The sequence below is a fragment of the Bubalus kerabau genome, chromosome 1, assembly GCF_029407905.1.
Source record: "Bubalus kerabau isolate K-KA32 ecotype Philippines breed swamp buffalo chromosome 1, PCC_UOA_SB_1v2, whole genome shotgun sequence".
Taxonomy (NCBI): Eukaryota; Metazoa; Chordata; class Mammalia; order Artiodactyla; family Bovidae; genus Bubalus; species Bubalus kerabau.
In genome coordinates this window covers 93,711,730-93,783,818 of record NC_073624.1, presented here as the reverse complement: position 1 = coordinate 93,783,818, position 72,089 = coordinate 93,711,730, and the positions used below count along the sequence as shown (strand labels likewise).

General features: G+C 41.3%; 1 protein-coding gene across 7 annotated transcripts; it reads left to right on the top strand.

Moving 5' to 3' along the window:
* Nucleotides 1-13,495: 13,495 nt before the first annotated feature.
* On the top strand, nt 13,496-45,219 carry SLC11A2 (solute carrier family 11 member 2). Of its 7 annotated transcripts, none has more exons than XM_055583521.1 (17): nt 13,496-13,636; nt 23,644-23,715; nt 25,375-25,526; nt 26,223-26,348; nt 27,134-27,253; nt 28,805-28,911; nt 29,449-29,519; nt 29,629-29,696; nt 31,140-31,295; nt 31,948-32,106; nt 32,945-33,031; nt 33,916-34,035; nt 34,190-34,339; nt 34,869-34,942; nt 35,762-35,915; nt 37,521-37,574; nt 44,013-45,219. In XM_055583521.1, the coding sequence occupies exons 2-17, from the start codon at nt 23,682-23,684 to the stop codon at nt 44,088-44,090; spliced, it is 1,710 nt and encodes a 569-aa protein (XP_055439496.1). In that variant the 5' UTR covers nt 13,496-13,636; nt 23,644-23,681; the 3' UTR covers nt 44,091-45,219. The 7 variants fall into 7 exon arrangements, with proteins under 7 accessions (XP_055439496.1, XP_055439498.1, XP_055439484.1 ...); XM_055583523.1 differs by lacking the exon at nt 44,013-45,219 and adding an exon at nt 42,892-43,096; XM_055583509.1 differs by lacking the exon at nt 44,013-45,219 and adding an exon at nt 38,688-40,499 and having other exon boundaries at nt 25,378-25,526.
* The last annotated feature ends 26,870 nt before the right edge of the window (nt 45,220-72,089 follow it).

Sequence of the window (72,089 nt, the reverse complement as noted above, 5' to 3'; positions counted from 1 at the left end):
TTGCAAAAGATGATAGACTGACTTACGCTGGGTGGCCCCTTCTTCATCCTTCACACCAGGACTAGGAACCCAAGATTCCTGCAAGAAGAATTATGCTTGTGGGGAGAAAGAAGTGTTTCAGAGGACAGGCCCTGAAAGAAATGATGTGTAGACTTGAGACAGGATCCTATGTCCTATGACTTTTTAAAAAGACTTTTTGTTTTGTATTGGGATATAGCCAATTAAGGCTTTCCATGTGGCTCAGCTGGTAAAGAATCTGCCTGCAATGCGGGAGACCTGAGTTCTCTCTCTGGTTTGGGGAGATCCCCTGGAGAAGGGAAAGGCTACCTACTCCAGTATTCTGGCCTGGAGAATTCATAGACTGTATAGTCCATGGGGTCACAGAGTCAGACAGGATTGAGCGACTTTCACATAGCCGATTAACAGTGTTGTGATAGTTTTAGGTGAACAACAAAGGGACTCAGCTATACATACACACAAATATATATCTCCATTCTCCTCCAGTTATGTCCTAAAGCCCTTCTACATCTACTTTCTTATTTTATCTCTCTCCCCTACCTTCAAACCCTGTGAGATTTTTTTTGTCTTAGACTAGAAGACTGTGAAAGTGAAGCATATAGAGTCACATAGAAGTTTTTGGTGAAGTTAAGGAAGAGCCAGGTCTCCTATCATCAAACTAGAAGGTTTCAGGCAAGCCCAGCTTGAAACCAAGGTGTGAGAGAAGACTTGTAAGAGAGGAGCCGTATCCCAAAATTACAAGAAGTAACCTTTGATTTCTAGTGTAATCTCGGCAGTCAAAATCATCAAAAAGCCTTTATTGGAGCCTCCTTGCAATGAGCAATTAAGGTAGACACTGAAATAAATTTAGAACGTATTGCTCACGAACACAGTCTAAGAATTCACACTCTATGAAAATTAATATAAGCAGATAAGCAAAGGACATATCTATATGACAATAAAGAAGATGTGGACCAATGGACAGTAAAGTATTAACATCAAACATGTCAGAAGTCACTGCAATTCAAGGAAAAGAGCCTTTCTGGGAGAAGAGCAGAGCCTGGTAGGTGATGAGGGTTCAAGTTCAGGGAAACTATTACCGAACAATTAGGGAGGGCAGGTCTCTTGCCTTCTGACTTCTTCCACTCCCTTCTACCCATCACACACATGCCCCACCCCAAACTTTTCCTCTTCTAGGCAACATAACCCTTGCCAAGGCTCAAGATCAGAGGAAGTTTTACTTTGTGTTAGTCTTTGATTCTGAATTAGGGACCTTTACCCAGCATCAGTGGGAACCACCCTCAGGAGCCACTTTGTGCTCCCTGGCACGTCCACAGCAATTAGGGCAAAAGGACAGAGGTAAGGACTCCTGGAGGGAAGGTCTCCCCACCCTGCTTTGGCAGGGTCACCTGGGATCTCTACCATCGGCCTTGATACTCACTGTGGCACATGGCTCATTACTCCACCTGCCCCATTCACTGAGCTTCTCCTGCCTTTGGTTTCTGTGGGAAAATGGAAGCCCTTGTTCCAAGGTATTCTCAGGGCAGGCACCTCTGCACATTCAGCGAGATTCGTCGGTGTCTCACATAGCTGAATGAATATTAGAAAGACTCCAAGGATTTCGCAGTTTAATATCACTCTCAGAATATCACTGTCAAATGTTCTAATGTAGGAAAATAAAGGACTAATATGTTCACATATACATGCAAATATATATGTTACTAACTGTACAGGCATTGCTCAGGCGGAAGTCATTGGCTCTGTCTCAGGGTCTTCACACGCTCTTTTCCCTCTTCCTGGAAGTTCTCCTCCAGATAGTTATTCCTGTGACTTGCTCTCTCACTTCAGTCAGGTTTATCCTTCAAAGTGAGGTCTTCCCTAACCAGTCCCTCTAAAATAGTCCTTATCTCCCACCTCTGGCTCTTACTGCTTCTTACTGTGCTCTTTAAATTTATTTCTGAAATAGAATTTATCATTGCCTGACATATACTTACTGACTTATTATCTTTACCCATGTCCCAGAATGTAAGTTCCCCAAGAGCAGGAATTTTGTATGTCTTTTTTGTTTGTTTAAAGATTTTTTTTTCTAATGTGGACCATTTTTAAAGTCTTTATTGAACTTGTTACAGTACGGCTTCTATTTCTGTTGTTGTTCAGTCACTAAGTCCTGTCCAACTCTTTGCGAGCCTTCTAGCACACCAGGCTCCTCTGTCCTCCAGTATCTCCCAGAGTTTGCTCAAATTCATGTCCGGTGATGCTATCTAACCATTTCATCCTCTGCTGCCCTCTTTTCCTTCTGCTTCTGTTTTATGTTTTTTTTTTTTTTTTTTTTTTTTGGCCATACGGTGTGTGGGATCTTAGCTCCCCGACCAGGGATTGAACCCACACAGCCTGCATTGGAAGACGAAGTCCTAACCACTGAACCACCAGGAAAGTCCCGTATGTCTTAACTGCTGCTATTTTCCAGTGTGCAGAACAGTATCTGGCACAGAGTAGATCCTCAGTGCTGTATTATATGAATGAAATGAAATGGAACAAATATGTGTTTGTGTGTCCTTATTCTAATGTTGTTTGGTGACATTAAACAGAAGAGACTGATATGTCTTTCTAAACTAATCCTATTCAGCTTTGGAAACTCGGTCATTCTGAACCGCTGACCCTACCTCTTGAGAAGACTCCTCCCCAACCTCTTTTTAGTACAGGTGACTCACCCTCTAACTCCAAGGGTCAGCTTATATCTTAGGTACCCCTGACCACTATTTTTGGTTTAAGATATGGCTCATAACCCAAGATAGGTGTCAGACAGAGCCCTCCCTGAGATTTTTGTTGGAACGATAAGGGAAAAGATATCTATCTGCTAGTGGTGAGGATTCCATCAGCCCAGAGCAGATGGTGCTTCCACCATGCAGGCAGAACCTGTCTGAGAATAAACCATGCTGGGACTGAAGTAGAGCCCAGAGTGAGAGGGAGTTAGTAAAAAGAGACTAGTGGATGGTGGCTTGGTTGATATTATCTGAGTCCCCAGGTGAAGCCCTGTCCAAATTCACTGTACCATTGGGTTATGTGTGTGATTTATGTCTCTTTGAGCATGGTTTGAATTGGGTTTCTATCATGAATAAGCAGAGACCAAAACAAGGGAATTTGCTGGTGGTGCAGTGGTTAGGACTTGGTGCTGTCACTACTGGGGCCTGGGTGCAATCCTTGGTCGGGACACTAAGATTTCTGCAAAACTCAAGGTGCAGCCAAAAAAAAAAATCTAATGCCCATTTAGCTGTATAATTTATATTACATCAATTTTCATTTGTTTACTAAATGGCACATGCAGATTTTTACCTAAAACTTTTGAACATTTCTATAGCTTACAAAATAATCTTGTATATATGACCACTTAATTTTAGCACAAGTATGTGAGGTTGGGTATAGATGATTCTTTTGGTTGGCTAGACTGAAGATCAGAGAAATCAAGCAATTTACCCAATAACAAACAGCTAATAAATGTCAGAGCAAGAACTCTAAGTAGGTCTTTGGCTCTATTCTATGGCTTCTCAACTACTTAAGTAACTGTAGACTTTCTTTCCGAATTTCTTTTGTTTCTCTATTTTTAAAAATTAAAAAAAAAATTTTTTGTTTTAACCACGTTGCGTGGCTTGTGAGATCTTAGCTTCCCAACCAAGGATTGAACCCACACCTTTGGCAGTGAAAGCACAAAGTCCTAACCACTGGACCACCAGGGAACATCCCCCACTCCCCCCTGCCTTTTTTTTTTTTTGTCTCTCTTAATAGAAGAGAAGCTGTCTTAGAGATAGGACCTTGCTCTTCACCTTGAGTCTTTTAATCCCTAGGTCAGCTCCCTGGAATAAGTGGGGCTCAGAGTGGAGGGTTCACTCTCTCTGAATGCAAGGGTAGAGTTTGCTAGGTCTAAGGAGTTTGTAATCGGCTGCTGAAATAATGCATATGGATCACGGTGGTGGTTTTCCATTTTTTTTGACTGCCACAGTAAGAAAAATATTTTACATCAACCCAGTATACACACACATATTATTAAAATAAAGTTTCACAAAATAATACCTACTTTAGTGCTTGTGACATTCTCTGATATCTCCTATTCCATTTTTTTTTACAAATTCTAATTGTGACACACTAAATTGATTTCATAATCAAATAATGTATTGAGACTGAGCTTGAAAAGCATTGTTATAGGTTGCATATGTGTAAAGTCAAATCCAAGCTAAAGTTCACATCCCATGAGAGTCAGGAAAGGGTTTAAAAGGTGGGTGGCATTTGAGTTATATCTTGAAAAATGGACAAGATTTCAGTACTAGAAGCGCAGATGGAAGTAACAATAGGAGTCAAGGTGCAGGGTTAGGCAGGCTCAGGGTGTGTTTGGGATGGAGAGAATATGATATTCAGCTGGAATGAAAGGTTTGCACAGTGGAGAGGTGAAAGATGGGGTGGAAAGAAGGCTGGAACCATGGCATGGGAAACCTTGAATGTCAGATGAAAAATCTATTCTTTATTTAAATTTGATAATGTGGGCAAAACATCTTCCACAAGGCACTCAGTCAATCGTGCTCCCTTCCGCTTTCTTCTCCTTTACTCTGTAGGCAGTAGGGAGCCTTTGGTAGTTTCTAAGGGGGGAAGAGAAATGATCAGATTGACCAGGAGGATATGAGGTTATTGAGGTCAGAGCAGTGGAGGCCTAAGCAGGAAGGTGACAGTGGAAATAGAAAGACAGGAACACCTGACTTGGGCAGATAGGCTATAGTCATGAGCATCGTGTGATGAGAGAGATGATGAGGAATCAAGAGAGCTTTTCATTGCCAAAATTCCAGAAGCTGCAAATACAGGGAAATTGTTGGAACAAGATGATGTGAGGAGAGAGGAGGATAGCTTGGGATGCAGCAACGTTGACTTTCCAGCTGGATGTCCAGGGAAAGAGACAGAGGTGGCTGTAGCTTGGGGGAGGAGGCTACAGAGACTAACCCTCAGGAGTCATCCTCAGGAAGGTGAAATGCTTCTGGGGCTTTGAAGCAATGCTGCCAGCCTTGGAGTCTTCCCTAAGGCAGTGAGAGTGCCCAGGACAAAGTTCTGGCCCTGACAGAGGATTCTAGATAAAGAAATAGCCAAAGCAACTCCATGGGCTAATGCTACGGGAAAGGGAAGAATACAGTTTAGGGTGACATAGAAAACACACTCACTCAGAGACTGGAATTACAGAGGGCATTCTGGAGGAAGGAACATCTATTTATTTATTTGGCTGTGCCAAGTCTTATTGCAGCATGTGGGATCTTTAGCTGTGGCATGTGGAAACTAGTTCCCTGACCAGAGATGGAACTTGGATTCCCTGCTTTGGGAGCATAGAGGCCCAGCCACTGGACCACCAAGGAAATCCCTGCTAGAGGAAGGAATATCTAAAGTGAGACATCAGCAACTTCCCTAGTGGTACAGTGAATAATACTCCACTTGCCAATGCAGGGGACACAGGTTCGAGCACTGGTCCAGGAAGATTCTACAGGCTGCTGAGCAACTAAGCCCATGCAGCACAACTTCTGAGACCGAGCTCAGAAGAGTCGCAACTACTGAGCCCATGTGACGCAACTACTGAAGACTGTAGGCCCAGAGTCTGTGCTCCGAACAGGAGAAGCTACCACAATGAGAAACCCATGCACTGCAACGAAGAGTAGCCTCTGCTCAATGCAGCTAGAGAAAGCCCATGCACAGTAATGAAGACCCATGCAAACAAACACACAAAAAGAGTAAATGGGCCTTCCTGGTGGCTCAGTGGTAAAGAATCTGCCTGCCAATGCAGGAGGCATGGGTTTGATCCCTGGTCCGGGAAGATCCCACACGCCACGAAGCAACTAAGGCCATGTATCACAACTGTTGAGCACTGGAACCCAGGAACTGCAAACCCTAGAGGCTGTGCTCTGCAACAAGAGAAGCCAGAGCAAGGAGAAGCCTGTGCACCGCAGCTGGAAGGTAGCCTCCACTCTCCACAACCAGAGAAAGGGCTGTGCAGCAACGAAGACCCAGCACAGCTAAAAATAAATCAAATAGAAAAATAAGAATATTTTTTAAAAAAGTGAAGTGAGACATGAATGGTGAGTAGGAGTTAGAGGATGGGCAGAGCCAGAATGCTGTAGCATAGGCACAATAAGTGAAAAGACAGGGAGGTAAAAGAGAGCGTCGGTGCATTTGGGGAGCAAAAAATGTAGGGAATATCCTTGTGAGGCTGGTATCATACTCAGTTCAGACAAAGAAATGAAACAAAGTTTTAATAATTTACCCACGATTTCTCAGTTGGCTTGACCTGGTATCCAGGTCTATTTTACCCTTAAGAGGCTGTTCTTACTCTCACTGTCCCACGAGTGTCTCTAATGCTGAGGGGGTCCCCAGTATTATTACACTGAAAGTCCAGACAGATTGCTTGGAATTAGAAGAGGACGAAAGGAGTGAACCTAAGGAGTGCCTACATGTAAGAAGTAGGAGGAAGAAAAGTCCCAGTGAAGGTAGGCGAGAGAGACAATTCAAACAGAACAACTCAAACAGTACAGTGTGATGGAAGCCAAAGACAGAGTTGTAAGAGGAATGGTATCACATTTCAAATATGGAGAGAGTTGTAGAGTTAGTGGTTTCTGACCCTACTTGGCAATGATCCCATTTAGCTAATAAGAACGTAATTTCTAGGGGAGAATTACAAAAGGATGGAAAAAAAAATGAGTGTTAAGGAAGTAGAGGAGTGCAAACCACTTTTGCAGATATGTTAATTTCTGGATACAGGAAGTCCTAAGAAGCACAGCCAAGCTTTTCACAGTGGCAGTATTGTAACCAATGAGGTTTATCCGAGGCACGATTATCACTAATTGAAGAAAATAAATAAATAAAAAGAAGGGAAGCCAACTTCGAGTTAGAGGCAGTCTGTTATTAGGAAGTGATCTTGGGATAGACACTAAGGGAAGGGAAGGAAGCAGTCTGCAGAGGAGAAGTTGAGCTGTAATGTAGGATAAAGGCTGAGCAGATCATCAGAGCTGTCCCTGGTTGGGGTGAGAGGGGTGAATCTTCACCTTCCCACATAGATCAGTCATTTGATGTGGACTGCCTGAGAAAGGGGTAAGACGTGACTCTCGAGGCCAGTAGCATTCTCATTCCAAACAGAAGTGTTAAGTCCTTCATTCTCAAAGGGAATACTTCCTGTGCATTCCAGTGTCATCAGAAGGAGAAATATTTTTAAGATAAAGACTTCATTTTATCTCTCTTCCCAGGTGGCTCAGTGGTAAAGAATCTGCCAGCCAATGCAGGAGACAAGGGTTCGATCCCTGGGTTGGGAAGATCCCCTGGAGGAGGAAATGGCAACCCACTCTAGTATTCTTGCTTGGAAAATCCCATGCGCAGAGGGACCTGGCAGGCTACAGTCTACAGGATCTCAAAGAGTTGGACATGATTTAAGAATTGAGCACACACAAAAAAACTCCATTTTGGAAATAGATACATAAATATAAACAGATATTTTTATTATAAATAAATATAAACAATGAAGATGAATCATTATGCTATAAACAGATATAGTATAATGATACATCTTCATTGCTGGACAGTCATAACATATTAAAACAATGGGATGATACATTTATGGAATACCTGCTATATATCTGGCCTTTGTTAGCACCAGGTGTACAAGATAAAATAATTGCCCCTATTGAGAAGCTTACATTTTAGTGGGAGAAGAAAGCACAAAAACATTAATCCATAGGAGCTGTGCTTACCTTATTTGTACTGTATCTGTACCACCCATATTCTGCCTGATATATAATCAATTTTCAATAAATGTATTCAGAATGAGTTAGTGCTAGAGTAGAGTAAGAAGTGTTTGGGTAGCAGACAGAATATAGGGCTAATGCTGCCTGGAAGAGGGCATCAGGGAATGCTTCAACAGAGGGGGATATCTTAATGGTTAATGGTAATGGGCTTCCCAGGTGGCACTAGTGGTAAAGAACCCGCCTACCAATGCGGGAGGCAGAAGAGACGTCAGTTCCATCCCTGGATTAGGAAGATCCCCTGGAAGAGAGCATGACAATCCATTCCAGTATTCTTGCCTGGAAAATCCCATGGACAGAGGAGACTGGCAAGCTACACTCTATAGGGTCACAAAGAGTTGGACACGACTGAAGCGACCTAACACATACACAATAATAGTGACAATAAAAAAACAACAGCAATAATGAGTTTTCCAGGTAAGGAGGGTATATGACTATTAACGTAACTGACGCCATCATGCCCAAGATGGCATCAGTTCCTTTTGTCTTTCACTGACTCGACCCAGGACTATACTGTGCTGAGAATCACTTCTCTGTTGTCAGGTGCTTTGTAGTTAATAGGTACTGTTTAATAATCATTTAGGATCAGGTGGCACCTACGCTCTGTTGATTCTCAAACAATGCAGCCTTTGCTGAGGTATTCCCATGAGACTAGTTACCCATTCATACATCTTGCCTTGGGAATGCAGGTCCTGTTTTGAGCACCTACCCCCATACTCTAGTTTAACAGTAAGATTGTCCCAATGGACATTGTGGTGTGGAATGTAGTTTTAAAGCCTTCTGGATATTGTTTACCTAATTCCACCCTGTGAGTAAGTTACCATATAATAAACGGAAACATGATTACATGGAACTGCCTGTCTTGCTTTCCTGTCTCAAGATGCCATCTCAGTTTGATGGGTGCTTTTTGTTCCCTCTGTCCTCCAACGAAAAGGGAGTTGTGGGAGGACTTAGGAGGGGGCTTCCTGGGTGGCTCAATGGTAAAGAACCTGCCTGTCAACGCAGGAGACACAGGAGATGCGGTTTCCATCCCTGGGTTGGAAAGACCCCCTGGAAGAGGAAATGGCAACCCACTCCAGTATTCTTGCCTGGAAAATTCCATGGACAGAAAAGCTTGGCAGGCTATAGTCCATAGCATCCCAAACAGTCGGACACAACTAAGTGACTGAGCAAATATGCACGGGAGGAGTTACTATCAGGCAGTTAGTTGTTCAGGGACTACAAAAGTATGAAAAAGAATAGTGGGAGAGTGGGTGGGAGGTGAGCATGGAAGGAAAAAAGTCTCCTATTCAAATAAAAAGCACACATGATACAGATACAGATTAACATCTACACAGCAATCAGTTGGCTATTGTGGTAATGTGAAATGTTCAGTGAATTTACATAAGCTTGAGATTTGAATGGAAGGAAATTGTTTTAGGTGTATAAGATGGAGGTATGATGGCACGGTAGTTCGGATGCTGGCTCTTGGATCTAACAAATTTTTATTCAAAGCCTGGCTCTACCACTAACTTGCTGTTAAAGTTAAATTGAGTGAGTTACAGTCACTCAGTTGTGTCCGACTCTTTGCAACCCCATGGACTGTATGTAGCCTGCCACACTCCTCTATCCATGGAATTCTCCAGGCAAGAATACTGGAGTAGGTTGCCATTTCCTTCTCCAGGGAATTTTCCTGACACCCAGGGATTGAAGATGGGTCTCCTATATTGCGGGCAGATTCTTTACCATCTGAGCCACTAGGGAAGCCTATAGAAGAGACATTTCTAAGTATAAAGACAGGTTAACTTAAAAAGTATCAGCAAATACATGCTTGACTTTATCTTATAATCTATAGACAATACATTAGAATATGTAGTGAATTCACACACCTTTTCCAAAGGAATACTGGAGACAGAAGTAGCAATAAAGTTATAAATGACAATCAGCAATGAGATGAAATAATTTAGATGAAGCTTATCTCTCTTGAAGAGATGGGGACTGGCAAGTACTCAGGAAGGAAATATAATGTACTTTTAATTTTGTATGAAAAATAATGTTCAGTTCCATGTTGCTGAACATAGTTCTGTTTTTGCCAAATAAATCCTCTACTTCAAATTACTATCCAAATCCTTTATTAAAACTCTGCTTCTGGCGTTTGTTTTGGAATGTGTTACTTCTTTTTTTTTTTAGATTTTTAAGACTAATTTATTAATCTTCATAATTATAATATATGACACAACTAAAGACATATTAATAAATTATAACTTTCAGGGAAGCAATTTGGAAAATTGAGGTAGTAAGACATAAAACAGAACAGACTTCTTTCTTATCTTAATTATCCATACTTTGCATTCCAGTGTGTAGTATTAGTGCCTCACACTCTATTTTGTGTTAACCCAAATATTTGTACAAATGGGTCATTAAAAACAAAAGGTCCCAACAGAAGTTAAATTCACAGTGAGCTTTTCTGAGTCTCAAAGGAAAAGCACCTCTACAACAGTCAGTTTTTCCTGTTGACTTACTAGTGACCAAATTTATAAAAGCTGCTGCTGCTGCTGCTAAGTCACTTCAGTCGTGTCTGACTCTGTGCGACCCCATAGATGGCAGCCCACTAGGCTCCGCTGTCCCTGGGATTCTCCAGGCAAGAACACTGGTGTGGGTTGCCATTTCCTTCTCCAATGCATGAAAGTGAAAAGTGAGTGAAAGTGAAGTTGCTCAGTCGTGTCTGACTCTAGCGACCCCATGGACTGCAGCCTACCAGGCTCCTCCGTCCATGGGGATTTTCCAGGCAAGAGTACTGGAGTGGGGTGCCATTGCCTTCTCTGGGAATGTGTTACTTCTATTGCCACCTCCTGATTGCTGAATTAACTTGAATTAGTTAACCTCCTTAACTAACAAATTACTCTCCCTCCCTCAGACTTAGGTTCCTAATACGCAAAATAAAAGATATAGTTCTTGCCTCACAAATTTATTGTGAAGATTAATTCTTGTTTATAGCATATCAAATATATTGTTTGAGACATAATAAGAATTCCATAATGTTGTCAGTTACTATAAGTGCATTGGGGACCTAGCAGGCAAGACTGGAGCATGTATGTTGGGAGCAGTTCTGGAGTAAAAGCCACAGGAGGACTATGGTAGAGTCTCCTTGTAAAATGCATTCCTATTTTGGAAGTCCTAAACCAAAACAGGGTCTTTTCCTACAACAGGTTAGTTCTTGGGTAATTTCATATTTCTTCTTTTTTTCTTCTATTTTCCCATGAAGGGGGATAAATTGAGCCCAACCCAATCTAAGGTAGTTTTGCCTTAGGAAACTTGTCTGCTGTAGAACAAGGACAAAGAGATAGGTCAAATCGTAGTGAGATGACTTCTAGTCCTGGAATGAAAGGATCTTCATCTTGTGATGCTACGGTATTCTGTGTAGGAACTAGAGCCTCTTCCTGGAAGATGGATATGAATTGATTGCTCTTTTCTTTGTTTTCTATTCTATGGTGTTTATATCTTTTACGCTTATTGCATGTTTTTATGGTACTAAGCAGATTTCCCATAAAACTGCCAGAAAACTTCCTGAAGGCAGCCAGTTCTTCCTTCCAGTAACCCCCTTATTCTCCTCACTCCCCTCCAATGCCTCTCCTTTCCAGCTTTGCCTCCGGCTGGCTGGATATAATAATCTAGGATATTTGCCTGAGGCAAATTCCTCCACCACTTTTCCCCCAGATTGAGCAATCCTGGCTTTCTCTGGATATATATATCACACACATATACAAAGCAGCCTCATGTGTTTTTTGTTTTTTCTTTAACATCAGACACTGAGTCTCGGGTTTGTGTGGCTTTGTTGTCCGCCTGTTTATCACTGATTGACCAGGCTGATGCCAGCGGGTTCTTCAGATCTCAAGGGGATGGACTGGGTGGCGTTTTCACCCATACTCTGAGACTCCCTATAATTACACTGGCACTGCACGTACCTATGTGGAAAATACTCACGGACTGTCAGGCTTGGGGTTAAGTGGTTTCAGTTTACGTTTCAGGGTGCAGAGTCCTAGTGCACATGCAATCCTGTTCAAGTGCCCAAACCGGCTTCACTCCAAGTGGGGGTGGCATCTGGGAAGGAAAGCAATTCCTCTTACTCCACCCCTTTCCACCACTGGCACACACAGGCTTGCCTCGAGCACCCGTGAAATAAGACAGAGATGAAATCTTAGAATTAAATTTTTCACATGCAGTTAATTGTTCCTTAATATCCAGGAGTGGCAGATATATGATGCTTTCCTTTTCATGGCAGGTCAAAGATGAAATTTGATTATGCTTTGAAGGGTGTGGTTTGCTTCTTGAAATTCTCTGCAGTGTCTTTAACAATGTGTTGCCCAGAGCAGGGTAAGGGGGCCTGTCTAACCAAGGGGAGGCGCACTTGTCTCTATATATAGAGGCAAGAAACAGGAGCGCCACTGGGAAAGTCAGACCGAGCCTGCACAATGAAGAAACAGCTTAAGAAGGATGCCCCACAGTGTGAGCTAAGTAAGTAGCCAGCAATAAGCATATAATAGCCCAGGGAATCTACCCACCAGAGCAGACCTGGAACGGGATAAGGAGGCTCCAGCCATTTTATTTTCTAGTTGCAGTAGAAGTTCCCAAAGGAAAGGTTCTGTTCTGGAGGGACTTCATCAAGCCTTTCTGAAACACTCCGTATGTGTTGCAGAGAGATTCTCAGAACTAATTTGTACATTTTCTTTTCTCCCTAGGAGAAATTCGGTGTGGAAACCAGCCTGTATCGGATCACTGATGATGCTCAGATCAGTGTTTTTGGTTCCTGAATTTGTTTGTACTTTACTTGGATTTTCCTGTTTTGCAGTTTATCCGCCTTTTCTCTTCTCTTGGACTCTTTTATCAACTAATAAAAATTTCCCCTAGCAGTTTTTACACGAAGAAAGATGTTGGAGGGTTTTATGCTTTTCTTCTGTAGATCTATGACTTGGTTAGATATGCTTGGTTACCTTTAAGGAAAGCGGTTATGGGGACGATGTGGCGGCTGGGAGAGAGAGGGGTCTAAGAATGTTTCTGGCAGCTGTAAAGGACATTGTAGAAGATTAGGGTGGTTAGTCAGACTATTTTCTCCTTTCTGAAGCACCACTAGCCCTGTCGTCATCTTCAGAGAAAGACTCTGGCATGTGCGATTGAAACTGGGAATGGAGCGGGACTGCTTTTGGGTAGGTGGAAAATAAAGTTTTGGAGAAGAAGCGAGGCAGCTGAGTAGGAGAAAGGAAAATTCATTGCCGAGACTTCGGAATAGGGCACCTGATGCAGTCGAACTGGCTGCACTAGCTGATGCTTCGCGGTTCCTCCCAGGTGTGGGGCGCTCTTGGTGGGGCAGCAGATACTATGATGTGGCTCTGGGGGCGGGAGGTGGTTATACTTTGCAGGGTGGAGCTGGAACTCTCATAGAGCCGTGTCTCAGAAGAAATGATCTTGTCTTCCAGGGCCTAACGAGGCCACGGCGAACTACAGCAGGAAACGTACTCGTCCGCAGGTTGCTAGCGTGGTGGGAGACTCCACAGCACAGTGTGGGTTAGACCAGCTCCAGCACTAGCTCAGCCGCAGACAGCTCCCGCCCAGGCCTCCGTGGCCCCGCCGCCAGTCATCCTGGAGTGGGCGGAGACTCGGGGTCCGTAGTCAGCCTGCCACGCGCGTTGGCCGCTGCGGCGAATATGGAGAGTCCAGCCAATAGGAACGTGCGGCTGCGATCCTGTCGGCCAATCGCGGGGCGTGTAGGGGGTAGGCTGGCGTGGCGCTGGCTCCAGGGATATGGAGCCGCTGGAGCGGGGACCGATTGTCAGGTGGTTGCGGAGCCGGTAAGGTGGGGAGCGGGCCAGGTCAGGGGTCACGCGGGCGCCCCGCTTTCCCGGGCTCCGGGCGGCTCGAGGGCAAGCCTGGGAGCAGGCGCCGCTGCCAGTATTTGGCCTGCGGGGCGCCAGGCGGGTCTGCGAGGGCGGCGCGGGCTGGAGGGCCTGGACGCGGGTTCCAGATGGAGCCGCATTCTTCAAAGGAAGAGCGAGAGGAGGGCGCCGGGAGCGGGGGTCGGGAAGCTAACGCCGGAGGTCGCAGGGGCCTCGCCCCTTCCCCGCCGCGGCCTAAGGAGACCTAAAGAGAAAATGGCTGAAACCCTGGGCGGTCCGGACCTGCCGCGGTCCCGGGACCCGTGGTCGAAGGTCTGCTGACCCCGCTTCACGCCGCGGGAGAGGCCGACGGACGCGGGGCAAGGTCCCCTCGGCCTCCTTGTTATCTTCTGAGCCCTGATGCCCCGTCCGCTCCCTGGGCCTCCCGCCGCCGCAATTCAGCGAAAGAATTCATTTTACCACAGGCGACATCCAAGAAGCGCCTCTTCGTGTGAAGGGCCTGGACAGACCGCTGAGTCCTGCTGTGTATCGGTTTTAGGGCTGTTTGTGCAGCCTCCAGGCTCAGGAACTTTTGTAGGGGCGTTGTCGCACTCCCTGTGTGAGAAGGGTGGCTGGCTGCTCGACATCTGTTCGGTTTCATAGGTTCCTGCTGTTGCAGCTATGTTTACTTTTGGACGTTCTGTTTTTGTTTGTTTGTTTGTTTGTTTTGTTTTCAGTTGGTTTCCCCCAATTCTCTTCATTTATCAGACTGTTTCAAAGAACATCATTCAAGAGGTTGAATAACCTGGACTTGAGTTTTCCTGTGTGTAAAGTGAAGATACTCTCATACCGTTCACTGCTTTCAAAAGAAGTGTGATGGAGTTAAGGGAATGTGACACCTCTTGAAAGCAAAAAGCAAAAGCAAAAATTCTATGGAATGCGAGGCAAGAGGAGACAAGTTTCCAGAAACTTTTGCTGGCCATAGTTCTAGTGAATATTGCTGCAACTAGGGGAGCTTGTGTTTCTCCCTTAACTCTTGTGGAATCTGAACCCCAACTAGTTTGCAGCACTTCTTGGCTCTGTAAACCTTTGAGCAGGATTCTTAGGCTCTTTGTTCTGTTGTTTCCCCATACTTAAAATGGGGATTGATAGTATCTTAAAGAGTTGGTGGTGAGTATTAAATGAATTAATACACATAAAGTGCTTAGAACAGTTCCTAGCATGTAAGAGCTTTTGTTATAATATTATTAATATTATCTGTAAGTGCCTTCTTTCCCCTAAACGATTCCACACTAAAAGAATTCTGACCTTATTACTTATTCTTTGTTCAGAATCCCCTGAGCCTATTGGCAGTGAACCCTTAGGCCTGTTTTCCATTCACTTGTGACTATAGACTCTCTGCTGGGTGTTTATCATTAAGTCAGGTTGGAAACTCCAGCTCTGCAGTACTGTCCATGATAGCTGTGTTGGGTAAATGAAAACCTCTTTGGCTGTTTGGTTTTTCATTGAGTAATATTTCATTCACAGTCTTGGCCTACAGACTTTTTTTTTTTTGGACCCACTACCAAAAAGGCCATGATTGCAGCACACTTGGTTCCTCAAATTTCCGGGATGGCCATGGGACTTGGGCGGGGAATTTCTGGGCAGCCTGGCTGCAGTTCTTATTAGTGAATGGGGAAGCTTGACGCAAGTCTTATTCTACTGTTAGGAAATCAGCGGTGATCCCTTGGAATACGCCTCAGAGCTAAGCAGCTTTGGTTCATTTTTTTAAAAAATATTTATTTCTTTTGTTTATTATTTATTTGGCTACATCGGGTCTCAGCTGAGATGCGCTGAGTTCTCTCTGCGGCAGGGGCTCAGTAGTTGCCCCGCTGCATGTGAGATCTTAGTTGCCCAACCAGGGATCAAACCCACATTCCCTGCATTGGAGAGTGAACTCTTAACCACTGGACCACCCAGGAAGTCCTTGGTTCAGTTTTGACTCAATGAAGTGAGGTTACATACTGGTGTTTACAAAGCAGCATCTTTTCTGCTGCTTTTAGTTCTGACTTTCAGTTCTAAGAGTTTGGGTGAGTGCTGTGAAATCAAAGATGTCTTTAGCCCCTATCTCCTTATTGTGTATGTAGATAGAAATGTGTGCTGACAGACTTAGTCTCTTTCTGTGAGTTTAAAGGTTTCTCTGAGGTTCTCTTGATACTATCTGGAAGGCTTTAATAGAAGACGTTTCTGTCTTGCAGTTCTCCCCTTCCAAGAAAACTGCTGTTTACATAGGTAGCAGAATTGGGAACTAATCGCTAAATGAGAAGCTTTGGATTTACAAAAAAAGAACATGGCTTACTGCATAAAGTATGCTGGCCTGTTTGCTACCTTTTTATTAAGACAATTTAGTATTTGTATAGTGTTGGAAGTTTGATGTTGGCTTTGTGCAAGTGGAGACCATTGTGAAACCTTTGTGCTTTAATAAGGAGGACAGGGAGTGATATCTTTAAAGAGTTGAGTGCTTGAGGCAGAGAGGAAAGCCTTTTTCTGTAATATTGTTGTCATCTTTATCATGTGAGTCTGGTTTGAATAAATATTTTGGAAAAGAGGACAGGGAGCATTTGAATGTGCAGAGTATGAGGAGTTAGGAGACTGAGATCCTTGTTGTCTCAGCCATCCAATGCCATTTAGTCTTGATAATTTAACAAACGTATGTTGAACAAATAACGTTTTTGGCTCCTGGAGACATGAAGAGCCCTCCAGGTATCATCAGGAATATCATGGATATAGTAAAACAATAAATATGAATTATAAACTGTAATATCAGAATGGAATGTCAGAGAGTTGGCCAGGAATGATAAAAATATATTTATTGTCTAATTCCTTTTCCACTTTTAATTTAAGATCAGAGTAACTTACATTTTTTAATGTAAGGATCGGTTCCCAGTAAAAACTTAGATTGGGAAATTAGGGTTCTCAGTCTTGTCTTTGTTCTTATTACTAGTAGGTCATCCTGTGTGGGTATTTTTGTTTGCTTTGGTTCCATCCATTTATAGAGTATCTATAAAATTCCTACGTAATGAAAGGAGGCTGCAAGTTAACTATTGAAATTTCAGCAGGATCCAAAGAGTAGAAGGAGGCCTGGAGAATCTTATATATATTGTCTGTTTTTACAGATAATTTTTCTTTGCTTTAAGCAAAGAAACTTTGGGGAAAATATGTACTTAATATTATTAAGGTCAGTCTGCATCGAGGGAGCCAGTATCTTTCATTGGAATAAATAAGTTGAATGTAATCTAATGGTAATCATTCCTCACTTCTGCCAGAGAAAAGCTACCTTAAGTATAAGGGCAAAACATTTTTTTTATCCTGAGGCAAGAAGTGGGTATAGATTAGTTTAATAGACTTTCTTACTTGAGGGTACAACTGTCTCTGAAATTTTTGCAATGCTTGGAGTTGTGTTCTGAGATAGTTGTGTCAGGCCCAGAAGGCCAGGTTGGGCTGTCAAAGGGAAATACTGCTGTAAACATCTGTCTGCCGATCGGGAGGAAATCAGGGGAAACTTACAGTGAGAGTTGGGAGGAACAAAGACCAAGCTGTAGTTTCTGGAAGTAAAATATTAGTGGCCCTGTCATGTAAGCAGGCAAGGAGGTTTGGAACCTGACTAAGCCTCAGAGGGCTGAGCAGAGAAAGTGAAGAGCCCAGTTTAACAGATACAAATTGGGCCCTTCTAATTCTGAAGTCTCTGGCTGATGAGTGATATTTTTGTCTAAAAGCACAGTACTTCTTGACAGCCTGGCCACATTTCTCCCCACTCTTATCGTCTTTGACACCCAGGCAGCTGATGTTGTTATCAACTGTACTCTTCCTCCGGGTATCTTACCCCCTCTCTCCTCTAATTGCTGCCTAACCTTTCTCTTCTTTCTTAATCATTAGATGGTCTCCATGTTAGGTTTTCCTTTCAACTATAAAACAGATTTTCAAAAGTCTAAGTCAGGTGGCAAACAGCAAACTTGGTGAGTTGAAATTGTGGTACTCTGAAAGACTAAATGAGATGTGTCCAATTTTCAGATCATTACTATGACATAAAAAGTCAGTAACATGGGAAAAAAAAAAGGAACACAGTCTGTGGACCTTGTGCCAGAGAGAGAGGCTCTGATGTAAGTGAAGCACCTTGTGCGGTGGCAGCACTGTTTGTACTCGATGAACTGGGTGTGCTTGTGCGGCTTTCAGCTACTGAAATACCCACTAGGGTGGAGACGATTAGTGTTTCAAGGCCTTTTTGTTAACCAGAGGGGCTTTTTGCTTTGTTATTTTGTCAGGAAGTAGATGAATCTCTTTCCAACCTATCTTTTTTTTCAATATGTCGATTTTATATCAAGTTCATTTTTATAAGAGAAAAATAGGATTATTTTTTTATCGAAATTTAAAAAGCAATTCCAAACTTCACGTCCTCAATTATAATTTAGAAATTCACATGACTTTTCTAAGCTGTTTTCTCTCCCATCACCCACTGTGGGGGGAGATTTTTGGAATCAGATGGATATCTTGATGGAAATACTGAGAAATGGGTGCTTTATTGACCTGGAGTGGAAAAACAGAGGAAGTTACCATTTCTCATTTTGAAAAATGGCCAGTAGTATTCCTTATTAAAATCCGTAGGTTCAGGGACTTCCTTGGTGGTCCAGTGGCAAAGGCTCTGTGCTCCCAATACAGGGGGCAGGGTTTGATCCCTGGTCAGGGAACTAGATGCCACATGCCACAACTAAAGATGCCTTGCGCCTCAACTAAGACCCAACGCAGCCAAATAAATAAATAGATATTTTTTAAAAACATAGGTTCAGACAGCAGTGAGCTCTGTTTGAACCACGGAATATTTCAGTTTTGTTGACTCTCAATCATACGGGGGCAGGAGCTCACCTTCATGAGGAACATCTTATATAATATAAAAGCTAGATTAATAATAATGGTTTAGAAAGATTATCAAGTACTTTAGCCTTAAAGTAGACCTTTAGAGAAAAGGGAATTTTAGAAGGATCTAGAAATGTTTATGTTTTCTTCAAGCAAATGGAATTCTTTTTTAAATTTTTTTTTAAATCACAACTCCTTTTTATTCTTTAATAATTAAACAACTTGAGTATGACTTTTAATGCCTGTTTCTGGCAGTTTCCACTTTGTCACCAGCATGTTGAACACTGAGTATTGGCTGAGGAAGAAGAGGTGTGTTTGCCAGTCAGCTTTAAACATTCCTGTTCATATGTATTTAATCAACTGATTCCATGCACACTTTTATGGTTGCCTCTATGAATCTTCTTTTCTTACTTAATGCTGTCTCTGATTTTATTTATATAATGGGGGAAAGATGGGGAGAAGAATTAGAGGACAGTTCAAAAAACAGTCCTCTCCAAAACTTCAAATTAATTTTAGGGAGACCTTTGCAATAGCTCCTAAGATCAATGAAATGGCTTGGGGTACCCTTGCTCTCTATAAGAGAGTTTTCTAAGAAAAATATTAGTTTAAATTCAAGCATTTTTTTAGCCGTGGGGGGAGAAGTTGAAGTTGTATATATTTAATACTCAGTATTTCACACTTCCTTGTTGGCAATTTTTAAACCAGTTTTGGGCTATTCACACTGTTCTTCTAGAGTTCTTGTAAATGCCAAGAGAACACCTGGAATTACTGTGAATTAAATTTCATAAGTTATTATAACTAGTAAGTGTTGGAGGATATAACTTTTTATTTTGATGTAATTTCAAACTTGCAGAGAAGTTGCAAGAGTAGTATCAGGGAATAAGTGCTTTCAGAATAACATGATATGATAGTAGTAAGCAACAGATGCTTTGGGGAACATGAAAGAGGGCCATTTAACCCATTTTAGGGAGTGAAGAGGAGGATTTGCTGAGGAGGATTTGTTTATTTCTTTGGATTCAGGAGAAACTTCCAAATCACAATTTCAGAGCATGGCTGTTTGTGCACTAAGTCCAAGTAGTAGTAAGTTAAGCTTGAGGCTTCAGCTCTCTGGGTATCCACTGCAGAAGCTCCATCAGAGAGAATTGGTCCCTGAAGTGTTCGTTGAAAAACGGAAAGTTCCTGAGGTGTTTGTTGGGGAACTGAGTAAATCTGCATGATCTTTATGTTTTTAAAAAATAAATAATGCATTTACTTGGCAATTTTTTTTTTTTTAATTGTAAAACTGCACACTGTATTTTCATGAGAGGTCCTTTTGCTTGACCTCGTTTGGGCTCCTCCACTCCTTCCTCTTGGAGTTGGCATTACCAGTTTTGGGCATGTCCTTTGGATTTCCTCTGTACATGTATTTTCTCAATCTCTCTCTTTTGCTGCATAAATGATAGCATAGAGTTCTATAAATTGTATCTTTAACTTCACCGTGTATCTTGGAGACTGTTTCCTGTCAATCCGCTTAGATCTGCCTTGTTTACAGTGTTCCATCCTATGAGTATCCTAGGTTGTCTTAGTCTTTTGACACTACAGACAGTGCTGTGGGAAATATTCTTGCATATGCTGATACTTCCTGTACAAATGTTTCTTTATTATGCATTCTTAGAAATGGAATTGCTGGGTCAAAGATATGTAGACTTTTGACATTTAGAGAGAAAATGTAATTAGCATTCTTATCTTGTAAAACAGTCGTAAAACTTTTTTGATAAGGAATGGGATAAAATAGTTATATTACATTGACCCATGAGTGCCTTTTTTCCCCCTGCTGTCGATGGCTGTTTGATAGGAGGAAACTTACTGGCTTTAAGAGAAGATGACACTTAGTGGTTAGGGATGAGCTAGAAAGTCAAGGCACATTGTTAATCATAACTGTCCGAGTACTGCAGGGTTGAATCTTGTTGCTTGTATCTCCACTTGATCTTTTTCTTAACATAATTTAATGACTGAAGTGACCTGGTGGTATGGTCCTAGAGAGCAGAGTGGTCTTATATTAACTTACTCCTTCTGTATGGGTGTTGGATTTTCGTGGAGACCTTAACACTGGGCAGTATCCAGAGCATACTGACTCTCCATTCCTTGCTCTAGTTATGTTCTCTAGACACTGCAAGCAATGGAGCTTATAATTTGTTGACTCAGTGTTTTGATGCGAAATTTGGAATAGGGAATTCCCTGATAGCCTACTGGTTAGGACTCAGTGCTTTCACTGCCGGGGCCCAGTTTGATCCCTGGTCCAGGAACTAAGATCTTACAAGCTGCATGATGCAGCAAAACAAACAAACAAACCAGCAAACAGGTTGGAATCTAGAACCCATTTTCTTTCTTGGAGAGAGATTTCACAGAGAAGATCAGACTTCTTGTGTTTTACAAGTTCTGTAAGTAATTATGGGAGCAATCACTTGGAATACTAATAGTAATTATTAAAATTTTTATCTTGAGATAGTTCTTTTTAAAATTACTTAACTGTCACCTTTTCACACTTCATATTGGGGAAAAACACACTACTATCTCAACTGTTTTGCTTTTTTAAAGATGCAAGGTTTAAAGGCTCCTTTTGGACAGGGATCGTCCTCAAATACACTGAACGCTTCTGTGCCTTCTGATACCGAGTGTCAGTCATCACGCAAAAGTAGTCGAAGTTTATCGATTCTTCATGAGTAGGGCAGCAGTTAGAAACTTGAGTTATTCTTAATAATAACAATATAACATTAATAATAATATTCTTTAAAAAATAACCACTCTTAACACTTTTTGGCACGTGTTTCCATTTTATTTATTTGATTTATTTTTTGGCTGTGCTGTGTGGCTTGCAGGATCTCAGTTCCCCATTCAGGGATTGAACTGAATCCCAGGCCACAGCAATGAAAGGCTAGAATCCTCATCGCTATGCCACCAGGGAACTCCCAATAATAATACTCTTTTTGGGGGGAGTGGGGTGAGGGGCCTGTGCTTTGTGGCTTGTGGGATCTTGGTTCCCTGACCAATGATTAAACTTGCCCTTTGCAGGGAAAGCATTGAGTCCTAACCACTGGACCACCAGGAAATTCCCGATAATCTTAATAATAATGTTCTCAGAGCTGATTGAAGTATAAGGAAGTTGTCTCATATAAATAGCCCATGATTTCCCGTGTAAGAGCCGTAATCCCAGATTGGATTTGTGGTTTCTAGTTTATTGTGTGTTATCCTGGCTTCTTAGAATTAAGTAAAAGTATCTGTGTTGTGATTGGAATCCAAGTGGTACTGCTGCTGAGTGGTCAGATGTGTAAGTCCCATTTAGTTGAGGTGGTGGCTGAAAGAGGGGTGGGATTTAGTCAGCAGTATTGAGGTCTGCTGGCGAAACCGTCTCATAGCACAAACTGATAGGAAGGACATGGCTACTGTTTATTATAGGAGTCTCCTTATTGATGACTATAGAGTTGAAAGTTTATATTTTCTAAATTAGCAAGATTTAGATGTTGCTATGCTGTATACTCCAGAAAATAGATGAAATGTAATACCCCTTTCAGGTCTTAATTCTGTAATTTGGCAAAACAGATATAGACTATGTTGATTTGTTGTTTTAGTTGCTAAGTCATGTCCGACTCTTGCGACCCCCATGGACTGTAGCCTATCAAGCTCCACTGTCCATGGGATTTTTCCATGCAAGATACTAGAGTGGATTGCCATTTCCCTTTCCAGGGGATCTTCCCTACCAGGGCTTGAACACAAGTCTCCTGCATTGGCATGAGGATTTTTTACCGTTGAGCTACCAGGGACGTCCTAGAATATGTCGATAGATTATCTAAAAAAGAAAGTAGAGCACTGTTCACATAAAAGCAATAATGGTACAAGAGTAGAAAAAGACTAGTGAAAGATAGAGAAGGGGAGGCTTCCTCAGTTTTTCAGGATAGTTGTTATTGGGATTCAGGGGGTAGTGGTTAACAATATTATTTACCTTTCCCATTATTTCTAAATTTAGAATTAACTAAGAAGTAGATTCCTTACAGAATTTTTAAACAATTAACCTTATTGGTGGAGTTGACTGGAGAATATGCCATAGATCTGTGGCCCAGTGGGTTTACTAATATTCCCTCTACCCCCTGTTAGACTTAGCCGACTTAAACTTAAACCCTCTACCCCAGTTAAACTTAACCCAGTAGGAGGCTGGACATCTGGGATACCCCCTCACTACCACACCCCCTCTCACCCCTAATATCCCTCAGTCCTCATCCCCCCTTGTAGGTTACTTATTGCTGATGGAGAGAGGAGCAGGCGGGCTGCTGTTGGTGCCTTTTTCTCCTGGTGCCTCAGCTCTCCTTGAGGGGAGCATGGTCATTCACTCTTCTCTCAGTTGTTGAAGGGTCGGGGAATGAGACCTGAAACCTTAAAGCTGAAGTCTTTCTCAGGGAAAGATGAGACGGAAATAGTGGCCCTCTCCTACCAGTGTGCTGGTGAGGTCTTTCCCCCTTCGTCCCCACCCTCCTACCAGTGTGCTGGTGAGGTCTTTCCCCCTTCGTCCCCACCCTCCAGAAACTTGAAACATGAACTTAAATTGTTAGTTAGATCAAAGAGAGTTATAGATCTTTGTCCTTAAAAGCTCATCAAAATGGTGGGCAGTCAGTCTTTTAAATATTTGGGTTAATTGGAGGTAAAGGGTGGGAGACTGGGTGATTGATTGCCTGGAAGCCTCTGGATGGAGGCTTTTTTGGTGTTGTTCAGTCATTAAGTCGTGTCCGATTCTTTGCGACCCCTTGGACTGCAGCATGGCAGGTTTCCCTGCCCTTCACTATCTCCTGTGGATACTTATTAAAAACTACTTGCCCACTTGCCTGAAATACCTTTTGCTTCACTTTGGTTTCCAAGTGTTGCCAGTATTTCATTTTTTCCCTTAAATATCTCTTAATCATATTCTGAAAACTGTGATTATTTTCAAGGTTATGTAATTTCAGTAGAACAGTTATTCTTTTTGCATAGTAAGGGTTCAGTTATACAGTGTCACAGAATACTGGTTGTGAACTTGTTTTAATTTGTTCTTGCTAATTCTCCTTCTTCTCTTCTCTTTTTTCCAGAATCCTTTTCTAAGAACTCAGGCACTCAGGTATCCACCATGGTGTTGGGTCCTGAACAGAAGATACCAGATGGTAATTTACAGCTTTGTGTTATTGACTCATTTTTGTTTGAAATTAGGCTTAAGCCAGTAACAGAAATTTACCATGATGTCCTTCTTGTCCTCTGTTCCATCAAAAATTGTCACCATCTCCTGTCCCCCAGCCAACTATATGGAGACCTGCTCCATTCAGAGGTGACTTAGGTGACCTGGTGACTTAGGCTGTAAATGAAAATGGATTTATAACCACAGTGCTTGTAAAGGCAGTCTAACTTGCAGACCTGGTATAAAAACCTCTGGGGTGCTTTGGCTGCTGAAGACACTTCAGATAAGAGTGGAACAGGAAAATACTGAGCTAGCACCTTATAGAGTATTTCATGAGACTTTATGCTTTGACTAATTCTTCCTAAGTCTAAATTTCTTCTTTAGAATTTCCATTCCTTTTCTGTAAATTTACTCCTCAGTTCAGTGTCACTTAAGGTGAACTGGGTCAGTTCCCTATAAAAAGAAAGCTTTTGTTTTTCTAATTGGCGGTTACAAGGGGTTCTTGGAAACCCTGAGATGAGAGCTTTGTGGTTAAAAATAGCCATTTGATGGTCTCAGCAGACTGGGTTTCCTAACTTTCTGGTGAGTTAGCCCTTTTCTGTGAGACCCTCGCCCTTCCCCGCCGCTGGCCGGCTTTAAAATTAGCAGCGAAATGCAGGAGGAAGATTAATCACACTGGTGATTAGTCTGCGGTGAGCCCTCCTGTCACAAGGGTGACACCTCCCCCTCCCCAGGCTCTTCACTGCAGGCCTATGTCAGGTGGCGAAGGGTTCCTGTTTGGTCATTTCTCTGCGGCTACAGATTTTAGCCTGAAATATGATAGTGTTTTGTAAGTTAGCCATTTCTGGGGAAGCCTGATGGAGATATAATGTCCAAGGATGATCCTTTGACTAAATCCTACCAAATAATGGGTGGGAGGTGGAGAGAGTGTCCTGTTGGCCTGTTTCCTTCTAAAAGTTAAGATTTAGGTTATCAGTGAGGCTAGTCTAGGGATGTTACATATTAAGCCCTAGACATCAGTGATTTTGCAAGAAAATGAAATGATTCTAGAAATTGGCAAGTGACAGTAGAAGTGTGAAACTACGGGGAGGCCGTTTGTGAGATTAGTGTTGAAAACTGATATAGGGCTTGGTGACTGGAGAAGGGGGTTGTGAGGGAGCTTTTTTACTGTAAGCATTTTTGTGTTTCTCAAATTTTCAGCCGTTTGAATGTATTGCCAATTCAAAAATTAATTTAAAAATATAGTACTGGAAATTGAGATGGAGTTACGTAGATCTTGTGCATTTACTGAGGTATTAAAAAGATTTCATTTTAGTACTTCTAAAGATGATTATTGATATTACCAACTGCACTGGACTTCCCAGGTGGTGCAGTGGTAAAGAATCTTCCTGCCAATGCAGGAGACACCGGAGATGTGGGTTCAGTCCCTGGGTCAGGAAGATCCCCTGGAGTAGGAAATGGCAACCTGCTCCAGTATTCTTGCCTGGAAAATTCCATGGACAGTATTCTTGCCTGGAAAATTCCATGGACAGAGGAGCCTGGCAGACTACAGTCCCTGGGGTTGCAAAGAGTCGGACATGACCACGCACCTTAATATTAGTGTATTTTGTTCATTTTAATTCATTTCTTCTCAATTCTTTTAACTCAGAAGATGCTTCTGGAGACCATGGAGACTCTGCCAGTCTTGGTGCCATCAACCCTGCATACAGTAACTCCTCAATTCCGCAGTCCCCCGGGGCGGGCTCAGAGGACCCCTTCACCACCTACTTTGATGAGAAGATTGCCATTCCTGAGGAGGAGGTTAGTGACAAGTCCTTGAAGGAAAATATTATTATCTAGGGAAAACCTGTGTACAATGTCTGCTAGACAACTGAAGATCAGCAACCTCAGAGTCAATTCTGGCAGGCAATCTCTGAAGACTGAATTTTTGTAGTTAGAGAAACTGTTAAGGAAACTAAGGTCCTTGAAAAACCATTGCCAAGTTTTACTGGTGAGCATTTTTTGATCCAGAAAGCATGATTTTTATGTTCCCTTTTTTACGTTGCCTTTTTTCCCATTTGGGTAGTGTTTGAGCATAGAGGTAGGGGTTATTATTGCTGGGGTTTTAGAATGAAAGGCTGTTGGAAGGGCAGGTAAGAGAAGGGCTCTTATTTGGACAGAGAGCTAGCCAGGTTGCTGATAAGGAATGGATAAGATGGAAAAGAAACTTGGACACACCTATGTCCAACTTCTGAAATCCTTTGTTCTTATGAAGCTGATATTGTTGCTTTTTATGTGATAAAATAATATATAAGTTAGACCAGGAATTTGGAGGTGGTAATCATTTTTTTTCTCCAAGATAAATTTTATTTTTTTTTATTGTTATTTTTTAAGTTTTTTATTCTGTATTGGAGTATAGCCAGTTAACAATATTGTGCTAGTTTTGGGTGGATAGTGAAGGGAGTCTCTTCCCCTGGAGGTGATAATCATTTTGTTCTGTATTCCTCTCTTGTACAGTACTCTTGTTTTAGCTTTCGTAAACTCTGGGCCTTCACGGGACCAGGATTTCTTATGAGCATTGCTTACCTGGATCCAGGAAACATTGAGTCTGATTTGCAGTCTGGAGCAGTGGCTGGATTTAAGGTGAACATGGAGTCTTCCCCCCTTTCCTTTTTAAACACTCACAGCATACTTCTCTGCTCTGCCTGTTGGATATCAACCTTGTGGGCTATGTGCTGATTCTATATTGGCTCTGACACTTAGATGAAAAGTGCTTTTCCATCTTTTTTTTTATTTTTAATCCCAACTAGGAATGAGAATGTATTTATTTATTTATTCCTAGCTGTGCTGGGTCTTTGTTGCTTTGCGCGGGCTTTTCTCTAGTGGCAGCGAGAGTGGGGGCTACTCTCTAGTTGGGGTACACGGACTTCTCATTGCAGTGGCTTCTCTTGTCACAGAGCAGAGGCTCTAGATGTGCAGGCTTCAATAGCTGTGTTTCCCAAGCTCCAGAGGCCAGGCCCAGGAGCTGTGGCATATGAGTTTAGTTGCTCTGTGGCATGTGGGATTTTCCTGGACGAGAGACTGAACCCATTCTTCTGCATCAGCAGATGAATTTTTTACCACTGAGCCACCAGGGAAGCCCTTTCCATCTGTTTTTTAAATTTTGTCCTGTGGTTGGTTTTTAGTTTTGTTTTACCCAGGTAGTTTCCTTGAACAAAAGCACAACTGCAGATGGGAAAAACTAAGGCTCAGAAAGGTGCGAGGTGACCTAGCAAGTTCTGTGCAGAATGTGATACAGAACTCAGGTCATTGGATTCCTGAGCGGAGCTCTTTCCTGAGTGTACTGTTTCCCATTGACATTGCCAAACAACCAAACTTAAACCACTAGTTATCTCACGAGTGTAATGGTGGGGTCTGTTCTTCTCCAGTTGCTCTGGATTCTTCTGTTGGCCACCACCGTGGGGCTCCTGCTGCAGCGCCTTGCAGCTCGACTGGGAGTGGTCACTGGGCTGCATCTGGCTGAGGTGTGTCACCGCCAGTACCCCAGGGTAAGCAGTGCTTGTCTCATATCATAGGTAGCTGTGTGTCTAGACATTTGGGACTTGTTGCTGTCTAAGGCAGGAATGGGTAGACCCAGTGTCTGGAGGATAGCTTTAAACTGACTTGATTGTTCATTCAGTTCAGTCACTCAGTCGTGTCCGACTCTTTGTGATCCCGTGAATCGCAGCACGCCAGGCCTCCCTGTCCATCACCAACTCCTGAAGTTCACTCAAACTCATATCCATCGAGTCGATGATGCCATCCAGCCATCTCATCCTCTGTCGTCCCCTTCTCCTCCTGCCCCCAATCCCTCCCAGCATCAGGGTCTTTTCCAATGAGTCAGCTCTTCACATGAGGTGGCCAAAGTATTGGAGTTTCAGCTTTAGCATCAGTCCTTCCAAAGAACACCCAGGACTGATCTCCTTTAGGATGGACTGGTTGGATCTCCTTGCAGTCCAATTCAAAAGCAGAGACATTACTTTGCCAACAAAGGTCCGTCTAGTCAACGCTATAGTTTTTCCAGTAGTTGTGTATGGATGTGAGAGTTGGACTGTGAAGAAAGCTAAGTGCCGAAGAATTGATGCTTTTGAACTGTGGTGTTGGAGAAGACTCTTGAGAGACTTGATTGTTAGATAAGTACTAATCTATCTCTTGGTGAAGGAAATGGCAACCCACTCCAGTACTCTTGCCTGGAGGGTCCCATGGATGGAGGAGCCTGGTAGGCTACAGTCCATGGGGTTGCAAAGAGTCGGACACGACTGAGTGACTTCTGGTTCATCCTGAATGTTTAATCTCCTTTCCTGGCTGTGAGAGAGTATCTTTACCTGCTTTTTTTTCTTATATGCTTCTCAAAAAAAAAAAAAAAAATCGGTAACTTGTAGTTTGTTTTAGCTTCTCTTTCTTCTTACATTTCTTACACTTCATGTTTCTTAGTTTTTGTTTGTTTTTCCAGGCCTCAGTGAGCTAGCACTACTTAATTTCTTTCTGTTCGATTATTTGACCAGATTATTTCCCAGATTTTATTATAGAACACCCAATTCCAACACTTTGCCCCGAGGCCCTTTGCATATCTTGTCTTTTTTTTACTTGCTTGTGCAATACTATATTAAGGATGACTCCAACCTTTTCATGTTTGTTTTGTCTCTTCAGCTATGGTCAGAATAGATATTTTCTTCTGTAGTATTTTATTCTCTCCTGAACAGTATTTTGACCATCTTAGCATCCTCATTTCCCCCTAACACTTTCAGGATTGTTTTTAGGCAAAAAATTAAGTGGAAATAATGAATGGAAACTCCATTCTTCTGTCAAGTAAAACGGAAGGAGAAGAAATTGGCATCAGCTGCTGCCCTAACCTTGACTCAGGCTCTACCACAAAGAGCAGCCTGGCCCTCTCCGTCAAGGGACCTAGTAAAGCTTGAGTTCTGGTCCTTCATCTCTAGACCTAAGGCTTAATAAAGGACTGTTATTGGATCACTGCCAAAATATGAATTCCAAACTATGGAGGAAGTTCTTAGAAATGATTAATTAAGAACCGTATCTTTCTGCTGTTTGATGTTTAGGTTCCACGAATCATCCTGTGGCTGATGGTGGAGCTGGCTATCATTGGCTCAGACATGCAGGAAGTTATTGGCTCAGCTATTGCCATCAATCTCCTGTCTGTAGGAAGGTGAGGGGTTTTTCCTCTACAAATAATCATTGTTTTGCCAGATTTCAAAGCAAGTGTGAAAAGAAAATCCCAAGTCATTTTCAGTTTTCAAGATTCACCTCAAGTATTGTTGTTTTCTGTGGAACCTTTCTGGAACCACCGTCTTCTCTCCTGCCAGATGTAGGCTCTCTGTCTTCCATGTTCTCATGTCAGGTTATGCAGACCTGTTGTTATCCACTGTGTGGCAGTGTGTGTTATAATTAATTTGTATCTCAGTTTATCCCACTTGATAAGTGAGTCCCTTGAGAGATAAGACCCCTACTTTTTAGGTTTGTGTCCTGAATATCTGAAATCGTAGACAAAATTCGAATGAATGTATTACTTTACTTAGTACTGAGATCTTAAACTACCCAAGGTCTGGCCTCCTTGCTGCTGTTCCCTTTTCCCAAGTCCTTAGTCCTCCAGGTGTCATGTATCTGGAGAGCTCTTGGGAAACTGGGAAATGGGTCTTTCTCATTGTTTCTTTCCTTTAATCTCCCTTTTTAATCTCTGACCTAGGATTCCTCTATGGGGTGGAGTTCTCATCACCATTGCAGATACATTTGTATTTCTCTTTTTGGACAAATATGGTAAGGACAGTGGGAATGAAGGGGTCTCTCAAAGGAACTGCTTTCCATCATGTGGCTTAATGGGGTAATCTGCCTTCTGTGAACTCACTACTGTATTTTTCCCCTTCAGGCTTGAGGAAGCTGGAAGCATTTTTTGGTTTTCTCATCACTATTATGGCCCTCACATTTGGCTATGAGGCAAGTATTACAGGCTTATTCATTAGCTTTATTATTCTTCTTCTTAACTTTTTAAAACAAGGCTTTTGTCCTTTTATTATGAAAGGCAGTACATGCTAACAAAAAGCCGAATTCAGCACTGGCCAATTTTAAAGGAATAAGGATGTGGCAGAGACTAGTGTCCAGGAAGACCTGCAGGGACTCCTAGTTTAAAACTGTATGGAGAAGGAAATGGCAACCCACTCCAGTATTCTTGCCTGGAAAAGTCCATGGACAGAGGAGCCTGGCTGGCTGCAGTCCATGGGGTTACATGACTGAGCATGTGTGCATGAGGGTGGAGGGTCACGGGTTGGTAGCAATAAACTGGTAGAACTAAAAACAAAACAAAACAACAACAACAAAAAACTGTACTAGAACTTCTGGTCCCAAGTTATTCTCAGCAACAGAACAGCATTGGAGAGGGTCAGGAAAGGGGTTACAGTGTTATTCTCGGCTGTTAGCATTAGAGGGGTTTGTTTTTGCTCATCCTAGTTGACAGTAGCCGCAGCTTGGACTTTCTCTGTATTGTAACAATTAGTGAACTACAGGGGATACAGTACATGTTTCCCAGTTTGTGCCCCAATCTGGACATTACATTGGGTTAAAAGTAACCCTAACCCTACCATTATGTTCAGTAATGCTCCTGTCTGTGTCCAGTTATTATAAACTGATTTCTGCTTATTGGCCTAGCTAAGCTTTTGAAAATGTGTCTACTCTATGAGTAGATGATAGAGCTTGGTCTAAGGCTTCAAGAGAAATGCTGAACCAGGAAAAAGTGTTTCTCAGTGCGTCTCAGCAGATGCTAGTGGCAAGTGTTAGTGATTTTTCTATACATAGATGAACATGGAAGCATGATTAGTGTGGATAATCAAGAATCGACTGTTCTAAGGTGTGTCTCACAGGAGTTATTGTGACAATAATATCAATAAGGCCCTTAGCAGCTGTTTTATTTCTTTAGAATATTAATAAGATTCTCAACACATCCAGGCTCCCCAGGTGATGCTGGTGTTAAAGAATCAGCCTGCCAGTGCAGGAGACACAGGAGACTTGGATTCTGTCTTTGGGGAAGATCCCCTGGAGGAGGAAATGGCACCCCTCTCCAGTATTCTTGCCTGTGAAATTCCATGGGCAGAGGGGCCTGGCAGGCTGCAGTCCATGGGATTGCAAAGGGTTGGACATGACTGAGCAGCAGCACTACACATCGATTTCGTGTATCTAAAATACAGTGTGAAGTGTCTGGATACCCCATTCCTAAATTCTCTGAACTGTGCTGCTTGGTTTTTTTGGGTGGTTCTGTGTTCCTCATTTCCTGTGTAGTTGTTGATGAAGGGGTTTAAGGAGTAAAGATGCAGTGTTTTCTAGTACTGTGTTACTCCCTAGTCTCATGTTCCAGAAAAGACTAATAGCTGTTCTGTTTGTGTGTAGTATGTTACAGTGAAACCCAGCCAGACCCAGGTCCTCAAAGGCATGTTCCTACCATCCTGTTCAGGCTGTCGTACCCCACAGATTGAGCAGGCTGTGGGCATCGTGGGCGCTGTTATCATGCCACACAACATGTACCTGCATTCTGCCTTAGTTAAGGTGAGCAAGACCTTTCTTATCTCAGTGGCCTGTGTAGTTTCATGGCATCTTTTCCTTTCGTTGCAAGGGACACACACTTAGTTCACAACTGTTGGAGCCCTGAAGGAGCACGTGTTTTTCCACAGTTGGACTGCACACTCTTGTATCACTAAGGTGACCAGAGATGGGACCAAGGTGACATAGAGAAGGGACTAGAGTCCTTCTTAAAAGATCTGAAGGGGCACCATGTCTCTTGTCTTTAAATCTCAGGTGCCTGAACGGCCTCATGGAGGTCAGGAGGAAAGAGCCTAATCTGTCTTTTACCAGTTAATCCATCACAATCGTTTGCTGGAAGATTTCAGAGACCTTTGTAATTAAGGTGGTGTCCCCATTAGGTCTGAAATCAGATTGTTCTCATAGGTCAGCAGTTCTTCCAGCCACATAACTGAGGGCTCAGCAGTCACTCGTTCACTTTTTCCTCTTTGGGACATGTGATGTCATCAAAGGGTCATGACTTCTTACTCACTCAGTGAACCAGGATGTAAGTGGAGCCTCACATTTCATGTGGTCAGTTGTTTGCCCCCTAGGCCTTTCAGCTGACTGCAGACTTATGAAATATCACAAGGAAACTTGTTCCAACTCATCAAAAAGTGACTGTTGCTGTTCTCTCTAGTCCAGACAGGTAGACCGAGCCAATAAGCAGGAAGTTCGAGAAGCGAATAAGTACTTCTTCATTGAATCCTGCATTGCTCTCTTTGTTTCCTTTATCATCAACGTCTTTGTTGTCTCGGTGTTTGCCGAAGCATTTTTTGGGAAAACCAACGAGCAGGTGGTAAGTAAGCCTGGGTCCTGGGTAGTAGTGGATGTGAGGGTAAAGAGGAGGCTGCATTGGGGCAGGAAAACGTGACAGTGACTTCGAGTGCAGGGGAAATGGATCTCAGTGCTGCCCCTGAGTCATGGCACTACTCAGGTTTACATGTGGGGCTGTGACCAAGCCCAGACCCTCCTTCGTAGCTTTAAACAGGTAAGGAAGCGTGCCTTAGTCCGAGGTTGCCTCGTGCCGTTGTTGGTGGCTTCATGTCTGTTTGGCTCGTTCTCATCCCCTTTTGCTTCCTGTTTACCAACTACTGGCTGCTTGCCAGTCCTGCCATTTAGTGCTTACAGGCGGGAGGAGTCAACCAACAGAAAATAAAGCTGTGGCTAGATGGGCTATTTTATCACACTGAATTCTCTGTCCTCTTGACTCCTGATTGCCAATCTAGGTGTTTTTTTTTTTTGCCAATCTAGTTTTGATAAGTCCTTTGATTCCTACCCATAGGACCTCTAACTCCTGGCTCTGCTTTGAATAGGCCACCCTCTTCTGGGCGTCCTCTCATATTTGAAGTCTATTTAAGGGCCCTCACCTCCTATTATTATTTAAAATGACCCAGCATTCGTGTATTACCATGCACACTCTGACTCGAGGAAAAGCTTTTGGTGACCTGGGGGCGTAGGAAGAGTGGGGAGGCAGAGCTCAAAGACCTGCCGCCAGCCTCTGCTGTCATCAGCCTGTGTCCAGTGTCTCACCTGCAGGACTCGTTTCTTAGATGATCCGTCTGTGTGTGAGCTGTTGGAGAGGTCTTCTCTGAGTTTTAGACTCAAAAGTTGATCCTAAACTGCTTTGGTTCCAGGTTGCGGTCTGTAAAAACAGCAGCAGTCCTCACGCTCACCTTTTCCCAGACGATAACTCAACACTGGCTGTGGACATCTACAAAGGGGTAAACGTGTCCGGATTTCTGATCTCTGCTCCTGAATCAAGATTCTCAGCATAGTCTCTGGTCTTTTTAGTGGGTTCACTTCAGAGCTCAGCATATCTTCTGTGGAGTGTCTTTTTTTCAGAGGTCCAGATGCCAGACAAGCCTTTTGGATTACGTGGAAGGGAATAGGAGATCAGCTGACAAGATGATTTAATTGTATCAGCAATTCCCAAACATGTTGATAGCATATTGTTTTCTAGGTGTTAATTGGGGAGACTAAAGAAGTATCCCTGGTAAAGTGGTCTTTTTTGTGTGTGTGGCTGAAGACTATTTATTTATTTAGATTGTGCTGTGTGGCATGCGGGATCTCAGTTCCCGGACCAGGGATGAAATTTCTGCCCCCTGCATGGGATCACAGAGTCTTAACTACTGGACTGCCAGGGAAGTTCCAGTAAAGTGGTCTTTACTGGGGCCTCTCTGTCCCTTTTATGCTGATTACATTATGAACCTCCAGTGGTACACAACACATAGTATTTAACATTTCTGAAATTTATTGGAGGTTTCTCTCCATTCCTATTACCATCTTCCAGAATAGTGTGTTTAGGAATATAATTTGGGAAGTGTGTTATAGTCATTTTTCTTTTTGATACTTAACATATGAGTTGAGGATAAAGGCTTTAGGAGCCTAGAGAAGAGAAGGGACTAGGCTGAGGAGGAATGGGGGCCCATCCAGCAGACTTTAGGTTGAAAGCCTCTAGAATGAGGTCAGGACCCGAGTCTCGCTTCTGGGACAGTGCCAGCACAGCGCTCGGTAGAGGTGGGTGCGTAGCCAGGATGGGGAGAGGTGACGCAGAGGAGCACTGTGGGGTGTTGTGTCAGGTGATCTCTCTCCCTTGCCTCTCCAGGGTGTTGTGCTGGGGTGTTACTTCGGGCCTGCCGCTCTCTACATCTGGGCGGTGGGGATCCTGGCTGCGGGGCAGAGCTCCACCATGACAGGAACCTATTCCGGCCAGTTTGTCATGGAGGTACGTGCTGCTGTGACTGGGATAGACGAGAGGAAGGGGACGTTGCCCTTTTGTCCTTTCTTAATTCTGTGCCTCTAAGGTCTTCCCAAACCTCCTCAGACCTTTTTCTGTTTCCTCTTTCAGATACTCATATTCCTTCTGTGTTTTCTTCCAGGGATTCCTGAACCTAAAGTGGTCACGCTTTGCCCGAGTGATTCTTACCCGCTCTATTGCCATCATCCCCACTCTGCTTGTGGCTGTCTTCCAAGACGTGGAGCATCTAACAGGAATGAATGACTTCCTGAATGTTCTTCAGAGCTTACAGGTGAGGAGGGAGCTGGGGAAACTCATATCCCGTTGAGTCAGGAGGCATTCTGTATTGCCCTTAGATACCAAGCCTAGTGTGGGTGTGGGGAAAATTCAGAGGAAGAAAGAGGCACAGTCTTGGTCTATGGTGAACGCATATGAAATCTCTGTTATCTAAAAGGTTTTTAGAAGTGACTTGTTTTTTTTCTAAGCCTGTTGAATGGGAATTATAAGCTGTAATTACGTATAGAACACAAAATTATTCATTAACCAAAGCAAACATTAAATAATGTAAAGGAGACTGTTGGGTATTATGGAGATTAAGAAGGCAAGGCAGATAGAAATTTTGTAGACACTGTGAGCATAACTGACGCTAGGTTCATGCTACAGATTTCCACATAACCCTCCAGCATGTTGCGATGACAGGAATCATTTCTCACAGAGTAGGTGAGGCAGGGTCTGTGGTTCCCTTTTGCTAACTGTGCTGCTCTCTAGGATGTTACAGGAACCCCCGTAGCCCTGTCTGATCTTACTTTTTTCTTTTGCAGCTTCCCTTTGCTCTCATACCCATCCTCACGTTTACGAGCTTGCGGCCTGTGATGAGTGAATTTGCCAATGGATTGTGAGTGCACTTCTGTTAGTTCCCCAAGATGTGGGGGGGAAGGGTATCTTCATCAAACTGACCAGTCAGAAATTAAGTCATAGGGGGACTATGTGCTTTAAGACATGATTCTAGAGCTGCCCCCTCAATCTCTGACTTAGAAAATAGAGACTGTTGGGGACTTCCTGGTGGTCCAGTGGTTGAGACTCTGCCTTCCGGCGCAGGAGGTGCGATTTCCATCCCAGGTCAGGGACCTAAGGTCCTACATGCCACAGGGTGTGGCCAAAAATTAAAAATAAACACAACATTGTGAGTCAACTATACTTCAGTGTAAAAAAAATCAAAGAAAATGGAGACCATGAATTTAACAACAGAGGGCAAGCACATTTTTTGTTTCTGGTGGCAAATTTTTTAGCTTTTAGGGCTTTAACTCTTCAACTTCAGCCACTGAAGGATAAAGTATCTTAAATCCATGTTAAATGATCTTAATGAGGGAGGCATAAGCTAATACCTTTTATATACATCTCTAAAGTACATGGGGTATTTAAATGACTTGTTGCGTCTCTAGAGACTCATGACTTTTTCACTTGTAAGGCTTGTTGCATTTTTAGGGGCTTAAATAATAGGGATTATTTGATAGTGTTTTTTTTTTTCTTCTTCCTCTTTCTCCCTATCATTGTGTAACTTTGGCTCATTTAACCTAATCTGGGACATAAGCTTTTTGGTTTGTTTTTAAATGCCACTTACCCCTGTCCTGTCACCCCAAAAGACACAGTGTTTTTTTTTGTTTGTGGGCAGGTTGGACTGTTCTACCAATAACTGTGCTGATTCTTTTGACAGAGGCTGGAGGATTGCAGGCGGTATTGTGGTCCTTATCATCTGTTCCATCAACATGTACTTTGTCGTGGTTTATGTGCAGGATCTAGGGCATGTGGCATTGTACGTGGTGGCTGCAGTGGTCAGCGTGGCTTATCTGAGCTTTGTCTTTTACTTGGTAAGTCCAGCTGGGAGGAGGCAGGGGTGGTGAGGTGCATCTAACACTCAGAAGAGAAAGGACCCAAAAGAGCATATGGTTACCTGTCTTCAGGTTACTGACACAATTTGTATGAAATTGTTAAACCAGCTGTGACTAAAGAATATTTTTAACCATAAATTTTCCCTCTGTTCCTAAGAGCTATCATTTTTCAAAATCTGTCACTCTGTCTGGTTTCCATTCCTAATAATTCCTAACGAGAGTGTAGTATGTTTGAAGAACTCAAAGATCAGCCGTGTAGAAAATAGAGTGGTATGAGATGGGGTTGGAGAATGGAGCTGTGTCTTGTGATTTCAAATCTTTGGAGGGAGCACATGTGGGTTCACGGCCCTGCCCAGCTCTCCTGCTTAATAGCTGTCCAGTGATGACTCAAGTAAATAGTGATAATCTCTTGTTGAATTATTCTAGAATTACTAAAGAATGATGGTTATAAAACAAGCTATATCAAAAAGGAATGTAAAATAAATAAATAATAATGAAAAGAAAAGGAATGCAGAATTATAAACACCTAGATAATAAAAAAAATGGTCAAGAGTCTAGAGTAAATTATGTAAAATGGTAATAGTAGTTGCCTTTGGATGGTGGGATTATGGATATATTCTTTTCTCTATTTTCACCTTCTTCTGTAACATTACTTATATCAATGAAAAGCAGCTATGCCAACAACACATCTCCCTCATTATTCTAGACAGGTTTCTCTAAAAATCACAGGGGCTGAGGACTGGGGACAGCTGAATTTATACCATGTCTGCTACAGAGAATGGGAAGACTGGATGATAGAAACCCCCTGCTCATCTGACAATACTTACCTAGCCCCCGTGTCAGGGTCTGCCAGATACTTGATTGGGAACATCATTTTAATGAATGTTGAGAAATTATGTCTTGGATAGATACAGCTCTGCTTTTTTCCTCCTCAGTAAACCATGGGCACACTAAGATAATACTGACCCTACAATACAAGGACTTACTCCCAGGAAACCCAAGTAACTCAGTATGACCTTGACAGAAATTGTTTTAACAATTCGCTGTAGGGTGACTCTTGGTGGCGTAGTGGTTAGTATTTCTGGCTTTCACTTCAAGCTCCCAGATTCAGTCCCTGGTAAGGGAACTGAGCTCTGCAACCCGCCCCGCCACCCCCCCCCCCCCAAAAAAAAGAGTGCTGTAGAACTTAAGAGGATCCTTCCTTCATGCAGATCAGTTATGACAGTGCCAAGTCTTTCTTAGTCACCCTGAGGCTGTAGAAAATGTTGAAGACCCATTTTCAAGGCTGAGGACTGTTCTAGATGAATTCCTACTGTTCAGTCCAGGAGACTATTGCAGTTGTATTAGCCAGTCAGTCATTGCCCTGCATTGTGAGGAGTGGAGTAGGACTGAAATGGGTAGTGGTCTTCAAGGAATTCTGCCACAAACACACCACAAACACAAAGCAGTAGGAACAGAGGGAGCTGAGGATTGAAATTAGTACAGCAAAGAGGTTTGCATCTGAGCAGTGCAGTGTGGGCGGTGAGTGGGGTAAGTGGGCTCTCCAGAGGGCTCAGCGAATGATGACCATATTTTCTCTTTTAGGGTTGGCAATGTTTGATTGCACTGGGCATGTCCTTCCTGGACTGTGGGCACACGGTAAGCATCTCTAAAGTCCTGCTGACCGAAGAAGCCACCACTGGCTATACTAAGTAAACACTGTTCACAGGTAGCCATCAGGGCCAGTGTGTTTCTATGGTTTACTGTGTGAACATAGCCAAAGGTATGTGCTGTTGCACAGACTGCATTTAGGACTCAGCCGTTTGTTGGGAAAGACATTGTTGCATATTTGTTTGAAAGATAGCATTATTTTTCCTCCTGAACTCCTAACCTGGTAACTGGATTTAGGATCTTTGACAGCCTGATACCTGCTCTCAAACAGCACTGAATTCTTTCACTGTCCCAGGGTCAGTTGTTTTATCTTTATGTGAGATAGTTCTCAATGCATGATTCTTAACAAGACTATATGTTAAAAAAACATAATACAAATTACAGAATAGGTATGCAAGTTTTATTTATAAAAAGATAATGGATTTAAAAGTCTGAGAAATACTTTGCTTATGCATACCCTTTGAATTAACTATAAAAAATAAAATCTCAGTTAGGGTGGTTTGATTCATATTAAAGATAAAATTATGAGATAGTCTACCTCCATCAGGTTCAGGATTCTTTTAACTTATTTTTACTTTAATTTCATTGAAAGTTAAGAGGGGTAAGAAAGCATTAAAGAAGATGATAAATGGACAGATGGTAAAACTCACTTGTGGTCATGGTGACTAATACTAATCTCTTTCAAAAATCACTCTGATGATTTCCCTCAGAGATTGAGAGCTTACTGAAATGTTCTTGGGAGTCCCAATTTTAATAACTTTCATGTTAGTACAGAGCTCTCTTGATGGTATTTCTTCTTGAGCACTTAGAGTGGAGAAACCTTCCCCTTCCTCCTCCAGGAGGGTAGTGATAGAAAAAGATGGTAGCATTTATGAACTGATGTTCTCAAGAGACTTTGGGGTGAGGTGAAAAAACTTGAAAGAAGAGGAGCCATCTGTTTTATTCCTAAAAAACACCTTCTACCAGAATCATCATGTTTTTCTGAAGCATGCCCAAGACGACTTGCAAGGCAATCTCAGGAGCTCTGGATGTAAGCGTTGGAAAGCTCGCTCCCTCTCAGCGAGTCCTTTGGTGTCACTGGTTGCCAAGTTCTCTCTGCAGGGTTGCACTGGGCTACCTCTCTTCAGCCATTCTCTCAGAGGGAAAAACTTTGAGACCAGATGGTGGAGCTCTGGAGTCAGAGGAGATGGGTCCCTTCAGCATGGAGCTGCTGCTCTTCAGCCACTTCTGACATTTTTACATGTGGAGCCTGACACCATGTGATTATCTTAAACCAAGTCACATTGTCCGGTGGAGATAAATAATCAGGTCTTTTATAGCCACTGACTTTGTGAGAACAGTAATGGGAATGCAATTGAAGGACTGCATTTCTGGTGTCTTCCTTCTGGAGTGCCTATTGATTGATGTTCTCTGTTCACCTGAGCCCCTAAAAGCATTGTTTCCAGTACTTTGTACACAGTCAAAAGCACAGACTGAATGGACTGTCTTTTACATGGCTTTAAGGGTAACCTTCTGTGTTCCACTGACCATACCTTTACCTCAGCCCCTCCAGTGACATAGCACAGAATCCTGAGAGACAGATTCCCCAACCGTTCCTCCCTCTCCCCTACCATCATCCCCTAAGCTGTTCACAAGGGCACTCTGGAGATATCGGGAACTGACCTCTTAAGCTCTTGTCTGGCCTCAGTAGGTGAGGGCCATGTTGACGAAATTCTTTGTAAAAGATGGTACACTAACATCATTTACCTTTGCCTGGAGTCTGGCTGGGTGCAGTCAGTCTCAGATTCACAAATATTTAGAAGCCCAGGTAAAAGCTGCTAGTTTTCTTTTCCAAGTTATATATATGTCTTTCAATGATGAAAACTTTTTTCCCAGTTAAATGTCAGTTTATGTCACTATGTGTGTAGTATTTTACAGTGTTAACAACACTCCCATACTGTATTCCACCTAATGCTTTCAGATAGAAAGTGTGCTTTCTATTCAGCCACTACTTTGGGTACAGTAAACAGTGTTTAGAGCTGACATCTTCCAGTGCCAGCGTGTGCACTCTGTTTGTGTGAAATGTTTAAGGATATACAATTGTACTTTGTGTAAATTGGTCCTTGTTCTTTATAAATGTGGCATGAAATAACTGCTGCTATAGCATACTGGGAATTATCAGCAATGGGCAAGAACTGCAGTTTGGCTCCTGTGAGGTCCTGCTAGTGGTTTTAGGAGTGGTTACAATGAGCTTTTAGGGACCATTTAACAATATGTAAACTTGGTTTGTAATTAAAAAGTTTTTTTTTCCTTTTTCCAATTTGGTTTCCTGGATATTTTTTATTAAAACCTTGAAAATACTCTATGAGTGGGATCTCAACAACTTTGAAATACTGAAACATCAACTACCACCTGGACTGACATACTAGATTCACACTGTTCATGATTTTTCTCTTTAGAAGGGATAGAGGAATACAGTTGACCTCCCTGTACATCTAGGTGTTGGGGTGTTTCATGGAGGCATGAAATAAAAATTTTGCGTGTAATTTATAGTCAGCTCTTCATGTGTATACTCAGCCTTTCATGTTTAGTGTTCCTCCGAATGTGTGATTTCATGTTCTTAGATTCATCCTGCCTGGGATCATATATTTCTGCCATATTTACCTTTGAAAAAAAATGTATATGAGGAGACTCTTGAGGTTCAAATTGAGTTTGTTCAAGGCTCAATATAGGTTTAGTTCCCAGAAGACTTGATGAATTATAGACACCAAGCACTAATTTCTATCACTGATTTAATTAGTTTTGCCATTGCTAAAGTTTACATCATTAAAATATTTAAAATTGAGAAAAAAACTGTCATTCTGCCTTTTTCTGCTCTAAGCTGAACATTTTTCTGTCTGTAGTCTTGTTTCACCATTGAGGTAGGCGTTTATATTCTGTATATGCTGCCAGTAAAAAGTGTGAGTATTTGGAAGGTGAAAGGAAAATTGTTTAACTTAGAAATGAAAGCATATAAATACAAAGACCGGATAGAAATACAAAACTCAGACACAGTAAACTGCTAGGCTTGTCACCAAACACATGGCATGAAAAACTAAGTCAACCCTTAATTTGTTCCAAGAGTGTCACTAGAACTTCCTTTTCCCTTTCTCTGTTGCAAGCCTTCCCTGTCTGTCTTACAGGAACTAAATCCTGTGAATAAACACCGTAGACATCATCTGAGAATTTTCTTTTCCATGTTGTTCTTCTCATTTAACTCATCCTTCTTACCCTGGTTTTGTTTTGGTTTTTTTAATCTTTTTTTGGCTCTACCATATGCCTTCGGGGATCTTAGCTCCTGCCCAGGGATTGAATCCATGGCAGGAATTGGACTCATGGCGTAAAAGCTTGGAATTCTAACCACTAAGACACCAGGCAACTCTTTATTTGGGTGTAATTTCATAGCTAACATAGGATGCATCACAATTGGAAGATCCTGGTTTGAGACTTCCTTTCGCTCTGCCCTCTGCAGTGCTTTGTGTTCCTCCCTTGGACAGCACCAGTGAGTCCAGATGTGTCACTGTCTTTTGACACCTTAGCTTTGGAACAGTAAAAATAACACATTATTATGGTACTTGGGGTCTGAGCACACTGTGCGTGTGTGTGTGTGTGTGCATGCAGGTTTAGTCGTGTCTGACTCTTTTCAACCCCATAAACTGTATCCCGCCAGGCTCCTATGTCCATGAGATTTTACAGGCAAGAATATGCAAGTGGGTTGCCATTTCCTACTCCAGGAGGTCTTCCCAACCCAGGAATTGGACCCGCATCTCTTGGGCCTCCTGCATTGACATGCAGATTCGTTACCTCTGAGCCACCTGGGAAGCCCTCAGCGCGCACATGATCTCATGTAATTCTTACAGCAAAAGGATATATATATATATATATATATATATATATATATGGCGACTGAAGGGCCAGAAACTAAAATAACACATCACTAAATAGCAGGCATTTGGCATTTGTGCCTGACTAACTTAGTTCCAGAACCCATGTTATTTTTACTAATCATCTGATACAATATGTAGTATACACTTAAGAGTATACTTTGGACACCAAGCTTTGGTGTTTAGCAGCACCAAGAACAGTACCATATCAAAGATACTCCTCTTAATACTCTGATGAGTGCTAGAATATGTTTTAGGTCAAAAGTTACCAATTCATAGGCTAATTTTGTTTCAGTTCAGTTCAGTTCAGTTCAGTTGCTCAGTCATGTCCGACTCTGCGACCCCATGAATTGCAGCATGCCTGGTCTGTGCTAAATTTTCAAAAGTACCTGAATGCTTTTTCTGGTGGATGTGGAAAATGGGCAGGGCCAGCAATAAGTAAGAACCGATAGTTTATTCATTTGAGTACCTCTCTGCCCTTGAAAGGTTTAGCCAGTTCCTCTGCTGTTTAGCTCCATTTCTCAGTGTCCCCGAGCAATACAACAAACTTTTCCAGTGAAGGAGTTTTCTCTACTAAGCCATGAATGATACAACCTGGAGGTCATAGGGCTAAAAATGCAGCCCTTGCTTACTACACGCCCACCCCACCACCGTAGTTCACTTAAGAAACGGCCGCAGTGGATTGTCAGTGTATCTGACAATTGCTCTTGGTTACTAAAACCTGAGTCATAAAACCCTGAAGTGAGTATAAAGGCTGAAACCTGAAGTGCTGTGCTTCTGCCCTAAGGCCAGTGTGACTCAATAATTCCTAGCCTTCTAGTTGAGAATAGTTTTATCATGGGCCCCATTTTGTCTCATCTTCACACAGTCATCATAAACCTCTGATGGGCATTTTTAATGTCTAAAAAAATTGCTGAAGACTAAAATGAGATAGGTTTCCCAGGTGGCGCAGTGGTCAAGAATCGGTCTGCCAGTGCAGGAGACGCAAGAGACGTGGTGCGATCCCTGGGTCATGAAAATTCCCTGGATTAGGAAACGGCAACCCATTTCAGTATTATTGCCTGGAAAATTCCATGGACAGGAGAGCCTAGCGGGCTATACAGTCCATGGGATCACAGAGTCGGACACGACATCACACCCACCCACACACACACAAAATGAGATAGTTTATTAATGTCCTTGGCATTTTAAAGTGCAGCATTTATTCCTGTTTTACAAAGGAGTAGGATAAGGCTCAAGAAGGATACATAACTTGCTCGAGGTCATAGGAAATGGAAGAGTTGGAGCTTGATCCCAGCCCCAGTGCCTTTTGCACTGTATTCTACTAGAAATATTTCTGTGAATTTATAGTGTGCATTTGGCATCCTGAGCACTCACATGATCTCATTTGATTCTTCCAACAGAAGGTTCAGTCTCTATACAGATGAGACAACTGAACGGCCCAACAGAGGCTGTTGGTACCAAGGGGCAACAATGTTCCTAAAACCCCTGGTGATACCGGTAGGGCTAAAAGGAGACTCAGTGATTGTCCCATGGTGAATGCAAAGGAGAGGAAAAGAGTAAGCTACAACTTCACAAATGCTGATACAGATCATCTGGATTAGGCCTCCTGGAGTGAGTCTGGCAATATATTTTTTTGCTTTGTTTTCATATTTATTTTTTGTCCATACTGGGTCTTGGTTGCATCTCGCAGAATCTTTCATTGCCGTGTGCAGGCTTCTCTCTAGTTTCTGCTTGTGGGCTCCAGAGCCAGAGCTTGCTTAGTTGCCTCCAGGAATGTGCCATCATAGTTCCCTGACCAGGGGTCACACCTTCTTCTGCCTGGCAAGTTGGATTCTTAACCATTGGACCACCGGGGAAGTTCCTGGCAATGTGTTTTAAAGGCAGCTAAAGTAATTCTTATAAAGTCTGATAAACATCTGGGATCCTTTTCTCTTAGCACATGCCGTTTTATGTTTCTTTCTTTTGTTTAACGAAAGGCTTTTTCTGCTCAGGTGCCAAAGGATAATTAGGGCCCAGACAATAGGGCTCAGAATTTAGACTATTTGAAATTTGATTTCTTTTCTTTTTTTTTTTGGCCCGTTCTGTGCAGCTAATAGGATCTTAGTTCCCTGACCTGGGATTGAACCTGAACCCTCTGTAGGAAAAGCACAGAGTCCTAATCACTGGACCACCAGGGAACTCCCTGAAATTTGAGTTCTAACACACTTAGTATTAAGGTATAAAAGCTCACAGTACATTTGCTCTTAATATCCTGATCAGAAACACCCATGCCGAAGTAGAGTATGTCACAAGAATAGTTAAAGTGCGAATTTTGTATTTGGCATTAACAAATCCTTAACTATTTCAGCTCCTGTCAGTTATTTTATATATGTAGTAAGCCATTCATATATTTATAAGCCATTTATTTTCTGGAAGAAAATCAATATAGCAGAACTGAAATAAGAGCTACTTTTATATGCTGATTATAGATACTTGAATGCCAATAAATCAGTCTAACCCTTTTCCATCTTTTTGTCCTCAGTACCATCTGGGATTGACAGTTCAACCTGAACTCTACCTTCTGAACACCGTGGACGCTGACTCACTTGTGTCTAGATGACGGACAGCCTAAGGGACTATATAAGACCCACTTTCTCTTAGTCCTTTTGTGCCAAGTGTCCTGTTAACATTTCTCTTGTTTGTTCAGTGGTGAGTTTTGTTCAAACATTTTGAACAAAAGGTAAAAATTTCCTCATGGGAAGGGTGTTAAAGCTGACAGCTGTTAAGAGTAGGTCAGAGACCCACCACCTCACCACAGTCCTACAACTGCCCAAGTTAAGTGATTAGCCTATGGTGGCCACACACCCCATGGGCTTGTGCCTGGACTTCTGGAATTAAATATATGTGTGTGTATGTTTATGTAAACCTGAACTTACTGGTTTGGGTAGAGTTTTATATAAAAATGATATTTTGTATTTTTTAAACAAATTTGTTCAGATAAACCGTATTTATTTTGTCTAAATCACATGTAACAAAGGAAAAAGAGCACTGCTCTTTTTCAGAATGAACTGGTCAAATAGACCGATTTTTAAAGTGATACTTGACTGTGGCCAGTTAAACTTGACTTGGATTTAATCAACCAACCCTTGGTAACTCCTGGTACTAGCACATCATTTCCAAAAGAAGACGTTTCTTTTCTTTGGCAGTCTTGTTTCATCCTGGTTGTCGGTGTGCTCTGTGGTTATTATTTTTCTTTGTTGTTGTTTTTCTTGAGTTTTTTTTTTCAGAGATATGATGGTATTTTCCAAAGAGCTTACTACCTAGTAACAATATCCAGAAATCATGCTTTCACCAATAGTTTTCCATGCTACATTGGAACTCAGCGCATTCTAGCATTTTAGGTATAAAAAGAATTCTAACACTGAACTTTACAAAGCCCAACAGAAGGTAATGGAGGCATTAGTGTTCTTTCTAAAGTGTGTATAGTCCCACCATGTCTTGTCTTCCCCCTTTTCCCATTAATACTCCAGACACCATTTCTAGGCCAAAGTCTATTTCCTGGAGTGGCTGATGTTTCTAATGCTGACTCTCCTAGGGAATGCTGAGCATTTTAAGTTTATTTATACCAAGTAGTATGAGACTAGACCCACACTGGGACTTGGAAGATTGGTCCACATGTTGTAAACTGCCTGCCCACGTATGGGTTATAGATATTTTGACTCTTCTTCCTAACCAGAATTTTTTTCCATAACATTTTTATAATAAAACATTAAATACTTAAAACTTTCTGCAGAAAGTCTCTGCATATTGATCTGATTGAAAAGCCAGAACATTTTGAACACCAGGCTCACACCCCTTCATGAAAGTGCATTTGACTTACACTGCATGGTAGCTATCCATTTTTAATGGAATGCAGTCTGTGCCTTCTCATTTCCTTCCAGCCCCAAAGGCTTTGAGTTTGCAAACCCTGCAGCCTTTGTATGTTTGAGCATCATTTTCCTCTTTGAGCATAAACCTCGCTGCCTTACTCTAAAACTTTGCACATTTCAGTAAGACTTAAAAAAAATCCAGACATCGCCTTTGTCATTTATAATGATTTAATCCTGTAAGTGGCACGGATTTTTTTCTAAGATTATTCTTTAAATTCCCTCATTTCTAATTCGTGACCCTTGAAACTTCTGATAAGAGCAATAGCCTTGCAACTCAGGTTAGAGACCTTCTGATCTTAAAAGTAAAACTGAATTAACATCATTTATCAGCTTTTATTTGAAAAAGAGACTTTAAAAATGAGTTTCAGTGTTTTGGTTTGTTTATTCAGAGACAGCAACTCTATATGAATCAGTTTGTTGAATTTTTTTCTCCCTCCCTGGGCAGTTGCATTTCTCAGTAGTTTCATTACCAGAGGATGTTTGGGAAAAGAAAAAAAAAAAAAGGCAGGAAGAATCCTGTTTTATAACTCATAAAAAGATAAGGTGGTTGGTTAAATAGAGATTAAGTACTTGAGAGGTTTCTGTAGCTTTTCTCCATTCTTAAATTGTATCTTATTAGGAACAGACTAGAGTTTACAGCAAAAATTTATAAGTATACCTCTCAGTTCATACAACTCCTGTAATCAGAAAACTTTATAATAAAGCAAGCCGAATCATGCTAAAACCAGTGGAGGAGACTGATGTCTAACAGTAAGTCTTGGACAGACATTTTTGCTAAGTTAATATTTAATCATTCCTTATGATTTACAGTCTGGATTTCATGATACATGCTTATATAGAAAATAATATAATCAGTCTCCCCCCTTTTTTGACCCCACTGTGTGGAATGTGGGATTCTCTATCAGGGATTGAACTCATGCCCCCCCACCCCTGCAGTGGAAGTGCAGAGTCTTACCTACTGGACCACAAGGGGAAGTCCCAATATAGTCAAGATTAACCTAGATTCATATACTCACTCAGTTTCTGAGGTTTAACACTACAGAGTCCATTTGTAAAAGGGTACTCTGATAGTCTATATCCAGGATGTCAGAAAAATGCAATTAAATAGTTGTTACTGAACAGCTGCTGCTATATAACTGTGTGATGGCCTAATAAAAAGGTAGTCAGAGCATACCCAATAGTCAGGGAGGCATCAGAGGTTATAGCAGCTGATAAAAATGGCCTTCTCAGTTTTAAACATCATGATATTAAGCACCGAGCCTTCGCCCCAGAAGTACTGTGCACACTCAGGTTTGTATCTGTTTATAGGGTCTTCCCTCCGTGACCTCTCCTGTTTGTCCAAGTTAATGTGGGCAAATGGGCTTCCCGCGTACTTTTCTCCATAAATGATTTTACATTTTAATTTAAGCATAATTTTTGAGCTCTTATGTATAGCTACTTTTAATATTTTTCATTGCTTTTTTTCAAGCAATAAGTACATTAGTACTTTCAGAGTAAGATTATCACAAAATTCTGGAATTTTTTGGGTTTTGAGAAGAGCCCATTTCTGAGTTAACACTTCAGTTCATCTATTTTTAATGCTGAGCATGTTCTGGTAGCCTGATTAGAAGTATCTTCATTGTGTAATCAACATGAAGGATGACATTTCTATGCCAGAGGTCTTAAAATTTCCTGATTTCATGGAAGATATTATAACCAACTGCTGGAATGTTTACTGTAGTGAAATAGAGTAGTTGGATTCTTTCCTCGCCTGTTTCTAAAGTGTTGACTGGAACATGTCTGTCTGTTGGTGGCACTTGAAGAGCCTCATAGTAGGTGCAGATGGCAACTTTAAAAATAATTACCCTGAGCCAGTAGAGAAGGGTGCATATAATACACAGAACAATGAGTTAATGTCTAGAATGCAGATATATTTTCAATATTGTTGCATCTTTCCCTTCTCCAAATACTAGATGACCTTCCAGTCAGAGTATTTCTCCACTACAAAAAACATAAAGAAGGGGAAATCATTACCACAGATCATATTACATGCATTTTAATGCACTTTTTGTTTTTTACCTTGCATTCTTGATTTTATCTCAGTGGGTACTTTTTTTTTCCTTTGGTTTTCTTTCCCAGAAGTGCCTGGCAGGCTATACAGTCCATGGGGTTGCAATGAGTCAAACACAACTGAGTGACTAAGCACATTTCTTTCCCAGGCCTGGAGTCAGAATAAATCTGAGGCATAGCAGTTATGACTTCAACAAGGTGGAACTAGTTTTTAGAACCCTAGGCTTACAGAGGAGCTTGAGGCCTCAGGTATACTTCACATTTATTATCTTCTTTGTTACTTGTGTTTTCTGCAGTGTCATCCCAGATTAGCAGTAGCACAAATGGACTAAATCTTTACTGCCATTTGAGGGAAAAGGGATTTTTTTTTGGAATTTACCTTTGTATTCCCAGAAATACTTTAGAGAAGTATAAAAATGAATACACAAATATTTCAATATTAGACATTTATGTTTGTGGTAAATTAGTCAGGTTTCTGTATAAGAGTGAGGTGCACAGTGGTGAACCAATTATTTTTAAAAATTTCACTGAGCCCCAGGCAGCGTGCTAACCTGTGCTAACCTGCATGTGTTCCTGTGCTTGTCTGGTACACTCCCACACGCGGCCTCCCGGCTGAACCAAATTTAAATAATGACGTGGCCATTCATTCGCCTCTGATGTGATTTTTGCCCATTCTAAAAAGAAGTTTATGAAAGCCTTAATTACCTTGCCCTGTTTGGAGAGAATTAAGTGATGAATAGAGTGTCATGTCTCATATGGATAGTGAAAGTTTTTCTGTAGCCATTATATAACTCCTAATTTTCAGATTGATTTGGCATAATATAGATTATTTTCTGCTGCTAACTAGAAAATAAAAATTGTAAAAGTCAGAAAATCATGTCCTAGGTTCTGCTGCTAAGTCACTTCAGTTGTGTCTGACTCTGTGTGACCCTCTGGACAGCAGCCCATCAGGCTCCACCATCCCTGGGATTCTCCAGGCAAGAACACTGGAGTGGGTTGCCATTTCCTTCTCCAGTGCATGAACGTGAAAAGTGAAAGTGAAGTCGCTCAGTCGTGTCCAACTCTTAGCGACCTCATGGACTGCAGCCTACCAGGCTCCTCCGTCCATGGGATTTTCCAGGCAAGAGTACTGGAGTGGGGTGCCATTGCCTTCTCCGGTCCTAGGTTCTAAAGGACATCAACAAAGGTATTTTTGAGTTGACTATTTATGGTAATTGATTTGGAAATCAACATCTTAAAAAATTGAAGGCTGTGAGAATTCTGACAAATTTCTGCAGTATAATATGCTACATATTGAAAATTCATTTTTCGTAAGTACTTTTCAGAAAACTTCTTATAGAGTATTGATAGGAAACAAACACTGAATTTCATCACTTGTATTTTTCTAAAACAATTGAAAGCAAACACCCTCTATCTTATTATTTTTTGGCTTGGATCATACAGCTCGCTCCAGAACTGGGGGAAAAAAAAAAAATTAAGAGCCCTTTAGGATAAGTATAAATCTGAGTTTATGATGTTACTATGCCACCCTAAAGTTTGAATTTTAAAATATTAAAAGGGAAAGTGGGAAGATTTGGCAAGATCTTGAGATTAAAAACAATAAACACTTCTACTTAGCAAACATCTATTCATTATTGTTCTCAGTATTGTACTTAGTATTCTGATAAAAAGGAAAGTGAATGGATTGTAATCCCTGCTTCTAGGAATTTACCATTCAGTGGATGAATTAGCTGTGTTTAGGCAGATGAGATAGGTGTACATCTTCCCCAAGGATGAGATCCTAGGGCCCTGCAGAAATGGGGGAGGGCCTGGAAAGATAGCATGAGAAAGAGCTGATTCAGTGAATTCAGGGAAGTCAGCAAATGTTCATACCCAAAGCAAGATAGGGAGCAGCAGAATTAAACTACATTCCATAACAGGTGTCAAGGCATCGGCTATCTTAGGTTGTCTAAACTAAACCTTTGCTTCATTTTCCTTCTGCTTTATTTATGACACTTCTTGTTAATAACTACAGAGTACACAGAGTCTATAGTGTCAGTAAGTTCATTGTTCTCATCCTAATCAGCAAAATGAGGCAGATGTCTGCATCATTTTCTAATGAAATAGTACTGTAACTATCAAAGATGCATAAAATTCAAGCCAAAACATGTTTAAACTCGAATCATTGTGGTATCTGTGGAAATAACATTCTCAGGTTCAAAGAGAATTATATGACTCATTTCCCTGTGCTTATTAGACACAGTTATTAACCTTTTGCCTACCTCTTAAGGCTTTATAGGTGGCGCAGTGGTAAAGAATCTGCCTTCCAATGCAGGAGATGCAGGAGACTCAGGTTCAATCCCTAATTCAGGAAGATCCCCTGGAGTAGGAAATGGCAACCCACTTGGACCAACCCAGTATTCTTGCCTGGAAAATCCCACAGACAAAATTTCTGGTGGGCTACAGTCTATGGGGTTGCAAAAAGTTGGACACGACTGACTCCACACCCACACTACTTCTTAAATGTAGGTGTTGCCCAGAGCTCTGATCCCATCCCTTTTCTCACCTCGTTCACACCTGTTGCTTCACTGGTAGGCAAGTAAGATCTGTCTTCTGGGTGTGAGACCTATATATAGATTATATTATATGTGACGTTTCTGCCTCCCATAGGTGAAAGTGAAGTTGCTCAGTCGTGTCTGACTCTTTGCGACCCCATGGACTGTAGCTTACCAGGCTCCTCTGTCCATGGGATTTGCCAGGCAATAGTACTGGAGTGGATTGCCATTTCCTTCTCCAGGGGATCTTCCCGACCCAGGGATTGAACCCGGGTCTTTCACATTGTAGACAGATGCTTTACCATCTGAGCCAATATAAATAAAGTGTGTTGGCTGTTTACAATAGCCAGGACATGGAAGCAACCTAGATGTCCATCAGCAGATGAATGGATAAGAAAGCTGTGGTACATCTACACAATGGAATATTACTCAGCTATTAAAAAGAATGCATTCGAATCAGGAGGTGGATGAAACGAGCCTATTGTAGAGAGCAGAGTTAAGTCAGAAAGAAAAACACCAATTCAGTATATTAATGCATACATATGGAATTTAGAAAGATGGTTATGATGACCCTATATGTGAGACAGCAAAAGAGACACAGATGTAAAGAACAGACTTTTGGATTCTGTGGGAGAAGGCAAGGGTGGGATGATTTGAGAGAATAGCATTGAAACATGTATATTATCATATGTGAAATAGATCGTCAGTCCAGGTTCTATGCATGATACAGGGTGCTCAGGGCTGGTGCACTGGGATGACCCTGGGGGATGGGATGGGGAGGGAGGTGGAAGGGAGGTTCAGGATGGGGGACACATGCACACCCATGGCTGATTCATGTGAATGTATGGCAAAAACTACCACAATATTGTAAAGTAATTAGCCTCCAATTAAAATTAAAAAAAATAATAAGTGTTGAGCATGCCGCTCAAAATGTGCAGTTATAAACCATGGAAATGTACTATAGTCAGTCTATTACTGGTAAAGATTTGGTTCTGGCTCTGCAGTGTGGTATGCAGGATCTTAATTCCCACCGACCAGGGATTGAACCCATGCCCCCTGTATTGGGAGTTTAACCACTGAACTGCCAGGGAAATCCCCTAGCAGGCATCTTTCTCACCTGCTATTCTATTTCACTCCCCTGTTTAAACTCCTCAGCGGCTTACTTCATCTTGTTACTCCTCAACTAGCAACCATGTTAATCTATTGGGGGATTTGTTTTATATCAGTTTAGCTAACCTGTTCTTATGTTTTCCAGAATTGCCTTCTCTGCAGAGTTATGGGTTAGCTTGGCCATGAGTGGCATTTTGCTTGAGATTTGAAGGTGAAAGGTGAAGCTATGCTAAGTCACTTCAGTCGTGTCCAACTCTGTGTGACCCCATAGACGGTGAAAGGTGAAGCAGCAGCTGCCAAATTCTTTTTGCACTTGGAAGGCTTGGTACAGAGCAGTGCTATTCCAGTTTGTGTGTGTTGTTTATCTGCTGGCTCACCTCACAGTTGTTGGGCAGCAGTCAGGCCCACAGATCCTTCAGTTGCTTGTGGATCTCCTCCACAAGCCAGCTTGTCTGGCTCGTGGGCCAGGTGTGAATTAGCTCCATGGTAGAAGCTGCCAGCTTTTCCTAAAGATCATGCCATCAAGGTTAGAGTCATGAAGACTCTGACTCAAGTTTCCACCTGTCTTTGTGATTCTAGTTCATCCTTGCAGATTCTAGTTTCTCTTTCCTTCTCAATTGCTGCCAGGTTAACTTTGGGTACCAGGATTAGAAATATAACCAGCAGCCTAACACAGACTGTTTAACCAGCTTCCCAAATTGCTTGAGGTCATGTCTTTATAATAAATCTCTTTTTATATATCCTCTGGAGAAGGAAGTAGCAACCCACTCCAGTATTCTTGTCTGGAAAATCCCATGGATGGAGAAGCCTGGTAGGTTACAGTCCATGGGGTCGCAAAGAGTCGGACACGACTGAGCGACTTCACTTCACTAGTAGTTTTAGAAGGACATGGCAACCCACTCCAGTATTCTTGCCTGGAAAATCCCATGGAGAGAGGAGCCTGGCTACAGTCCATGAAATCGCAAAAGAATTGGACACAACTTAACAACTAAACAACAACCAAAACAACTAGTAGTTTTGCTTATCTGATTGAACAGACTGAAACAAAATTTGGTATTAGAAGCTTTCAGAGGAACATAACTCTGAGGATTCTGGGTTATCTGGGGTTGGTTCTCTTGATCTGATACAAGATGTTAATGGCCTTTTCCCCCACTCCAGTGGCAAAGAGTATGCTGGCAGTCCATGGCATGCATTAGCAAAACATTAAACAAAATATCACTTTGCAGATACCCTTAATCGGGTGCCTATAGAAAGCAAGGCTTTGGGTGATCAGGTTTTTACTGCCATAGAACATTTAGTGGAAATAAGGAGTATACTACAATTGGTTACTTCTAAATGTGCTGGAGACCTTGGGAAAACTATATGATGGGTTCATGGGTTGTTTTTTTGGTTTTGAGAAGCAATTTTATTTCTTTATTAAGGTTCACCAGGTCTTAGTTGCACCATGTGGGATCTAATTTCCCTGACCAGGTATCAAACCCAGGCCCGCTTCATTGGAAGCTCAGAGTCTTAGCCACTGGACCACCAGGGAAGTCCCTGGGCTCATGGCTCTTAATTCGTAGCTTAAGTTTGTTTGAGGGACCTGAAAGTTTTATGACTTTGCAAAAGAAAGTATTAACTCCTTAGCCATGAGATTGATATTTTGGAAAAATATACAAAGAGGCTAATCTTGTAAGTGATGAATTACAACACAAATTGAATTCCCAACCTCACAACCTCTTGTGTTAAAGTTTAGGGCATTGCTTTGGAAGGAGTAGGACTCTGAAAATTGAGATGGGGACAAATGGGCAGATTTCAGTGAAAATGGGTCCTTGAGCCCCAGTATCTTACAGACACTCCTTTGCCAGGAGAAACAGTCCTTTGATCTCTGTCTAATAATGACTGAAACTTGGACCAAAAAGTAGTCTCCACTTAAAGAAGCTGAAATACCAGAACTTCCTTAGTATACTTCCATGGTAGAGCAGTGATTCTTCTTTACTGGTGTAATTGTGTTGCCCAGGGGAATCTGACAATGTCTAGAGATAATTTGGTTATCACAAAGCGGGGGGTGGGGGTGGGCGGTGGGTACCATTGGAATCTAGTGGGTAGAGGCCAGGGATACTGTTGAACTTAACTAAAATGCACAGGACAGACAGTCCTCCACAACAAAGAATAATCCAGTCCAAAATGTCATAGTGTTGAGGTTGAGAAACTTTGCCATAAAAGAAGGTATCCAAGGCCTTAGGGAGATTGGAATGTTAAATTTGATTTATCCTGCTCATGTGTGCTATGCGTGTGTGCTCAGTTGTGACCGACTCTTTGCAACCCTATAGACTATAACCCCCCGGGGTCCTCTGTCTTAGGAGATTTCCCAGGCAAGAATAGTGGAGTGGGCTGCTATTTCCTCCTCCAGAGGACCTACCCCTGACCCAGGGATTGAACCTGGATCTCCTGCAATGGCAGGCAGATTCTTTACCGAGCCACCTTTATCCTGCTAATCCAGCGGCTAAATATATCTCCTTCTTTCTACAGAGCTGTGAGAAATACATTTATGAAGTGAGCCCTGGTCTCCTTGAAGAGATCTATGGTAATGGTTTTCTGTAAACCAGAAATGACAGTAGCAATTTCAGAGCTTCCTGAATTCAGTGGGAATGATGAGATTATAGATTGGCAGGGGTCAAGCGGCAGCATTTATTTGGCAAAAACAGTGAAAGTATGGTGACTGTAATGGGCAGCAAAGCCTAAGCAGTAATCAGCGTAGTCTAAGCCAAAACGATCTTTAATATTGGCTAATTCAATGTCATGTACCTAGAATTGCAAGTGGTGAGCAGCATGTAAGCGGAAAAGCTCTGGGTTTGGTGAGCAAAAGTTTGACTTAAATCATCACAGTAGAGAGCCATAGCCCCTCAACCAGTTCCTGAATTTGAGTTTAACTCACAGACCCAAAGTCCCTGCAGTAAAGAGGTCAGATCTCCTTAAGGACAGACTCTGTTTCACAGCCCCAAATGCTAATACTACATATCTTCCTTCTAGTCTTCCCCAAGGAACCTGTGACTATTCAGTAGGGTGCTTGTGTAAGAGGAAGAGGGAAATAATCATATCTGTGAGACGCTTAAATATTGGCTCTGAATTGACACTAATGCCTGGTGAACCAGTTCTACCAGCAAACTAGGAGTTTATGATCAGATCAGTGGAGGTGTGCTGTGGGTCTATTTTATAGTTGGTCTGCTGGGTCCCTGAACCTACCTTATGTTGTTTCCTCAGCGGTGGAATGTTTAATTGGAACAGTTCAGTTCAGTTCAGTTCAGAGCCTCAGTTGTGTCCGACTCTTTGTGACCCCATGAACTGCAGCACGCCAGGCCTCCCTGTCCATCACCAACTCCCAGAGTCGACCCAAACCCATGTCCATCGAGTCGGTGATGCCATCCAACCATCTCATCCTCTGTCGTCCCCTTCTCCTCCTGCCCTCAATCTTTTCCCAGCATCACGGTCTTTTCAAATGAGTCAGCTCTTCACATCAGGTGGTCAAAGTATTGGAGTTTCAGCTTCAACATCAGTCCTTCCAATGAACACCCAGGACTGATGTCCTTTAGGATGGACTGGTTGGATCTCCTTGCAGTCCAAGGGACTCTCAAGAGTCTTCTGCAACACCACAGTTCAAAAGCATCAATTCTTTGCCACTCAGCTTTCTTTACAGTCCAACTCTCACATCCATCCATAACCGCTGGAAAAACCATAGCCTTGACTAGATGGACCTTTGTTGGCAAAGTAATGTCTCTGCTTTTTAATATGCTGTCTAGGTTGGTCATAACTTTCCTTCCAAGGAGTAAGCATCTTTTACATACTCAGTAACTATCAGAATCCTCACATTGGTTCTCTGACCTGTGGAGTAAAGGCTCTTATGGAAGGGAATGCAAAGTATAAACCATTCTAAATGCTTCTGTTACCAAAGCAATATTATATTCTCAGAGGGACTGTAGAGCTTAGTGTCATCAGTAATAACTATAAAGATGCCAGGGTGGCGATTTCTACAGCATCTTTATTCATTTTGCCTCTGGCCAGAGTGAGAATGGATTTCTATAAACATAATCAGGTGGTCAATCTAATTGGAACTGCTGTACAGGTGTGGTTTCATTCCTGTAGCAAATCAACATAATTTTTGGTATTTGGTTTGCAGCTGTTGTCAGTCTAGTCAAGGCTATGGTTTTTCCAGTGGTCATGTATGGATGTGAGAGTTGGACTGTGAAGAAAGCTGAGTGCCAAAGAATTGATGCTTTTGAACTGTGGTGTTGGAGAAGACTCTTGAGAGTCCCTTGGACTGCAAGGAGATCCAACCCATCCATTCTAAAGGAGATCAGCCCTGGGTGTTCTTTGGAAGGAATGATGCTAAGTACTTTGGCTACCTCATGTGAAGAGTTGACTCATTGGAAAAGAGTCTGATGCTGGGAGGGATTGAGGGCAGGAGGAGAAGGGGATGACAGAGGATGAGATGGCTGGATGGTATTACCGACTCGATGGACATGAGTCTGGGTAGACTCCAGGAGTTGGTGATGGACAGGGAGGCTTGGTGTGCTGCGATTCATGGGGTTGCAAAGAGTTGGACATGACTGAGCGACTGAACTGAACTGAACTGAATCCGATGGATTGTTTTTTTCTGTACACCTTTTAGTATAAAAAGACTGTCAGAAGCAGTTTGCTTTCATCTGGCAGGGCCAGCGGTATACTTTCAGTGTTCAGTCTCAGGGCTGTGTGAACTCTCCAGCCCTATGCCACAATCTAGTCTGTAAGACCTTGATTATCTCTCTATCTATCTACAGGATATCACATCAGTCCATTACATTGATTTGATCTATCAAGGGGAAATTGCTACTATATTGGTAGGATAAGGAGGAGCGTGTCTGGAATGTATACCTTCTGGGGCATTTCTTAGTACTCCGATGTCCTGTGATTAAAGAAAGTGGAAAATTACACCCAAAACAGGAAGGACGATTAATGACCCAGGTTTGGGTCAACCCAGGCAAATAAGCACTGTGCTTGCAGAAGGCAAAGGATGGATTAAATGGCTAGTGGAAAAATGTATTTATAATACAAGCCATGATCATCTGACCAGTTTCAGAAACAAGACTGATAGTTACGTGTATTTTTCCTTATTTTGATATGAATATACTTGTGTATACATTCACCAATTGTTTTTTTCTGTTTGCCACCTCCATTTACCGACCATCTAATATAAAAAGTGTTAATAGTAGTTAACCTCATATCTCAGGATAGAAAAGGGGAACACAATAGCTCAGAGATGAATTGACAGCATCCAAAGATGTACAAAGGGACTTTGTATCTTCTTTTGGGAGAGAGTTAGCCTGTTTTTGATTATACAAGGAATGGTTGGTTTTCCCATTGTGTTTATTTGAAGGTAAGTATATTAAGAGAGGTATATATGGAGACCAGGTTGACAAGGGGTAGACAGTGATGGATCTGTATTGTGTCAACTTAGCTAAACTATAACTAGGTTCCAGAATTCCTTTCCTTTTGTCAACTACAAATTGACACTTGCCATCTACCTCTACAAGGTGCCGCAGCACCCTAAATCATGTACTGCTGCAGCTGCTGATTCTCGGTACCCCATGAAAGGAGCTTAGGGTGGAGAGCTTGGGGAAATTCTGGCAAGACAGGTCTTCAGGTAGTTAGATATTTTCAGGAACTGATTTTATGAGTCCAATTCTTCTATCTCCTCATATCTAGAAAAGCACTAAAATACTTGATGGTGATAACTGTTTCTTGTTACTAGTAGAAAGCTTCATGAGACTAGCAGAAACCTTCTGGAAAAATATGTGTTGACTGCATGCATTCCCCCTTAACCAAAAACAATATACTGCCCTGCCCCTGCCTCTCACCACCTCTTTGGAGCAGTTTCTCAGAGCTATCTGAGGTGCTGTCTTCCGGACCGCAGTCCTCCTTATGCCCCAAGTAGAACTCAACTCGCAACTCTCACGTTGTGCATTTTAAGTCAGCTCTTTCATTCCCTGAAAAACTGTACATGGGACTTTTGCATGAGATTTAGAAGGCAGAAGTAAAGTAGCACCCAGGTTCTATTAACTTGGGAAGGAACGTTGCAGCATGATTTTCCTATCTGCTGGCCCACCTTGTTGGCATAGGACGGCAATCAGGAGTGCAGCTACCATGGCTCCTGCTGAATTTCCTCTTTCGCTTTCTCTGACTCCTTGGCCAGGTCCATGTTTAGCTCCAGGATGAGGGGCATTAGCTTTTTCTATGTCACTCCCAGCATCTACTTTGGAGGCTTGAAATGGTGAGAAATCCATAAGCATTCCAGACTGTCCTGTGTGTCCTAGGTTATACGTGTAGGTTCCAGATTTTCCTTGCTTCTCTCCTTTTTCATCTACCGCTTCTAACTGCTTGCGCTGACCAATTCAGGTCACAGCTACTAAAACACAAGCAACAGCCTTACAATTACATAAATCCAAATACCTATAACAAACTTATTACTCTGTGTTATTACTAGTAGTTCTATAGTCTCATCAAACACTGATTGATTCACCTCTCACACCAAGCTATGTTCAGTTCAGTTCAGTTTAGTCGCTCAGTCATGTCCAACTCTGCGACCCCATGGACTGCAGCACGCCAGGCCTCCCTGTCCATCACCAACTCCTGGAGTCTACCCAAACTCATGCCCATTGAGTCGGTGATGCCATCCAACTATATTATCCTCTGTCATCCCCTTCTCTGCCTGCCCTCAATCTTCCCAGCATCAGGGTCTTTTCAAATGAGTCAGCTCTTCACATCAGGTGGCCAAAGTATTGGAATTTCAGCTTCAACATCAGTCCTTCCAGTGAACACCCAGGACTGATGTCCTTTAGGATGGACTGGTTGGATCTCCTTGCAGTCCAAGGGACTCTCAAGAGTCTTCTCCAACACCACAGTTCAAAAGCATCAATTCTTCAGTGCTCAGCTTTCTTCACAGTCCAACTCTCACATCCATACATGACTACTGGAAAAACCATAGCCTTGACTAGACCAACCTTTGTGGGTAAAGTAATGTCTCTGCTTTTGAATATGCTATCTAGGTTGGTCATAACTTTCTTTCCAAGGAGTAAGCGTCTTTTAATTTCATGGCTGCAGTCACCATCTGCAGTGATTTTGGAGCCCCCCAAAATAAAGTCAGTTACTGTTTCCACTGTTTCCCCATCTATTTGCCTTGAAGTGATGGGACCAGATGCCATGATCTTAGTTTTTGGAATGTTGAGCTTTAAGCCAACCTTTTCACTCTCCTCTTTGACTTTCATCAGGAGGCTCTTTAGTTCTTGTTCACTTTCTGCCATAAGGGTGGTGTCCTCTGCATATCTGAGGTTATTGATAATTCTCCCGGCAATCTTGATTCCAGCTTGTGCTTCCTCCAACCCAGAGTTTCTCATGATGTACTCTGTATATAAGTTAAATAAGCAGGATGACAATATACAGCCCTGACGTACTCCTTTTCCTATTTGGAACCAGTCTGTTGTTCCATGTCCAGTTCTAACTGTTGCTTCCTGACCTGCATATATATTTCTCAAGAGGCAGGTCAGGTGGTCTGGTATTCCATTCTGTTTCAGAATTGTCCACAGTTTATTGTGATCCACACAGTCAAAGGCTTTGGCATAGTCAATGAGGGTAGGCAGTTATTTTATCTTTATATTTCTAGACCAGCACAGTACCTTGCATATAGCACATGCTCAATAAGTGTTTGCTGAATGATGAAAGGGGGAACATATTACTTCACAGTAGTTTCTTGGTGTATTTTGTTTAAGACCTGGTGTCTCAGATGGTGAAGACAGCCTGCTGTGCAGGAGAGGTGAGTTTGATCCCTGGGTTGGGAAGATCCCCTGGAGAAGGGAATGACAATCCACTCCAGTATTGCCTGGAGAATTCCATGGATAGAGAAGCCTGGTGGGCTACAGTCCATGAGGTTGCAAAGTTGGACATGACTGAGAGACTAACACTTTCACTTCTTTCACATATCACAGCTTCAATAAATGAAATTGAAATAAAAATGACAAAAACAGCAAAAAAATAAATAATAGTAAAATGATGATGGCAGGTATATTGAGAAAGAGGTACAATGCTGAAAGCTCTGTAAGTTTAGCCAAATCTTTCTGGAAAGATATAATAAGTGGTATTAAGCTGAAGATGCTCTCTGCCCTGGAAATTTTACTTTGGGGAACATACTCAAAGGAACTAAGCAAAGGAAAAGTCAAGAAGTTGACACAAAGATGTTTATGGCTACACTATGTATGAGGAGAAGGGCACAACAAGAGAATGAGAGGGTTGGATGGCATCATTGACTCAATGAATTTGAGCAAACTCCAGGAGATAGTGAAGGACAGGGAAGCCTGGCATGCTGCACTCCATGGGGTCACAAAGAGTCAGACATGACTGAGTGACTGAGGAACATCAACAATGTATGAGGAAAAACAAAACAACCCAAATGGCCCAAGCAGAAGAAAAACTACCATAGCCTTAAAAAAATATTGTACGTGTAGGCAATGTTGAGAAAGAAGCAAAAACAAATAATCTGTTGCCACAGAGTTTAAATGCAGGTAATGTACACATAGACCTTAGCAGTGATCATAAGATTTTAAACAATATAAATCAATTATAATGACAAGTTAAGAAGTATATTCTGTAAATTATCTGCACAGGTTACTTCATTGTGCAGTGTAAAATACTAAGTAGATATTCTTAATAAAACAAATGAAACAAACTAATTATATATATATATATATATATAAATTTTATCATTTATTTTTCTAGCAAAAGCTTAACGCTCTTCCCTTATCAAATCAAGACACTGTTCTTACTGAAATTTGTTTTCTTTCTTTTTGAGATTAAAGTCAGAACCTTTATTGCTTTCCATACAGCCTCTCTGTAATTTGTATATAATTGAGTTTAGCTGGAAATACTTTTATCTTTCTAGTTTAGTCACCCTAAATGTCTCTGGAAAAACAAGATAATTTACAACAGACACAGTGTTAATCTGTGATTAATTTCTGTGATTAATTAATAGATTAGTGATTAATCTCTGTTCATTATAGTGATCTGTTCAAGTGACACTGAGTTCTTGAATTGTTTTTCTAGTTAAAAATGCTAAAGAAGACGAAATCACTATAAAATTGTTTGCCACCATTTCTTGCTATTACAAGCCTTAATCAAATTAAGTGGAACATTTGGGGTGGGATAGGGAGGGAGATGGGAGCGAGGTTCAAAAGGGAGGGGATATATGTATACCTATAGCTGATTCATGTTGAGGTTTGACAGAAAACAGCAAAATTCTGTAAAGCAATTATCCTTCAATAAAAAAATAAGTGCAACATTTAAACATGGAATATTACTATAAAATAAAATTTTGATTCTTTTTCATATGTGAATAATGACACCTATAAAATTGCTAGATTTGTAGTGACATTTAATGGAAACATGACATACCTATTTTAGAAGGTTTTGTGGAATCACAAATTTATGTATGTCTGATTTATATATATATATTTAAATTTTATTGAAGTATAGTTGATTTACAATTTGTGTTAATTTCTCCTATATAGCAAAGTGATTCTGTTATATATGTATTTTTCATAGTCTTTTCCATTGTAGTTTATCACAGGATATTGAGTATAGTTCCCTGTATATATGTCTGATTCAAATAAGTTATTTTAATAGTTTCCAGACAAAATAAACACAAGAAAAGAGGCATGGCTGAAGTATACAATAATAATTCTTAGGGCAGCTAAAGTATCCAAAAGAGAAGGAAGAGAAAACTTAGCTTTTGAAACAAAATACTGGTGTTTAGATTCTGTGTGGTGTTTTTTTTTTTTTTTCTTAAGTCCACATACTTATCAGTTCAGTTCAGTTCAGTTGCTCAGTCGTGTCCGACTCTTTGCGACCCCATGAATCACAGCATGCCAGGTCTCCCTGTCCATCACCAACTCCTGGAGTTCACTCAGACTCAGGTCCATCGAGTCAGTGATGCCATCCAGCCATCTCATCCTCTGTCGTCCCCTTCTCCCCCTGCCCCCAATCCCTCCCGGCATCAGAGTCTTTTCCAATGAGTCAACTCTTCGCATGAGGTGGCCAAAGTACTGGAGTTTCAGCTTTAGCATCATTCCTTCCAAAGAAATCCCAGGGCTGATCTCCTTCAAAATGGACTGGTTGGATCTCCTTGCAGTCCAAGGGACTCTCAAGAGTCTTCTCCAACACCACAGTTCAGAAGCATCAATTGTTTGGTGCTCAGCTTTCTTTACATACTTACGTGCTAAGTCACTTCAGTCGTGTCCGACTCTGTGCGACCCCATAGACGGAAGCCCACCAGGCTCCCCCGTCCCTGGGATTCTCCAGGCAAGAACACTGGAGTGGGTTGCCATTTCCTTCTCCAATGCATGAAAGTGAAAGGAAAGTTGCTCAGTCGTGTCCGACTCGTAGCAAGTCACATACTTACAGTATTTGTTAAAAATATAAATATTAAATATCTATTGGGAAAGGATAAAAAAGCCAAGACTGCAGATACAACTATAATAATATTGATACTTCTTGAACTAGAGTTTATTTAACCATCATTGTTAGCATCTGGAACACATCAGGAGGCCAGCAACCGGTCACAGAGCACAAACACCACATAGTTCATGCTCCCAAGGTTTCATTCAGAGCTGTTTAATTCTGAATTGACTCAGTTCTTTTGGGCATGGGTTTCTAGCTTCTGGCAACACAGAATATTAGAAGCAGAAGTTTCTGATGATACCCAACAATAATGGAAGAAACTGAAAAATCTATAAACATCAGACACAAAAATGTAAAGGAGTTGATTAGAGGACAAAGAGACATTTCCTCAACTCACGATGGGGTTACATCTTGATAACCCATCATAAGCTGAAAATACTGTAAGTCAAAAATTCATTTACTATCTCATCTATTGAATGGGCTTTTTTTGGTGGCTTAGTGGTAAAGAATCCTCCTATGCAGGAGATGCAGGAGATATGAGTTCAATCCCTGGATCAGAAAGATCTCCTGGAGTAGGGCATGGCAACCCACTCCAGTACTCTTGCCTGGAGGATCCCATGTACAGAGGAGCTTGGCGGGCTATAGTCCATAGGGTAGCAAAGAGTTGGACGCAACTGAAGAGAGTGAGCACACTCCCACACACCTATTGAACATCACAGATTAGACTAGCCTACTTTAAACATGCTCAGAATACTTATATTAGCCTGTAGTTAGGCAAACTCATCAAACACAGAGCCCATTTTATAATACAGTGTTGAATACCTTATGTAATTTATTGAATATTGTACTGAAAGTGAAAAACAGGATGGTTGGGTACAAAGTGCTTGTAACTGTGTTGGTTGTTTACCTTCATGATGGTGAGGCTGACTGGGAGCTGCTGCTGTCCAGCACCATCATGAGAGTATCGTACCACATATCATTAGCCCAGGACAAGAACAACATTCAAAGGATGATTTCTATTTTTCCTATTTTTTAACATGTGGCTGTGCACAGTTTTCCCAGCAGCATTTGTTGAAGGGTCTGTCTTTCCAGCATTGTGTAGTCTTGCGTCCTTTGCCATAGATTAATTGACGATAGGTGCATGGGCTTATTTCTAGATTTTCTGTCTTCTGTTGATCTCTATTTTTGTTTTTGTGCCCAAACCATACTGTTTTGATGACTATAGCTTTGTAGTATAGTCTGATATCAGGAAGCCTGATTCTTCCAGTTTCCCTTTTTCTTTTTCAAGATTACTGTGGCTATTTAGGATCTTTTGTGTCTCTATACACATTTTGAGATTGTTTGTTCTAGTTCTGTGGAAAATGCCATTGGTAATTTGAGAAGGATTATACTATATCTGTAGATTTTCTTGGGCAGCATAGGTATTTTGACACTGTTAATTCTTCCAATCCACAAACATGGTATATCTTTCCATCTCTTTATGTCTTTGATTTCTTTAATCAGCATCTTATTGCTTTTAGGGTATAGGTCTTTTGTATCCTTAGATAGGTTTATTCCTAGGTATTTTGTTCTTTTTGATGTGATGGTAAATGGAATTGCTTCTTGAATTTCTCTTTTGGATCTTTCATTGGTAGTGCATATAAATGCAACAGATTTCTGTGTATTTTTTTAACCTGCAACTTTACCAAATTCATTGATGAGGTCTAGTAGTTTTCTGGTATTATCTTTTGGATCTTGTATGTGTAGTATCATGTCATCTGCAAACAGTTGATAGTTTAACTTCTTTTCCAATTTAGATTTCCTTTACTTCTTTTTCTTCTCTGATTGCTGTACCTAGGACTTCCGAAACTATGTTGAATGGAAGTAACGGGCGTGGACATCCTTGTCTTTATTGCTCATCTTAGAGGGAATGGTTTCAGCTTTTCACCATTGAGTTTGATGCTACCTGTAGGTTTGTCATATATGGCCTTTATTATGTTGAGGTTTGTACCTTCTGTGTCCACTTTCTGGAAAGTTTTTTATCATAAATGCGTTCTTAATTTTGTTAAAAACTTTTTCTGCATTTATTGAGATGATCATATGGTTTTTATTCTTCAGTTTGTTGATGTGGTCTATCACATTGATTGATCTGTGAATGATGAAATGTCCTTGCATCCCTGAGATGAATCCCATTTGATCATGGTATTCTTTAACTTTATACCCAAAAATAAGCTCAAAATGAAATAAAGACCTAAATGTGAGACTGGACACTATAAAACTCCTAGAGGAAAACATAGGCAGAACACTCTCTGAAATAAACCACAGCATATTTTTTGGCCCATCTCCTAGAATAATGGAAATAAAAACAAAAATAAACAACTGGAACCGACTTAAACTCAAAAGCTTTTGCACAGCAAAGGAAACTATATAACAAAAAGACAACCCACAGGTTGAGAGAAAATATTTGCAAATGGTGTGACTGATAGGGATTAGTCTCCAAAATTTGTAAACAGCTTATGATGCTTAACAGCTTCAAAATAGCCCACTGCAAAAATGAGCAGAAGACCTGAATAGACATTTCTCCAAAGAGACCATACAGATGGCCAACAGACATAAGAAAAGATGTTCAGCATAGCTAGTTATTAGAGAAATGCAAATCAAAACTACAATGAGATATCATTTCACACTGGTCAGAATGGGTATCTTCAGAAAATCCATAAGCAACAAATGCTGGAAAGGGTGTGGAGAGAAGGGAACCCTCTTACACTGTTGTGTGCTCAGTCACTTCAGTCGTGTCTGACTCTTTATGACTTATGGACAGTAGCCCACCAGGCATCTCTCTCCATGGGATTCTCCAGTCAAGAATACAGGAGTGGGTTGCCATGCCCTCCTCCAGGGCATCTTCTTGACCCAGGGATCAAACCTGCGTCTCTTGCATTGCAGGTGGATTCTTTACTTCTGAGCCACTGGGAAGGCTCCTTACACTGTTGGTGGTAATGTAAATCGGTATAGCCATAATGGAGAACAGTATGGAGATTCCATAAAAAACTAAAAGTAGAGCTACCATATGACCCTGCAATCCCACTTTTGGGCATATATCTGGAGGAAAACATCTGAAAGGTCCCATGCACCCTGTGTCACATGCACAATTTACAATAGCGAAGACAAAAGCAACCTAAATGTCCACTGAGAGAGCAATGGATAAAGAAGACATGGTACATATATACAATGGAATATTACTCAGCCATTTAAAAGAATGAAATAATGCCATTTATAGCAGCATGGATGGACCTAGAGGGTGTCATATTGAATGAAGTCAGTCAGACACAGAAGGAGAAATACGGTATGACATCCCTTAGACAGTGGAATCTAAAAAGAAAGTATACACATGAATTTCCTTACAGAACAGAGACTCACAGACTTAGAAAATGAACTTATGGTTGTCGGGGGGAAGGGGTAGTTAGGGAGTTTGGGAAGGTCATGTACACACTGCTATATTCAAAATGGATAACCAACTAGGACATATTGTATAGCACATGGAACTCTACTTAATGTTGTGCCAGTCTGGATGGGAGTGGGGTTGGAGGAGAATGGATATGTATATATGTATGGCTGAGTCCCTTCACTGTTCACCTGAAACTACCACAACGTTGTTATTGGCTATACTTCAAAATAAAAAATTTAAAGTTTGGGGAAAAAATCATTAGCAAAAAAACATAAAGTGAGACATGCACGTTAAAATGATGTATAACATAACCACATTTATTTAAGAACGTATTCCAGTATCTAATGGAAAATTTCAGAAATGGAAAACCACAATTACTTTTGCTCCAAGTTACTTTTACTAATACATGCTCCATAAAATAAAAAGCTTGTCCCTGAGGAAAAAAAACACACACACACACACACACACCAAGGATTTTTAGTTTGAGGAAAACAAATCGATAAGATGATTAAATGTCAGATTTCAGTGGCCCCAGAGGTCAACTTCATGAGAAAACATGGAGAAATCCAAACTTACTACCATAACATTGTGGTTAATAGTGTCGTCTTCTGTCAGATTGTATACAGAGTTGCCAATCCATATTTTCTGTTCATAGAGTAATGGATAATAATAGCTAAAATTTAAAGCAATTTAAAGTATTCAAGGTCCTATCCTTAGTACCTGTCTGTCACATGTTAACCTACTTAATCCTCACAATACACTTATTTGGTAAATATTATTATCATTCCTGTTTTTTACAGATGAGGAAACAGAGTCACATAGATAATAAACAACTTGTCCGACATCATACAACCTATGTCAGAACCACGTTTTTCACTTGGGTTGTTTGACTCCAGAGGCTTGTAATACTGTCCCACCAATATGTTTATTTTAGAAAATTTAGAAAATAGAGAAAAAGTTTACAAAGAAAAATAGTCATCTCCTCAAGATAACTACTGTTAAGATTTTGTGTGTACTTTTTTATGAAAATGTGGTGCTGGTGTGGTGGTTTACTTGTGAAAAGTTGTTGCTAAACCACAAAAGACTCCGGGATTCTTGGCCTCCAGAAGAGAAGAACTCAATCTGGGGCCGGAGATGAGGCTTGGTCCCTCAGAGCTTTTTTGTAATAAAGTTTTATTAAAGTATAAAAGAGATAGAGAAAGCTTCTGACATAGACATCAGAAGGGGGCAGAAAGAGTACCCCACTGCTAGTCTTTAGCTGGATGTTATATAGCTACTAGCAGTCTGCTAATTAAAGAATGGAAATGTCTCAAAACTCAGAGAATGGCACCAGGCCCCTCACCCACAACATGCATTTTGAGATAACATTGGCACCAGGTGAGTCATCCCAGACCATAAAAGGATAGACATGGATCTTGAAGAAAGGCAGATTACCATACAAATATATAGTTTCATTAACATAGATTAGGAGGACAATGTATGAGTATAACATACTGGTTTGTCAAGTTAGTTCTGAGCCTAAATCTGAGCCTTTAGGCGGAACCGATTTGAAGATAGAGTCTAGGGTAAATGCATAGTATATTAACATAGCCAAACATTTCCATAAGAAAAATGCATTGGTTAGCTCAAGGTTTGAGAAAAGTTAAGTTCAGGTGGAACCAGGTGTCATTATGGTAACACAGAATTTTAAGAAAAACCTTTTTTAAAATTTGTATAGAGAAGGGAAAAAAATATAACACTAGTTTGTTTCCTCCTGCCTCTTAAGAGAGACAAAAAATGTCTGACACTTGCAGCCTATTTCCTGCATTTGGAGACCCCTGGCCTTCCTGCCTGTTACCTGCTCATTTGCTAAGTCATGTCAGACTCTTGCAACCCCATGGCCTATATAGCCTGCCCGGCTCCTCCGTCCATGGGATTCTCCAGGCAAGAATACTGGAGGTTGCCATCTCCTCCTCCAGGGTATCTTCCCAAACCAGGAATCAAACCTGGGTCTCCTGCATTGTAGGCAAGTTCTTTAGCAACTGAGCTACAAGGGAAGCCCATATAAAAATGTATTTTCCCCCTGTACTAGGATTTGAATACACATTTTATTTTATAATCTTTTATTTATGATTTTGAGTATTATTCTAAAACATGGTTTAAAAAATCTTTACACAAAGAAAGAAAAAATCTCTATACAGTATTTCACACAACTAAAGTTACCGTCTCCTATTTAACCATTCTAATTTAGACTATCTCCAGGTTTCCACTACTGTAAGTACTGTTACAGTGAACATCCTTACCCATAAGTGTTCGTGACCATCTAAATTATTTCCAAATAAATAACTTGCTAAAAAGTGGAATTGCTGAACCAAAAATGTGCCTTTTTAAAGCTGTTGGTACAGGTTGTCAAATTCCATGTGTGTTCAGTTGCCCAGTCACATCACTATAGCCCGCCAGGCTCCTCTGTCTGTGGGATTTTCCAGGCAAGAATACTGGAGTGGGTTGCCATTTCCTCTCCAAGGGATCTTCCCGACCCAGGGATAGAATCGGTGTCTCCTGCACTGTCAGGAAGATTCTTTACCACTGAGCCACCTGGGAAGCCCAGTTGTCAAACTGCCCTCTGGAAAAGCTGCAGCAGTTTGCATTTGTACCAGCAATAGATGTGAGTGCCCATTTTCAATAAATGCATATTGATACCTTTTTGTCAATTTGATGTGTAATGTGGTATTTTTGATAACATGCATATCTTTAATCTTAACATCTTTTACTAAACGTTATTGGTTGTTTGGATTTCTTCTTTTCTGATTTGTTTCTTAATGTCCGTTATCACTTTTCTAATAGGCTGTTGTTTTTTTCTTCCTGATTAGTAAGAGCTTTTAGTATAATTAGACTTCGTATGCTATAAATGTTTTTCCTCCATTTGTTGTTTGCCTTTTCATTACAATTTTTTTAAACTTTAAATTTATCTGAAAATTGTTCTTAGGCTCTGCTTTGCAAACCTGTGGGAGTCTGAATCCATGCCAAGCACTACCTGAGACTAAATAACCATGTTTTATATTTTGTACCATTGTCACAGAATATAAATGTTAGGATTAATTTTAAAAGTTGAATCACCTAACAAATGAAAAACATACTGTACGGCACAGGGAACTCTACTTAATGCACTGTGGTGACCTGAATGGGAAGGAAGTCCAAAAGGGATTCACTTTGCTGTACGGTAGAGACTAACACAATATTGTAAAGCAACTGTATTCAATAAAAATTAATTAAAAAATAATAGGTAAAAAATTTTAAAAACAAAAGCACAAATTTTTGCTTTGTTGAAATACAATTTATTGAACCATCTAAAAGTGTTACTAATTCATGGTAATATTTTTCTTTTTTTATTTATTTATTTTTTTTTATGTTGGTTTGATTTCTGTCATACATTGACATGAATTAACCATAGGTATACATATGTCCCCTCCTTCTTGAATCTCCATCCCACCTCCCACCCATTCCTACCCTTCTAGGTTATTACAGAGCCCCAGTTTGAGTTCCCTGGGCCAAACAGCAAATTCCCATTGGCAGTCTACTTACATTTGTTACTATATATGTATCCATGCTACTCTCTCCATTTATCTCACACTTTATTTATTTTTAATTGGAGAATAATTGCTTTATATTATTGTGTTGGTTTCTGCCATACATTCACATGAATCAGCCATAGGTATACATATGTCACCTCCCTCTTGAGCTTCCCTCCCATCTTCTACCCCATCCCACTCCTCTAGGTTGTCACAGAGCACCAGGTTGAACTCCTGCGTCATACAGCAAATTCCAATTGACTGTCTACAAGCAGTGCATGATATTTTGTCCATGGTATTTTATTCAGTCTGTGGATGCTGTGTGTAAATAACTGTCATATAGCAGTAACTGATGCTTTCATCTCAGTTCATTCAATTCGGTCGCTCAGTCATGTCTGACTCTTTGCAGCCCCATGGACTGCAGCACACCAGGTTTCCCTGTCCATCACCAACTCCCAGAGCTTGTTCAAACTCATGTCCATTCAGTCAGTGATGCCATCCAACCGTCAATTCCTCTGCTGTCCCCTTCTCCTGCTTTCAATCTGTCCCAGCATCAGGGTCTTTTCTAAGGGGTCAGTTCTTTGCATCAGGTGGCCAAAGTATTGTAGCTTCAGCTTCGGCATCAGTCCTTCCAAAGAGTATTCAGGACTGATTTCCTTTAGGATTGACTGGTTTGATCTTGCAATCCAAGGAACTCTCAAGAGTCTTCTCCAGCACTACAGTTCAAAAGCATCAGTTATTCAGCGCTCAGCTTTCTTTATGGTGCAAGCCTCACATCCATACATGACTACTGGAAAAACCATAGCTTTGACTATACAGACTTTTCTCAACAAAGTAATGTCTCTGCTTTTTAATATGCTGTCTAGGTTTGTCATAGGTTTTCTTCCAAGGAGCAAGCATCTTTTAATTCCATGGCTGTAGTTACCTTCTGCAGTGATTTTGGAGCCCAAGAAAATAAAGTCTGTCACTATTTCCATTGTTTTCCCATCTGTTTGCCATGAAGCTTTCATCTGGGACAGTCTTATAGTAGAGGCTACACATTATTAAGGAGTCTTCAGAAGTTTTCTACTTATCTACCTCAGTGGGGAGAAGGGAGAAAAGGACCAATGAGTACCTCTAAAAGCCATGGTGAGTGTCCCATTCTCCTTAGCTTATCTAGCTTTCCGAGTCTTGGCTGTCCCAGGCAGAGTTTAGAGAGGGAGTTCCCTCAAATTCTGTGGGCAAGTATGAGACCTGTGTTCAGGAATGGAAAACTTGAAATTTCCTGATGGAAAAAAATTTCTCCATAGAAGAGAACAGATGGAAGAGGAGACCCAGACTTGGAGAGGTTGGTGATGCCCTCTGGGTTACACAGGTTAGGCTAGAGAGATGCATGTTACCCATTCAGGTGACTCTAGTAGAAAGCTGGACATGAAAATTTGGGTTAGAAGAGAGCTGAGTTTGATACTTAGATTTGGAAACCATCTGTGTGCATGGTCATTGAAAACTCTCAGGGAACATGAGATTACACAGGTGTATATAAGCAAAATTAGAGCCAAAAAAGAACTCCAGTGTTTAGAGGATAGTCACGGGATGAATAGCCAGCAAAAGTAGTTTTGCAAAACAAAAAAAAAAGTGGTTTTGCAGCAAAAGTGTTGAAGTCGGAGTGATACAAAACCCCAGTGATAAGCACTGTGGTGAAATGATAAGAATATGTGCCTTAAAGTCAGATCTTCTGGCCGTGTATCGTGGGGCAAGTTTCTTAACTTCTCTGGGTCTGTTTCCCCAGCCCAACATGAAGACAATACCTGCGTTAAGGACTGTGTGAGGGCTGAATGAGAATGTAGGAAAGTCCCTGGTTCCATTAAGCAGTGAGTGGGTGCTTTGTAGGAGCTAAGGAAGAATATGATCCCCTAAGAGCATTCTCAGTGCTTAAACCCGAGATGATTATTTGCTTTGCAGAGAAGTTGTGAGATTAGTAACACTGTAAGCAAACCATCTCCTAATTGTGCCAGTTAATGCCCAATCTTGGGACACAAGAATTTGAGGATCAGAGCTTTTTCAGTTACAGTTTTGATGTTGGCCTGCCCTTGAGCCAAAATTATAGTCGGCCCTTGATATCCACAGGTTCCACATCCTCAGATTCAACCAACCACAGATCGAAAATACTGGGATAAAAATCCAAAAAGTTCAATAAAGGCCAAACTTGAATTTGCCACATGCTAGAAACCCTTTACATAGCATTTACATTGTGTTAGGTATTATATGTAATCTAGAGATGAGCTAAAGTATGTGGGGGTAGGTCCATATAAGTTATATGCAGACACCACACCATTTTATATAAGGGACTTGAGCTTGTGTTGATTTTGGTATCTGTGGTGGGGACAGGGAGGGACCCCAGGCATACTAGGGACGACTGTATACTATTGCCTTGAAACACTGTCTTCAAGTCCTTTTCTTCCTGAGGAATTTCTCTGTTGGAAAAAAAAAAAACAAAAACTGGGGATTGCAGAACATCCTTTTCCCCTAGAGTAGTAAATTCAAATGTTAAGGTACTCATGTTTTATGTATGTTCACTTATATTTAGAAGAAAACTTTAAGACTAGTTTATAAGCAAACAATAAAGATAATATGTGAAAATTACATAGGGGTATAAAGAATTTCAAAGTATACAGATAGATGTAAAATGAAAAGGAATTCTTACCCCTTATCCAATTCCCTTCCCAAGAGCTTGTTGTTCATGTCCTACTCTTTGCGATCCCATGAACTGCATCATGGTTCTCTGTTCATCACTATCTCCCTGAATTTGCTCAAACTCATGTCCATTGAGTCAGTGATGCTATCCAACCAGGTCATCCTCTGTTGCCCCCTTCTCCCAAGAGGTAACCACTGTTTATAATTTCTTGTTTATCATTCTCATTAACATAAATACTTATATAGGTATATTCTCCCCTCCACATACAGATGGACTTGTACTCCACATAATATTCTGTTTTCATTGCCTTTTAAATGAACAATATCTTGAGGATTTTTTTCATATGCCATGGGTAACTCTTCCTTGTTCTTTTTCACAGATGCACAGAAATCCTTTATACTGTGTGACAGTTTATATAACAGCCTCCAACTGATGAATGTTTATTTCCAACTTGCAGTATTTCAAATACTACAATGAATATTTTCACATATGAATGAGTTTTTGCACATTTGTGCAGGATAGCTATAGGATAAATTCCTGTTGGATGAAGGAGTAAGTGTACTTGAAATTTTAATATTATTAAATAGCACTCCAGAGAGGACACTTCCTCCAACTGGGGTATCCAGTCCTCCAAACCCATCCCAACACCATATTGAACTTAAAAGTCTCTGACAGAATAGTAGGTAAAATAGCATCTTGCTTTACTTTCTTTTTAATTAAAGTATAGTTGATTTATAATATTAGTTTCAGGTATACAACATAGTGATTCAGAATTTTTATAGGTTATACTCCATTTAAAGTTATTACAAAATAATTTTGCTATATTTCCCTGTGTTGTAGAAATATCATTATTGCTTATTTATTTTATACATAGTAGTTTGTGTCTCTTA

Bases quoted from the DNA above. Each gene is read 5' to 3' on its own strand.
- SLC11A2 (XM_055583502.1), top strand. From the start codon at position 23,682: ATGGTGTTGGGTCCTGAACAGAAGATACCAGATG. The intron at 27,254-28,804 runs GTAAGCAGTGCT...TTTGATGTTTAG, and splicing joins GTCACCGCCAGTACCCCAGG to GTTCCACGAATCATCCTGTG. The intron at 34,340-34,868 runs GTGAGGAGGGAG...TTTCTTTTGCAG, and splicing joins ATGTTCTTCAGAGCTTACAG to CTTCCCTTTGCTCTCATACC.